At 46.3% G+C, this 57,511-nt stretch overlaps 1 protein-coding gene across 2 annotated transcripts; it reads left to right on the forward strand.

Annotated features, from left to right (window-relative positions):
• The first annotated feature begins 2,272 nt into the window (after positions 1 to 2,272).
• On the forward strand, positions 2,273 to 42,839 carry GABRR2 (gamma-aminobutyric acid type A receptor subunit rho2). Of its 2 annotated transcripts, XM_032409291.1 has the most exons (10): positions 2,273 to 2,527; positions 8,591 to 8,697; positions 31,494 to 31,561; positions 33,067 to 33,290; positions 34,077 to 34,159; positions 34,359 to 34,499; positions 37,547 to 37,699; positions 38,728 to 38,924; positions 41,492 to 41,742; positions 42,539 to 42,839. In XM_032409291.1, the coding sequence occupies exons 1-10, from the start codon at positions 2,289 to 2,291 to the stop codon at positions 42,570 to 42,572; spliced, it is 1,497 nt and encodes a 498-aa protein (XP_032265182.1). In that variant the 5' UTR covers positions 2,273 to 2,288; the 3' UTR covers positions 42,573 to 42,839. The 2 variants fall into 2 exon arrangements, with proteins under 2 accessions (XP_032265182.1, XP_032265181.1); XM_032409290.1 differs by having other exon boundaries at positions 41,492 to 42,839.
• The last annotated feature ends 14,672 nt before the right edge of the window (positions 42,840 to 57,511 follow it).

The raw sequence follows: 57,511 nt of genomic DNA on the forward strand, positions 1-57,511 counted from the left end.
GGCAGGGGCAGGGACAGGGGGAGAGGGAGAGAATCTCCAGCAGACTCCCTGCTGAGTGTGGAGCTTGATGTAGGGCTCCATCCCATGACCCTGAGATCATGAGCTGAGCTGAAACGAAGAGTGTGGCACTTAACCAATGGAGCCATCCAGGTGCCCCAAAACAAATATTTCTTGAAAACCAACAATATGCATGAATAGTTCTAGGGTTCTAGACAGTCCTTTATAGGCCTGTTTCAAATGGAAGAGAGGAAAAGCACCATCTTTTGAACAAAATCTATGGAAAAAAACTTTAATGGGTCTCTTTCCTTTCCCACTAAATCTTCAGGAGCAGTGGGACTTTTAAACAAATGATCTGGATAATTCTGAGAAGTGGCCAGATTGGGGAACCACTGAATTAGTCCCCATACTGAATTATTCTCACTCCCAAATTGCTTTTTAACTCCTGTAATTTGGCTTCCTGCTACATCTTTCAACTGAAACTACAGTTAACTGAAGTTAGGAACAATGTTCTGGTTGCCAGATCAGTTAACCTGCTCCTGCCCTCACTTCTTTGCAACACTGACTGTTGACTACCCCCTCCCAGAAACTCCTTTGGTTTTCAAAGTCAGCATTTTTGCTAGTTCTTCTATGCTTTTGTTCAGGCTTCCCATCCATCCATTAGAAGTATAGATTCCAGTGCACCTGGCTGGCTCAATCAGTAGAGCATACAACTCTTGATGTCGGGGTTCAAGCCCCACATGGGGTATAGAGATTACTTAAAAATAAAATCTTAAAAAAAGAAAGTATATATTCCCAAAGGATTCTATGCTTATACTGGGACTTCTATTTTCCAGGAAGATCTCACCCTTTCCTGTGGTTAAACTACCACCATCCATTGATGGCTCTAAATCTATTTTTCCAGTCCAGACCTTTCTCCTGAGCTCCAGGTTTATTTATTCTCCAGCTGCCTATTGGGCATCTGGAAGTCTCATGATACCTCAAATTCCACAAGTCAAAATCTGTCATCTCCCTAAGAAACTTGTCCACCTCTAACAGATATCAGTTAATGGTGGTTCCATCCACCCAGTCTTACCTCCAAACTAGAATCGTAGATATCACTGTTGCCTTCTCTTACCTCCCACTCTATTCAGTCAGCAAATGTATTCTACTTCAGAAATAACTTGACTATCTCATTCTTCTGTCTTCCCTCCTCTTCTTCCATCTTCCCTCATCTTCCATCTTCCCTTCCATTAGGGCAGGACCTCATCCTCCTTTGTTATTATTACTTTTCTGATCCAACTGATCCCCAGTTAGGAATTCTGTAAAAAAATAGAGTGGATCATGTCATTCCACTTTGCTTAAAGGAATCAAAAGAACTTCTTTTGATTCGTTCTTTCTTACATAATAAAACTCCAATTCTGTTCACTTCTGGTTATCACTCCTCTTGACCTCCAACCTCATCTCCCTATGTCTCTACCACACTAAACTCCTCTCCGTCTCAGACACAGCAGGCAAGTAATTAGTAGTTTTTAAACATTTTATTCTGTTCAGTAGATTAAATATAACCACATGTATCTTTAGACTTCAAATATTCATTATTTCATATCCTAGGATAGGAATCAAACCTAATTTATGATGAAATTACACATTTTAGGATTAAAGACCCAAATTAATCTAATGCTCATGATAGGAAGAAGAGCTTACATAATCATGAATTCTCATTTGGTTTATACATTCCTTCAAAATGAAAATGGATTTTATGCTTTGATAAGATCTCTTTGATAAGAGAAAATGATGTGTATTTGGGGGGAAAGCAAGCATCCTTGGCCATAGACAAAATATGCTTTCTTAGATGGAGAAATAAATCAACCCTGTGAAAACAGGTCATTTGTGTGTTTACTCAGCATTTCCCGAGCACATTCATGCACTCATCTTGTCCATCAGGTCTTCCCTGCAAATCCACTCAGAATCCAAGCTGTCTCCCTGGTGGGTGTGACAGACTGGTTTTATGCAGCCAGAGGGAAGGATTAATGATCTCAGCAAAGAACTGGCATGCTCAAGAGGTTTAAAAAAAAAATTTTTTTTTTATGTAACAGTTTTAGCCAAAGCTGCTCTGGGACTCAGCGGAAGCAGAATTTCACAGGAGGACAAACTTGTTGACTAATGGCCAATCACTAAACAGCAGGGAGGGCAAAGCCTTGGTGTTTGTGTCACGCCTGGGACGGGCGGGGGGGCGGAGTGCGGTGGGAGGTGGGGTGGGACGGGCACCACTATCGAATATTTAATGGGAAAAATCAGTCCGGCCAGTCATGCTCCTGCAGCCCCTTGGAGAAGCACTGTCACAAAGCGATGGACTGAATCCGTGGTGCAGCCCGGGGGGTCCGCCCTGCTGCAGGTTACTGGAGAGCCGCTGGGGCATCATAGACATTCACAGAATGCCTTATTTCACAAGACTCATTTTGTTCTTGTTTTGTCTGACGGCTCTTGTGGAGAGCAGAAAGCCCAAGAGGAGGAGATGGACAGGGAAGCTGGAAATGCCCAAGCCAAGGTAAGGGCATGGGTGGGAGGGGAGGAAGGTCACCGGCGGCCGCGGCGCACAGAGGGGCAGTCCCCAGGAGGGCTGAGGTTACATTGTCCCGCTGGCATCTGTTTTCCAGCCAGAGGTAGATGGGGCCACCACCTCACTGAAAACAGTCTCTCTCGGAGCACAAATATTCTCTAGCATCACAAGAGAGCAAAGCTAGACTGCATTGAGCATTTTGTTCTGGTATCTGTGTTCTGTCCAAGCATTTTGATTTGAGGCAGGTGGTTGAAGATTTCGTGGGTAAAACCTCTTGTACTTCTCGGCTTGTGCTGCTTTGTTCCTCAGGATGACATCCTGTAGGGACCATGGGGGGCCTGCTGAGTAATTGCACTCAAGAACTTTGGGGGGGGGGCTGTAGATAGGAATTTAGTTTGAACTATTAAGAAAAAATGTAACCGAGAGTTGTCATCTTTAAATGATTGGACTGGGAACAGCTTTATAACGGTATTGGGTTTCATTTCACTGTTGCAATCTGAAAAAGGTATTTGAAATTTGCTAGGTTATCAGAAATACATGTGTGGGCAACAGGAACTGCCATTGCACGATGTAATGGAAACACTTCCAAGATACTGGTTAGGTCCGGAATTTGCATTAAAAATCATGACATTTCCAAATCGAAGTTCCTTAGTAAGTTTGTTTGAACGGATGTACAAAACCTGATACTCCAGGCCTGATGTAGACACGACTGTTGAGCATGCAGAAAAGAGCAAGCCGCTGAGATGGAGACAGCATGTGTGAGATGTCACACATCTGTTCTCCATTCTACTAAGCATTGTGAGAACTAGTGATTGTGAATATAAACTAATATATGGAGGCACATTTTCTGGGTCACTGGCTTTTATTTGTAATCAGGCACCGCTATCGGTGACAATTGTTGGAAATTGTCCCTCCAATATATTTACTTATAAATTATATACATATACTATTATGCATATGTATATTAAAGTAAAACTTGACTGCTTCCTTATTTTTAGATAAAAACTACCAGTAGCAGTTACAATCTCTACTTTCTGCGTCCCAGTGGACCATCTTTAGCACCCCAGATGTATGGCCGCTTTGGAGACTGCCGCTCTGGGGAGGTACATGCCCTGCAGGGCCTAAGCCTAGTCACACAGAAAGCAAACAGATCAAACTTGTCCGGACGACAGGAAGGAGGCACTGCCCTGCAAGTCCCGTCCTGGTGATATCGCCAGAATCACAGGCTGTTAAATTGGAGGGGACCTCGGGGGTCACGTGATCCAGCAATTCCTCTGAACTCTAAGTGAGATGTGAACAGGTGTTGTGTGAAAAAGGGGGTTTTGGGGTCAAAGAAACTTGGGAAACTCTGGTTTAGATCATTTTAAACAGCTGTCTTCATTACAGCTTCTAGAACCTTTATTATGCAAATAGACATTCTGAATCTTGAAGAGGAAAGTAAATTATGCAGTTTTTAAAAAAAAAAAACAACCTGCTCTTTTTGGACTATCTTGTGGCATTCCTATTTTGGGAAACACAGTTTCAGTTTTATGGATGTTGAGAAGTCAGCTGGCCTCAGTGGGTAATTCACACAGCTGGCTAGTGACCCCCCCGGGCTGAGACGTAGGTTTCCTGATTTTCTCAGCCTAGAGGAAAAGCATTGTATGGACTTGTCTATTCCCTGAGAACAGTGCTGGGGTTCAGCACGAGCCCCTCAGGGATCCTCACAGATCCTCACGGATCCTACTCGGCAGCCTGGGTTGTCACACCCGTGTCACTCCTCACAAGACCCACAGTCATTCCCAGACACCTGCATGAGCTTGGGGACAGACTGAATCTGACCCTTAGGGGTGAGGAGAGTTTCCTGAAATCCATCCCAGGGGGTGTTAAAGTGGAAGAAAAGATGAACCTACACATTCAACAAATAAAAAATAATTATTGAAGGGAGGCTCGGAGAGAAACATGATTCTAGGCCTTTCTAAATCCACCAGGGCAGGTGCACACTCAGACAATCATCAAGCTATGTCTGTCTGTGAAAAATTTCAGCCAAGTGTCTGACTAAAAAATTACATTCATCATTGACACACAAGTTAAGCTGTATGAATAAACAGGAACAAAATGATGTGGCTTTTAGAGCACTTCATCTCTGTAGGGTAGCTTCTTTTCTTTGAAGTCCTGTCCCCCACCTCTTACCTCACACGGTCTTACACACACATACCATACACCATACATAGGATTTCACCCAGTCTCTTTCTCTCTCTCTCCCTCTCTCTCTCTCTCTCTCTCTCACACACACACACACACACACACAGAGTTAGGATCTTTTCTAACCTATATACCTTCTGTATCACTCCAAGGCACCCTCACAAAATAATTATTCTGCCCAGTAGGTGCTTTTTCCAAAACTGCTTCCAGTTTTCCCACCCTTCGTGTCCCCCTTCATGGAACTGCTGCCCCCTGAACCTGTTTTCTCCTAGCTATTCCCTTTGCTCTCTTCTCCCTGCCTCCCAGCCTCCAGCTTCAGTCCGGCTCCTCCCTGCACACTACCTAAGTTGGCCTCCTGACCACGTGACCCCCCCCCCCCACCCCCCACCCCCCGCAAGAGGGGTCCTTCTCCCTGGAGATCTGAAAATGAACCTAGCTGTGGGCTCTGGGGGTCTGGGCTCTCCCCGGATAACACTGTCTGGTTCCTCCTGGTCCCAGAGCCTGGAGGCCCCTTCCGTATTTCCTCTCCCCTTTGCAGCCCCTGTGGCCAGCCTTCTCTTGGTCTGCGTCGTGGCTCACATGGTGCTGGGCCCAGGAGCAGCTTTGCTCTCCTGCTGCCCAGTGATCCTCACCCTCCCAGAGGCCTGGGGAAGGATGGGGGGGGGCGGGGGCAGGAAGTCAGGGAAACCAGGTTTGGACCCTGGTTCTGTGGCTCCCCTGGCCATGGCCATGTTTCCTGATCTTTCTGAACCTCGTTTCTCCAATGAAAAGGGGTGGTCGTGAGACCTCCCCACTGGGAGGAGGGGGTAACCGCAGCTCAGGGCCTGCACAGAGAGGGGGTGATGCATACGGGCATGGTCGTCATGCCTGCTATTATGGCTACCAAGTAAACCTCAGCACGGTGGCCCCAGCCCTGCCTCTCAAAGGTGTGGTGAGCACGTTTTTCCTCTCTCTCCACCCGAGGCTGGTCTGAGGGCCCGTGGAGGTTCTGGCTGCCCCGCATTGGGCTGGGACTTGGGGTATGGCCCCTGGAGTCTGGGGTCTTCGGGCCAAGGCATCTGGGCACTGGAAGAATGAGCTGAGGGCATCTGGCTCACACAAATAGCCCAAGGCTGGGGATATTAGTGGCCTGAGTTATCAAGTAATTGGTTCCTTTAAAAAACAAAAAACAAAAAACACCCAGTTCTGGGCCCTCATTAATGGCACAGGCATTTCAATCTCGTCTGTCCTGCAGCGGGGCTGGAATTCTGGGACTTCTGCTCCCTAATCCTCCCCTCTAAATGGAGATGGAAACTGCTGGCCAGCAGGGATTTGCTCCCCGAGAGGCAGAGGGGTAGGGCGCTGGCCGCACTCACAATTTAATGTCTGTGATCTGCTAAGCCCTAAGGCCGAGCTCTTCCTCCTCCTTTCCGGGGTGTCTTTGCTGGGATGTTGAATGTGGCCTGTCACGCGGTTGCTGTGCGGGGAACTGGGCCTGGTCCCTCCTGACTTGTGGAGCCAGGCTTGGGGCAGAGACTGTGGAAGACAGCTCCGTGGAGGCGCCCTAACAGTGGCCGCCTCGCTTCAAGGGAACTGGACTTGGCTTCCATATGCCAGCTAACTGGGAGGAAGACATTACATTGGACTTCCCTCCAACGGGCTTGTTGTCTAAAAGCAACTCTGAGCATGGCTTCTTTCTCCAACTGCTTAACACCTTCAGTGTTTTCCCATCGCCTTTGGGTAAAGGCAGAAGCCTTAACATGACCTTCAAGGCTCTGCCTGGCCTGGTCCCCGCGTGCCCCTGCGGCCTCTCTCGGCCCGCTCCAGCGCCTCTTCCTTCCCTTCCCCCTTTATTGAATGCCCTCTCATCCTGCAGCCTAGACCACCTCAAACTGAGCGCGTCCCAAACCCAGCTAGAGGTGTGTTGTTTAAACGCCTGTAGGATATCCCTCAGGGGATCATCAGTCAGACAGCTGGATAAAGGATGTAGAGCAGGGGGTACTCATTTAGGAATCGTCCACATGGTAATGACAACTGAAGCCACCGAGGTAGGCTGGCCTGCCAAAGAGGGAGTGGAAGGGGAAGAGGAGGCGGCTGGGAGAGGGCCCTGGGGATATTAGCGTTTAAGGGGGGGATGCTGAGGGCAGGCGGGCGGCCGTGGAGATTGAGAACGAACTCTCAGGTGATAGGAGGACCGCCCAGTGCCTGGTCCTGAAAGCCCAGGTTTCTAGCAGAGGCATGGTCCTCTGTGGCCGAGAAGCCAGCACTGAGCACGAGTTCCCGCAGGGCCTCGGGTCCAGCACAAGCGGGGCAGGAAGTGCTTGGGAGGGAGGAGGTGGCCGCAGTCTGTGGCGCACAGCTCTCTGGGAGGAGTATGGATTTATTAGGAGGGGGAAGACTTCATTTTTTTAAAAGAAAACGTTTAAAGACAAATATAACTACCACACCTCTAATGCTACCACTTTTCAATAAATTTTGCGCGAGGAGGATGTGCGGTCTAGACAGACTTTCTCCTTAGTTTGGGTTCAAGGGAGGAGAGACTTGAACCCAGTTTGAAGGCTGGCGAGAAGGAGCCGTGGGGAAGGGAGCTGCTGAGGAAGCTGGGGTGAGGGCGTTTGAGAGCAGAGGTCAAGGGCTGTGCGGGGAGGGTCAGGCTCCTGTGCCAAGCCCCCAGTGACCCGCAAGGCTGAAGGAAGAAAATACTACCACTGCCCCTGCTTCTGAGGGAGAATGGTTGGGAGGTCTGGAGCTCCAGGTGGCTGTGAGGGTAGCGCTGTGAGGTGGGAAGCGCAGCTTAGAGGGGAATCTGCCTCTTGGGGGGGCTGGGGGTGGAGGGCAGACCAACCTTTAGACCAGCACTGCGTAAGAAAACTTCTGAGACTGTGGAAATGTTCTAGATCTCACTATCCAACATAGTAGCCGCCAGCCTCGTGTGGCTATTAAGCACATAAGTAAGGCTAGTATAATTAAATTAAATAAAGTAATTTTATTTTATTAATGGACTTTATTGTATTAATTAATTAAATTTTAATTTAATTAAATTTTAATTGGCTTAAACAATCACATGGACCTAGTGGCTACTTTATTGATCAGCACGGTTTTAGACCTCCCAACAAATTACACCATCTGGGCAGAGATGACAGAGAATGAAAGTTAAGAAGGACTTCATAGAAAGATGTCTCAAAGAACAGGACCTCGAGAGAGGAAACATGTTACTTCCCTCTTACAGAGTTTAAACAGGAAATATGCCCCTTTCTCTAAAAAGAAAAAAGAAAAAGCGTGATAAGAACACTGAGAGTAAATTGGGGATGTATATATAAATAAACAACAAACATTCAACCCCAAATCTCTTCATTTACTAGAGTCCTTAAATGTCCTACACATAACAACATTTACAATAACACTGACTTCTGATAAGGTTGTTTCGTTTCTTCTGTCAAGAATTAGATCTCACATCTTGTCAGACACAAATCCATCCTTCTTCCCTCCCTCCCTCTCTCCCTTTCCTTCTCCCTTCTCTTGTCTTTCTTTTTGTTTAGTGATGATCACGTCAGTAGAATATTGTTTTAGAATATTTTGGATTTTACTGCTTTGGGATTACGTGTGGTTGTGGTGAGGAAAAAAAAATAAAGAAGATTTGGAAAGAGGGGCGCCTGGGTGGCTCAGTCGGTTAAGCATCTGCCTTCGGCTCAGGTCATGATCCCAGAGTCCTTGAGGGAGGACCTGGGGGGACAGGGTGGGTGGGGAGGGGTGTGTGTGTGTGTGTGTGTGTGTGTGTAGCCTTCAGCGGATGGAGAAAAGGTGCCTAATGGGAAGATCCTGCAGGGAGTATCCTCCCCAAATGCCTTTGTGGACCACTGAAAATATGTCTCTTGCTTGTCTTTGCAGTCACCTATATAAGAAGAACCTTGACGTGACCAAAATCCGCAAGGGAAAACCTCAGCCACTTCTCAGAGTGGAGGGCCACGATTTCTCCATGAGGCCCGCCTTTGGAGGTAGGGTCAAGTGCTTGCCTTGGCCGGGGTGGGGCCTGGTCCCCAGGGGCTCCCTGCTGATGCTCTGCCCTGTTCTCTCAGGCACAGCCCTCCCGTGGGACCCTGATTTTCCCACTCACAGTCACAGAAGCCCAACTGGGCTTCCAGAGTCCCTCATTTTCCCAAGGAGAGAAGAGCTGGAAGAAGTGAGCAGAGAAGGGGGCCGACGGAAGTGTTGTCGACGGCTAAACTGTTTACATCCCGAGTGGACCTGCCCTGCGGCTGCCAACTCTCTTTTCCTAAAATATGAGCCAGCCTGGAGAGTCTGGACACAGAATGGCTCCCCTGCTCAGCCAACCCTGTGATTAGCTGGGAATTTTGGGTTTTGAAGGTCACCTGCCTTTCAATGCAGCAACAACAATTGAACCCATTATAAGGCCCCAGGCAGACTTGCTCCCAAGGGCACATTGCTGCTTTGGACTCAGGGAGGGGTGGTGCGAGGCTGGTGGCTGTCCCTTCCAGGAACTGGAGAAATGCCACAGGCAGGCCAGGAAAGGAGTTCACCATCTGTTCTGACCAGGCAGGGGGGAGTGGGGTGAGAAGAGCAGAATGCATGAGATGTGGGGCCAATGCCCCCCCACTTGTGGATTTGGGAAACTGAGGCCCAGAGCATTTCGGCCAATGGGCCCCGGCCCACGCAGACCTGGGCCAGCTGGCTTCCTTTTCCCTTTATCTCCCTTTCCAGATCTTCTCTTAGGTCCCTGGAGAGGTAGGGGTGTGATCTGTGGGCAAGTCACAGACCCTCTCTGAGCCTCTGTTTGCTGGCTTGTAAAATGGGGATAGTAATCCCTACATCATCATTGTCATGGGGCGGGGGTTGTCAGGATTAAAGATCATATATCTCAAGCCCCTGACACATAAAGGTTCGTGGTCCCGTTAGAAAAACACAGCTGTCAGGCCTTCCTCTGGGTGACTGTTAAGGGATTAGACATTCATTTATCCCAGAAGCCTTTGCATTTAAAAGGCCTCAAAGCCTCCCACTCAATCCCTGAGCTCTGACACCTGCTGAGCAGAAGGATAAAAGGAGGAGGCAGATTATGGCCCTGGGCCTCTTCTTCCTGCCCAGGAATGCTGCTTACCACGGGCTCAGGTCAGGAGGCCGCCCTCTCTGGTGGTGCTGGTTCCCCCGGGGGCCATAGTAATGCTGACAGGGAATTTTAGGAAAACAAAATTCTCGTGAACAAGCAGCTCTAAAATAGCTGTATCTGCTCCAGGAGGTCTGAGATGTCCCTATCAGCACGAAGCTCCATGTTGCCTTTCTCGTAGAGTGTCAGTTAAGATAGAGGGTCAGCTAAGCGGCTAGAACAATAATACACAATAGTATTAATGACACCTAATGCTTTTATAGTGATTTTTCTGTGCCAGGCACCATTCTGATCAAGTTATGTACATACAGGATCTTATTTTAGTCCTCACAACTGCTCCGTGAGGTAGCTACTATTGTTTTCCCTAGATGGGGAAACTGAGGCCCAAGAGGTGAAGGGACTGGCTCAGGTCACACTCCTGCTGAGGTTAGGCTCTCCCTCCTGGCTGAGGCTCTTTCTTGTCCCTTCTACCTGTACGTCCCTCAACACAGGGCTGACATAGCCATCAGGCGGAGTAGGCATAGTGTCAAATGCTCACAATGATACTCTTAGAAGCCTCTGAAAATATTTTATTTTAAAATAATAAAAAAATTCAATCTTAGGTAGAAGAAAATGTTTTAAGATATATAATTATATATTCACCTCATACCAATTTTAAAAAAAAATTTTTTTAAGATTATTGATTTATTTATTTGACAGAGAGAGACACAGCGAGAGAGGGAACACAAGCTGGGGGAGTGGGAGAGGGAGAAGCAGGCTTCCCGCTGAGCAGAGAGCCCGATGCGGGGCTCGATCCCAGGACCCTGGGATCATGACCTGAGCCGAAGGCAGACGCTTAATGACTGAGCCACCCAGGCACCCCCCAGTTTTAAATAAAATATGCTTTTTTTTTTTAAACATTTTTTATGGAGGAAGGATGCCATGAAAGCAAAATTGCCCAGGGCCCTCAAAAGTCCTAATGTGGCCCTACCTCAGTGCACACTTTTGTGGGGCAGGTGTGTGTGTACGGGTGCGGGTAATATCCCGAAGGACTTGTAGTCACCTTCCACCGGAGGCAGGAGCCTGAGCAGCACCTGGTCAGTACCCTCAGTTTACCTGGGGGAAAGAAGGAGAGCTGGGGGCCCGGGGGCTTAGGAGGTGGCTGCAGAACAGCCAGGAACAGAACTTTGGTTTCATCTGGGATATAAGCTACAGAACTGAAAGCCTCATAAAAAGGCCCCTCCTCCAGGAGAAAGCCAGGAAACCAGGAGCTAGCTCTCAGGAATAGCAGGTGAAGTGTCGCCATGTTCCCGGAAAACCTGGCTCGGAGCAGAATCATCCAACAGGCTGCAGCCCCAGGCTGGGTGCTCCTTCCTCCAGCCACGTCCCAATAGCAAATCGGATTTCCTGTGCCCTGATCCCTGCCACCGCTGGGCCCATGAAAGGGGCCCCTCAGGGTGAAGGGTCAGGACAGTCCCCTGCCCCTGCCCGAGTAAGCGTAAGCGTCTGAGGCTGGGAAGGCCCTGAGTTTGGAGGAAGCTGCAGGGGAAGGAGGAGTCACCTCTGCCAGGTATGATGAGACCTGAGGCTCCTACACATCAGATCTCAGTTCCCAAAGCCCAGGGTGGGGGCAGTTTCTCCCTCTTTCCACCCCCCTCCCCCAGGGCATTTGGTCCTCTGGTCACCTTTTATCCTATGCAGGGCTTTCCTGGCTTTCCAGACATCACTTGGCTGAGGCGGGGGAAAGGAGCAGATAGCAGGGTGTCGGACTCCACACTCTCACCCGCCCATAGATAAGACGGCTTGTGACTGCAGGGAGTCCAGGCCAAGCAGGTGGGATGGGGTCATCCAGGAGTGTGGGGTATCTAGAGATGGTTTAGGGCCAAGAAGGTGCAGGTGCTCCTGAGGGTCCCATTCCACCCAGCACCTCATCCTTGGGTGGGGGACACTGCCCAGGTGGCAGGCAGGTCTCTGAGCAAGGAGGCTGGCAGACAGCACCTAGGTGACTCTGGGCAAGTAACAGAAGGCACTCCTTCCTTGTGGACAGCCCTGTGCCAGGCCCCTGGGGAGAAGCAGAGCCTGAACCCATCCTGACCCCTCTCCCGATTCGCACCCGTGCATACTAAGCAGGTCATTTGAACAAAGATGTCTGTTGCTAGTTGTGGGGGATGTCTTATTCCTGTCTTTTCTATTTTATTTCCTTAAGAGGAGCTTCCTTGTGGATTGATGTTTAAAAGTAGTTGATAGAGAAGAATTTATCTAAGGTTAGATACCCCATGGGTGACCTTTTCAGTCTGGAAAGAGAAAAGATTAAAAATCTAGCAGCTTCCTAATAATCCCAGGGATCAGTTGAAACGAAAATACTTTGCCTAAGCTCCCATCTGCCTGATTCATTATGTGTTCAAATCTAAAGCTCCAGAGACCTGGGGGGTCTCCTCCATGTGTTAGGAGATAGGTTACAATGCTGTTTGTTTTTTTTTTATTTATTTAAATGTACTTTAAAAAATTATGGCAAAATAAATTTTTAAAGAACATAGAATTTACCATTTTAACCATTTTTAAGGGTACAGGTCAGTGATACTGTTCCTCAACCACCACCACCATCCGTCTCCAGAATTTTTTCATCTTCCCAAACTGAAACTCTGTACCCATTAAACACTTAACTCCCATTCTTTCCTCTTTTCCCAGCCCCTGGCAACCACCATTCTACTTTTTGTCTCTATGAATTTGACTACTCTAGGTACCTCATGTAAGTGGACTCATCCAGTTTTTGACCGATTTTTGTGACTGGCGTATTTCATTTAGCATAATGTCCTCAAGGCTCACCCATGTTGTAGCATGGGTCAGAATGTCCTTTCTTTTTAAAGCCAGATAATATTCCACTGGATGTATAGATTGCATTTTGTTTATCCATTCATCCGTTAGCAGACATTGGGTTGTTTCCACCTTTCGGCTATTGTGAATAATGCTGCCATGAACACAGGTGTGTGCATAGCTGTTTGAGACCCTGCTTTGAATTCTTTGGGGTATATTCTGAAGTGGAATTGCTGGATCATATGGTAGTTCTGTTTACTTTTTTGAGGACACTCCCCATTTTCTTCTACAGCAGCTGCGACTTTTACATTCCCACCTGCACAATGCTGACTTTTAATTCAAATTGTATACAGGGGAAGTCCAGGAGGGATGGAGGGTCATCACGGATTATTTTGAATTATACCCAAGGAGTTTGTCAGGCTGATCAAGAAGAATGGGGGCAACAAAGTAGGTTAGGTTCTCCAACCAAAATACTTCTGTTCATAAGACAGAGACATATTTGTTGAGCTGCAGGGCGCCTGGCTGGCTCAGTCGGTAGAGCATGCGACTCTTGATCTCAGGGTCATTGAGTTCAAGCCTCATGTTGAGTATGGAGCTTATTAAAAAAAAAAAAAAAAAGCCCCATACTTTTTGAGCTGTTATTATGTGTCAGCAGGGTCTGTGGTATCTGGGAACCCAGTGGTGAGCAAGATAGCCACAGTCTTTGGAGTTTTTACGCTCTAGTGAGGAAGACCAGTGTTAATGAGATCCTCACATCAGGATGTCAGATTGTGCCGGGAAGGAAAGTATGGGAGCTGTAGGGTGCACGCAACAGGGTCTAGGCATGGGCACCAGGGAGCTGCTGCTCTGAGGAGCCAGGGAGGAAGAACACCAAGGAGCCACCCTTGCCTGGGAAGCAGGTGCTGTTGGAGTCCTTTACATTCAGTGACTTTGCCTGACAAGCTAGATTGTTCTCAAGAAGCTAACAGTCTACTGAGGAAACAGAAATGATGAAGAAATGTAGGACATCGCTTCTGATGGAGTGGGGGGACTGAGGGAATGATCAGTTCTGTTCAGAGAGAGAACCAGAGATGCCTTCACTCGGGAGGCGATGCTTGCCATGAGTCTGGAAAGATGCTTAGTGGGTGAGCCCAGTGAGCAGAAAAAGGAGAAGGACAAAGGACAAGCCAGGGAGAAAGGTGCTCTTAGATAAAGATGAAGTGTGTCAGGGGGATATGAGCAGCTCCGCGTGGCTGGACTCTATCTAACATATGTGTGTGTGTGAGGTGGGCACAGAGAGATCAGGCGGCCGGGCAGGGGCAGCTCTGGGAAGACGTGTGCTTTAGGAAGCTCGCTGCGGGCGTGTGGGAGGATGCTGGAGCAGTTAAAGTGGATGCTGGCCTCTGGCTGGCCACTTCTGGTCCAGAACAGAGCCTGGGAGAGATTAAGCTAAGGCCATAGAGAGAATGGAGGGGTTTGAGAGATGCTGAGAAGGGAGACAGACTCTGTTGTCATCAGGGAACCGGGGACACCTAAGCGTCTGCCCTGGGGGAGCCCATTCACTGAGCTGCAGCATCAGGGAAAAGCACTTGGGAGAAGACCGAGTAACAGCAAAGGAAGAGAGGGATGGCTCAGAGGGGGAGGGGGGAGAGAGTTTAATGTGCTGCAAGTGGAGCTATTACCAGGCTGAGGCCTGAAGGGTAAGAGGAGAGAGCAGTTACCGGAATCTGGAAAAAATCTAAAGCTGTGGGCCCTGGGAGAAGGCTGCAGCCTGTAGGCCTTCAGGGAGTCACCCGGGAGAGAAGCAGTTCCTCTCAGTCTCCTTCGCCTCCGGATACCTACTGGCACTTTCAGCGGATGCACCCAGCCAGAGGGCAGGAGCCAGGGACCCATTGTTGTCGGCAGCAGCCTTAGGCCCAGGCAACGGGGCGGCTGTGGCCCTGCTCTGGCCACACACCTGCCTCAGGCTGCGCTCTGTGGGGCCGAGAGGCTGTGCCCACGCGGGGTCTCCCTCCTGGCCACATCTGAGCGCAGGAACTTGGACTCACCTGTCCACACTACCTTGAGCCTGTTTCCAGGAGCTGCACAGGCCTCTTCCCTAGGCAAGCCCCCAGGGGGACTGCATCATCCATGGGTGCACCCCTCCTTCTGAGAGGTGACGGAGGCATAGTTGTTGGAAGGGGGTGGGATGGAGCTTACATACGTGGGTGCGAGTGTCCACATGCACGCGCAAGAGGCTCTTCTGCATGCAGGGTGCTGCTGGGGGTAGGGAAAGAAAGGTGGCTCGGGGACTCCCTGCCCCGCCATGTGCTGGCCTGAAACTCTGAGGAGTCTGAGTTCTGAAGGTGGACTTGGCCTTTGGGGTTGTTGTGAAGGTGTATTCGCCAAAGAGGTAGGATAGGCTATATGTCATGTTGCAGTACCTTATAACCTTCAGATATTCAAGCATATGGCCTGTGGTCTCTGGTTGTACTCTTGCCTATTTTGAGTTTGAGACCCTGCAGGTGGGCCTGCAAGTGCTGTTGCTGTCCATAGAGGTAGGCTCGCCAGCACTGGGCAGGGAGGAGAGCGAGCCTGGAGGGGCAAACCCACAGGTCAGCGTTGGGTGGGTTGAGATTGAGTGACTCAGAGAGACTGGGGGACTGAACCCAGCCTGTGACCAGGGGCAGGTTGGGGCACTGGCTAGGCCCATAGCTCACCTTTCCCACATCAGCTTCTAGAACACACCTAAGGAAGTCTCTAAGATAATTCTGATGCTTTTCACCTGAGATGATACTTTAGAACCACTCCCATATAAGATGCCGTCTGTGTTTGGGGCACCCAGACCTGTGAGTGCCCCAGGGCTCTCCACGTGCTTTACTCTATGGCCTCCTCCCTAGCAGGGATTCAACCCTGGACTTCTAAGCTGCAGGAGTCTGGCCACAAAGGCCTCAACTGTTACTCATCTGACCCTGGTGAGGCCCATGGAGCCAGCTTAAGGCAAGATCATGGCTCTCTTTGAAGCTGTGGCCTCCTGTTGAGGGTTTCTTGGATCTCTCTGGCTCTTCCACCTCCTTTCCCACATGGGGTGGTCTAGCACTTCACTGTTACATTTGAGGTTGGGGAGCTGAAGCTAGGGAGAAAGCTGGCTTCTGGGGCTCTAGCAGCCTTTTGTCCCCAGGAGCTATCGCCCTTGGAGGAGACCCCTCTGATCTTTCCTTAGTGCACTTGGCCCTTCCCTTCTGGAGCACAAATCCTAATTTGCCACCCATGCTGTGCTCCTCCTCACGCCTTCCCCTGAAATGAACATTTCCTTTCTGGTCTCTCCCCCAAACAGCCCCTCCCCTGCAATCCCCCTTGGGGCAATCTCACTCCATCCCTCACTTGACCCCACCTGAGAGCCCAGGTGAACAATAGGGTCACTGTGCTCCAAAAGGACAGGATGCTGGGCCCCACTAACGAGTCTGTTGGGGGATGTTAAATTTAAGAAATTGTTAGATATCCAGTGGAGACTTCTTTTAGTCTTTGACAACAATCTGGCTATTGGAGTCTGGGTCAGAGATGGGGCTCAGGGGGGCGATGAGAGTTGGTGTGGGCTTTCAGGGGAGAGTGGGTTGTGGGAGGAGCTGTACATCTTCCGGGAAGAGCTTTGTCGCAGAGACCACAGAGGGAAGGGCTTCAACAAGGAGGCCTGGGCCCCAGGAAGACTCCTGGACTCAGCGAGGGTCAGGAGGGGAGGACAGGGAGGAGGTGGAGACAGCTGGTGGAGATGGGTAGCAGAAGAGTTTGACAGCAAAAGGAAAGCGGCCAGGAGGGCATGGGAAATTGTAAAATCTCACTTCACAAGTCTCCTTAGAGGTCAGCCATCCAGAGGTTCTCACACGAGTGTGGATTGGCATCGCCGCAGTGCTTATGGAAACCCAGACTCCCGGGCCCCAGCCCAGAGCCTCTGGCTCGGGAGTCCTGGGGTAGGACTCCAGAATCGTATTGCTAACGTGTGCCTGGTGAGGCTGTTGCTGCCAGCGAAGGTAGAGCCCCCGACCTAGTCCAGCCTAGATCCTAAAGTCCTAACACCAAAAATCCTGCTTTAACAAAATACCATAGACTGGGCAGCTTAAACAACAGAAGTTTATTTCTCACCGTCCTGGAGGCTGGAAGTCTGAGATCAGGGTGCCATTGATGTGGTTCCTGGTGAGAGTCCTCTTCCCAGTTTGCAGATGGCCATCTTCTCACTGAGTCCTCACAGGGTTAAGGGAGAGAGAAGCAAGCTCTCTTGTCTTTTCTTATAAGTCCTATTTGTGGAGGTTCTACCCTCATGAACTACTCACCTCCCGAAGGCCCCGACCCCCTAACCCCATCATATGGGAACTAGGCTTCGACATACGTATTTGGTGTGTGTGTGGGGGGAGGCAGGGGGAGAAACATTCAGTCCACAGCAGACACTTCCTTCCTTGGGGTCTCTGCCCACCCAGCATCGGCACAGGCCCTACTAACCTTTCTCAGTGATGAATATCTGAGGGGTTTCCCCCAAACAGTTAAGCATAGAGTCCGTGGAAAAGGGCAAGGCTGCTCACAGGCAAACTCATTTTCACAGGACAGGGGATCGAGGCTGTTTCCTCGGTGAGTCAGCGGTGGAACGCATACCTTGTACTTACTGAGTACACGAACACACTCTTCACTGTTCACGCAGGGGCAGAGGCACTGATTCCAGATTCTCCCCCGTCCACCCAGGACACTCTGTCTCTAAAAAAATATTTTCTTGAGGTGAGCACTGTATTAGTGCTCTGTAGGTCTTAGAGACGTAAACCAACACAAATCTATTATCTTATGCTTCTGTTGTTCAGAAGTCCAAAATGGTCTCACTGGGCTAAACTTACGGTGTCAGTGGGGTTGTGCTCCCTTCTGGAGCTTCCAGACAGAATCTGTTTTCTTGCCCTTTCTGGCTTCTAGAGCTGCCCAGATTCCTTGGCTCCTGGCTTTTTTCCTGTCTTTAAAGCCAGGAGCAGCTGGGTAAGTTCTTCAAACATTGCATCACTCTGAACTCTGTCTCTTTCTTCCACATTTAAGGACCCTTGTGATTAAATTGGGTCCACCTGGATAATCAAGGCTGCTTTTCCTATTTTAAGGTCAGCTGATTAGCATCCTTGGTTCTAGCCGCTGCCTTAATTCCCCTTTGCCATGTGGTGCCTAACAAATTCACAGGTTCTGCGGCTTAGGATATAAACATCTTTATCGGGGGCGTTATTCTGCCTACCACGAATGTATATAAGGTGAAGTGCATAAATCTTGTATATAGCTCGAATTTTTACATACATAAATATTTATCCTGCAAAACACTACCCAGATCAAGATATAGAACATTTCCAGCTCCTCAAGCAGCCCCCTCATATCCCCTCCTAGTTGGTGCCTCCCAAGGGTAACTTATGCTGACTTCTATCACATGAATTATTTTGCTCCTTCTTGAGCTCCATATAAAAGGAACAAACAGCATATGACACTCTCTGAAGTAACCCGGTCCCTCTTTGGAACGGTACAACAGAGAGTTTTTTCATCATTTGAGCACCAGTCTGTCTTTCTGAGGGAACCCAAGAACTTTGTGGATGTGGTAGGGAAGGGAGGCTGATGGCTTGCTGCCTTGGCATAGCATGGGAGAGGCTGTGTGTGTGTGTGTGTGTGTGTGTGTGTGTGTGTGCGCGCGCGCGCACTGCCTTAGTGAGTTGATGCAGAATGCTGAAGTGACCAGCAGACCAGCACAGGCTTCAGGTCTGGACACAGGCCACCGGGTGGGAGGGTTTTGCTCCTGGAGACAAAAGGCGGGACCATGGGTTTGCCAAAAGACCGTGTGTCTGTTGCATCTCTGCAGACACCAGTCCAGGGGTCAGTCCGGGCCACGTACTTCATGGCCGAGGCCAGCCAGCGCGGATGCGAGGGCCCTCTCTCCTCTATGCTGCAAGGTCACCCAAGGTGATAGGAAATCTGAAACACCTTAAAAACCAGACTAGACTGAGCTGCTGTTAACTGGTAATTGAAAATTGTTCACACTTTGAGGCATGATCTTTTTGCAAGAAAGATCAAAGAAACTGCTTTTTTTTTCACATCTGAGAAGTGTGGGTTAATTATCCACCTCACTCCCCTGCACCTCCTGACAATGTTCATACAACCAGAAGTGCCCTTCTTCCCTCACGACTTGTTAGAAGTAACCACCGCTTCGAAGCCCAGCCCGAACACGGTCCCTATGGTGATTCTTTCTCCAGTGCCCACTGCCAGAATTAATCAAAAGTTGTCTCTTCTGTGAAATTCTCTACAGTGCCTTTGGGTAGAATTAACTGAGCTTTCCCCTGTAGTATCTCCTAGATGCTTCTATTACCGCTTCTGTGATGTGTCCTGAGACAGAACTCATTGTCCCCCTTAGTGAATTTTAGTCACCTGGAGAAAGCAATTTTTTTTTTTTAAGATTTTATTTATTTATTTGACAGAGAGAGAGAGCGAGAGAGGGAACACAAGCATGGGGAGTGGGAGAGGGAGAAGCAGGCTTCCCGCGGAGCAGGGAGCCCGATGCGGGGCTCGATCTCAGGACCCTGGGATCATGACCTGAGCCGAAGGCAGACGCTTAATGACTGAGCCACCCAGGCGCCCCTGGAGAAAGCAATTGTGTCTTCTTGATCTCTGTACTCCCAACCTCGCCCCTCAGGGCACGGTCTGGTGGATGTGGGCAATGCAGGTGTGAATGAATGAACAGGCAGCTGGTGAAGGTGTGGTGACACTAGGAAGCTCTGCATACATGGAAGGCCTTGTTCAGAGTAAGCTGTGATGCCCATCTATGAAAGACTGTGACACCCAAAACATCAAAGTAAGAAGAGAAATAAAGAATCGTTATTAAGGTCTCGTTTTTTTGTTTCAGTTCATTTTACTACAAGTCTGAGAAAATTTCGTTATAAAAAGAGGCCTTGGAAAGACTTTGAAAAGACAGTATCTTTGAAAAGATACTGCTAGATGACAGAAGACATGAACAGATATTTCTCCAGAGAAGACATATAGATGGCCAATGGATACATGAAAAGATGCTCAAGATCACTCATCAGCAGGGAAATGCAAATCAAAACTCAATGAGTGTTACGTCACACCTGTCAGAATGGCTAAAATCAACAACACAAGAAATAAGTGTTGGTGAGGATGTGGGGAAAAGAGAATCCTCTTGCACTGTTGATAAGAATGCAAACTATGGAAAACACCATGGAGGTTCTTCAAAAAATTAAAAATAGAATTATCATATGATCCAGTAATTCCACTATTGGGTATTTACCCCCAAAAAGTGAAAACACTAATTCAAAAAGATATATGCACCCCTGTGCTTATTGCAGCATTATTTACAATAGCCAAATAATGGAAGCAGCCCAAATGTCCACTGATAGATGAATGGATAAAGACGGAATGGAATATTACTAAGCCATAAAAAGAATTCAGTCTTGCCATTTGCAACAACATGGGTGGATCTAGAGAGTATAATGCTAAGTGAAATAAATCAGAGAAAAACAAATACCATATTATTTTATTCATATGTGGAATTAAAAAAAAACAAATGAAGAAAGGAAAAAAAGAGAAAACCCCAAAACAGACTCCTAACTATAGAGGACAAACTGATGGTTCCCAGAGGGGATGGATGAAATAGGTGATGGGGATTAAGGAGGGCACTTACCATGATGAGCACTGGGTCATGTACGGAAGTGTTGAATCACTATATTGTACACCTGAAACTAATATAATACTGTATGTTAACTATACAGGAATTTTATTTATTTATTTATTTATTTATTTATTTATTTATTTAAATATTTTATTTTATTTATTTGAGAGAGAGAGAGAGTGAAAGAGAGAGCACAAGAGAGGGTAGGGTCAGAGGGAGAAGCAGGCTCCCTGCCGAGCAGGGAACCCGATGTGGGACTCGATCCTGGGACTCCAGGATCATGACCTGAGCCGAAGGCAGTCGCTTAACCAACTGAGCCACCGATTAGTAACTATACAGGAATTTTAAAATTAATTAATTTTTAAAAAGATACTGCCAGACGAGTCTGATTAATTCGCTGACCACAGCATTTCTTTTGACAAACCCTTGAGGTGTTTTTCTCTCACTTGAAAGTGGCAAGTTGTAACTCCTTAGTAACGGGGAGCATGCACGCTAATAATAGGCAGCCCTTCTTCAAGTGTGGCCCACAGAGATTTTTCTGTTGTCAGGCCTCCCATTTCGTTCTGTAGCATCGTCCGCTCATACTGCAGGAGGTGAGTGAAGCGGCACTTCCCCTATGGCTTGGGCTGGCTGACAGTCCAGGACCCGAGTCTGGCCGTGAATCCAGGGGCAGTGGGCAGGTATGCTGGTGTGGCGGGCAGAACACCCAGGGCACCTGTGATTTCCTTGGGAAGTCAGATCTGCAGCGCGGCCCCTCAGTGACGACATGCATGCTGAGAGCGTGGTGGTCATTCCTGCCCCCGATGTGTATTAAGCCCTCTTCAGGCCAGGCTCTCTGTTCTGTGAGTGCTGAGGGAAATAGCAATGAGTAAGTTTCAGGCTCTACCTTCTAGGTAAGTGAGATAGGCCACAGTAATAATGACAGTGACAATATAACTCTTTATAGAACATCTTACATGCCAAACCCTTACATGGGCTTTGCGTGGATTAGCACGTTCAATCCTCATGACAACTATATGAGGTTGGTGTATATTATACCTATTTTACAAATAAGGAAACTGAGGCACAGACAACTTATGTATGCCCAAGGTGACACTGCTAGTAAATGATGGAGCCAAAACTCAGCTCCTGCCTAGCTAACAAAATGGATTTATTTTTTTACTTTTTGGAATCACAGAGTCCTTTGAAAATCTGTTTGTTTCCCAGAATAGTGATAATCTCTCTGTCACACACACACACACACACACTGTTATATGCGACATCAGGAGGGTCACAGAATCCTTGCACCTGTCCCTAGGTTCTCCATGGAGCTCAGTATAACTACCCCAGCCTGCCTTGCACAGATGACCTCCACCTGAGGACATCAGTAGAGAATAACAAAGCACAGACATGAGCAAAGCAGTTCGGGGTAGCTGGGAGGTGGCATACCTAGGGAGGGCAAAGGAGGAAATGCAAGGCCAGGTGGGGGACCAGAGGGACAGAGAAATGGCCCACTCTCCTGCTCTGGAGCCTGATCTGTCTTCTGGCCCCCATGAGGGCCAGGTGGCTTTCTTGGGCTTATCTTCCACTTTCTGATCTTATCATTCCTACAGCAGAGGTTCCTCAACCCCCTGGTGAACTGGTTGGAGAAGACGGGAGTGGGGAACTCAGGGACCTGCTTCCTTAACCCGAGTTGGTAAATGACCACTTTCTTCTCCACCCGTGGGACCAGAGAGCCTGCAACATCCCCCCCTTGCTCTGCTTCCACACATTGAGAGGAACCTTGTGCCATTATCCTCAGGTCTTGCTGGCTACTGATATGCTAACTGCCCCATCCTCCTCTAATGTGTGGGGGTGCCGGTGTTTCAGATGCTTTCTCCAGTGCAGATTTTGTAGGCTGACAAAGCAGAAAGACAACCCTCCTCCCCAGTGGTTGACGGGGTAAGTGGATGAGTGTTCTGATAGGAAAGGAATAGGACACTGTGGGTTTTGGAACCTCAATTAGGGGGTTGGAGAAATCCTCCTAGGAGAAAGGCGGGGTTTAAGCTAAGACTCTGGTCAATTAGACTAGATAGAGTAGTAATATCTTGTGTTTCAAATGGAGTTATGTCTATTTTATATGTCTAGTGTTTATTTCCTCTTTTTTTGAAATGCTTATTCAAGTCTCTTGCCTATTTTTGTATTGGGTTGTCTGACTTTTTTTTCTTTTCTTTTTAAAGATTTTTATTTATTTATTTGACAGAGAGAGACACAGCGAGAGAGGGAACACAAGCAGGGGGAGAGGGAGAGGGAGCAGCAGACTCCCCACTGAGCAGGGAGCCCGATGCGGGGCTCGATCCCAGGACCCTGGGATCATGACCTGAGCCGAAGGCAGATGCTTAACGACTGAGCCACCCAGGCGCCCCTGTCTGACTTTTTCTTAGTGGGACTCTTAGGAATTATTTATATATTCTGCATATGAGCTCTTTGACGGTGGCGTTTTTGATAAAGAGGAGTTCTTTATTTCTTCAGTGGAAAAAATTTTTTTAAAGATTTTATTTATTTATTTGACAGAGAGAAAGAGCACGAGCACAAGCAGGGGGAGTGGCAGAGGGAGAGGGAGAAGCAGGCTCCCCGGTGAGCAGGGAGCCAGACTCGGGGCTCAGGGCTCAATGCCAGGACCCTGGAATCATGACCTGAGCTGAGGTCAGACACTTAACGGACTGAGCCACCCAGGCGCCGCTCAATGAAAAATATTTTATTGAATTGTAACACATAAATACAGAAAAAATACACAAATCATAAGTGTATGGCATAGTAAATTCTCAAAAGGTGAACACGTTCATTAATGAGCACCTAGATCAAGAAACAGTATTTCCAGAAGTCTCCTCTCCCTGTCATTATCCTTCCATCATGGGCAACCATTATCCTGACTTCTAACACCAAATACTCGTTTTGCTAGGTAATCTTAATTTCAATGTAAATCTATCGATCTTTTTTTAATGTTAGTGCTTTTTGTGTCCCGATATTGCTCTGCCGAGATAAGAATATATTCCCCTCTGTTACTTTCTGGAGCTCATTGTTTTGCTTTTCACATTTGGATCTATAATCCACTTGGAGTTATTCTGCATATAGTGTGATTTGCATATGTATTGCCAATTGTCCCAACATTAGTTATTAAAGATACTCTTCCTTCTCCAGTGACCTGTGGTGATATCTTTATAATAAGTCAATGTCCTTAAATATGTGTATCTGTTTCTGGACTCCCTACTCTGTTCCATTTGTCAATGTATCCATTTTTATGCCAGTCCTTCGCTTCTTATTTACTGTAGTTCTATAATAAATCTTGGTATCTGGTAGAGCACATCTTCCCACCCTGTTTTTCTTCAAGATGGACTGCTTTGAATTTCCTAATAATCATTTTGTCAAGTTCCATAAGAAAACCTAATGAGATCCTGATTAGAATTGCATTGATCTATAGATCAATATGGGATCATTCATATTTTTATAATATTGAATCTTCCAATACAGGAACATGATCTATTTTCCCACTTATTTAGGTCTTTAATTTCTTTCAATAATATTTCATAGTTTACTTCATAGAGGACATCCAGATATTTTGTTAGATTTATTTCAGGTACTTATTCCTAGGTATTTTTGATGCTATTGTTAAAGGCATTTTTTGCAAAAATTTCCTTTTCTAACTTTGATTTTTGTATATTGACTCTGTATTCAACATCCTTATTAAAATCTCTTATTAATTCTAATAGTTTATCTGCTAATTAAAAAATTATATACCCAATCTTATACAAATAATTGCATTTTTGGTTTTTTTCCAGTTGTCATAACTTTTTCTCATTTCCTTCCTTATTGTACTATATAGTCCTTTCAAAACAGTATTGAATAGAAGTGGCATTTATAGGCATCCTCAGTATTAAAGGAAATCTTACAACACTTACCATTAAATATGATATTTACTTGGGCACCTGGCGCTCAGTTGGTTAGGTGTCTAACTCTTGATTTTGGCTCAGGTCATGATCTCAGGTAGTGAGATTGAGCCCTACGTAGGGCTACACACTCAGCGCAGAGTCTGCTTGTCCCTCTCCCTCTGCTCCTCCCCCTGCTTGTGCTCTCTCTCTCTCTCTCTCTATTTCTCTCTAAAATAAATAAATAAGGGACACCTAGGTGGCTCAGTTAGTTAAGCGTCTGCCTTCGGCTCAGGTCACGATCCCAGGGTCCTGGGATCAAGCCCCACATCGGGCTCCCTGCTCCGCAGGAAGCCTGCTTCTCCCTCTGCCTGCCGCTCCCCCTGCTTGTGTGTGCTCTCTCTCTGACAAATAAATAAATAAAATCTTTTAAAAAATAAATAAAATCTTTAAAAATAAATAAATATGATATTTACTGTAGCTATTTTTTGGTAGCTATCACTTTTCAAATTAAGTAAGCTCCCTTCTATTCTTCTATTCCTCAGGGTCCAAAATGGACACTGATTTTAGCAAAGGCTTTTTCTGCTAATATGGAAAATTATATTGATTGATTCTATTTTTAAGATTTATTTTTTTGGGGGGGCGCCTGGGTGGCTCAGTCGTTGGGCGTCTGCCTTCGGCTCAGGTCATGCTGGGATCGAGCCCCGCATTGGGCTCCCTGCTTGGCAGGAAGCCTGCTTCTCCCTCTCCCACTCCCCCTGCTTGTATTCCCTCTCTCGCTGTCTCTCTCTCTCTGTCGAATAAATAAATAAAATCTTTAAAAAAAAAAAAAGAGGGGCGCCTGGGTGGCTCAGTCGTTAAATGTCTGCCTTCGGCTCAGGTCATGATCCCAGGGTCCTGGGATCGAGCCCACATCGGGCTCCCTGCTCAGCAGGAAGCCTGCTTCTCCCTCTCTCATTCCCCCTTCTTGTGTTCCCTCTCTCACTGTCTCTCTCTCTCTCTCTGTCAAATAAATAAATAAAATCTTAAAAAAAAAAAAGATCTATTTTTTTATTTATTTGAGAGAAAGAGAGTGTGGGAGGCAGAGGCTGAGGGACAGGAAGAGAGAAACCTACACAGACTCTGCTGAGCATGAGCCTCATGTGGAGCTCGATCTTATGACCCTGAGATCACCACCTGAGCGGAAACCAAGAGTCGGCCACTTAACCGACTGTGCCACCCAGGTGCCGATTCTATTTTTTTTTAAAGATTTATTTATTTATTTGAGAGAGAGAGAGAGAGAGAGCATGAGAGGGGGGAGGGTCAGAGGGAGAAGCAGACTCTCATCTGAGCAGGGAGGCTGATGTGGGACTTGATCCTGGGACTCCAGGATCATGACCTGAGCCAAAGCCAGTCGCTTAACCAACTGAGCCACCCAGGTGTCCCTGATTCTATTTTTATAGTTTACAGTTTTATGCAGAAATTCTCCATCTTAATTTTTTAATCTCTTTGCACTTAGTACATTAAGATATTTTAAAGTTTATGCTATTTCAATATCTAAAGCCTCTTGTTCTATTCTCTATTTTTTTCTGCTGGTTATTGTGTCTTACTTTCTTGTGTGCCTGGTTACTTTTTTATTATGAACTGTATATTATATTTACAATATTTCTAATAGAAATAATTGGAGACCTCCGATGGTGCTATCTTCCTCCAGAGAGGATTTCTGTTTATTTCTACCAGGTACCTGGTAGCACTAATACCCTGGTCTGCCTGAGGCTACTCCACTCCAGAGAACTAACCCACTTGTAGAGACTGTGTGCAGATGAGCTGCACACCCTGCAAGGGCCTATCTACCTTCATTGCTAGGGTGTACTTTTGGGGATCCTAATATAGAGCTAGACTGTTTGGTGGGCCCTGGTCTCTAATCCCAGCCCTGAAGCTTCCCAAAACCATCAAAAGCTTCCTTCAGCTTCTCAGTTGCCTTCCTGAGTTAGCAAATTCCCCCAGGAGAAATAGATCCAAATTTTGAACACATCTCCTTGGGCCTCTGTTTCTCTCTCACATCCTAATCCAGGTTTAACTTGTTAATTTCAAAATCTTCAGAAAGAAATTTTTATATTTTGTCTAGCTTTTTAGTTTTCAGTAGAAATATTACTGTGAATTACTTAGCTTGCAGTTACTCAACGTGGAAGTCCTTGATTGATTTTTCAATGTTAAAACAATCTTGCAAACCTCCCCCCCCAAAAAAAAACCAACCTTGCTTTCCTGGAATAAACCTGATTTAGAAGTGATTTACCTTTTTTAAAAAAATATATTGCTGGAGGGATCCAGCTTAATATTTTGTTTAGGATTATTGATTCTATGTTCATGGGTGAGATTGACTTGTAATTTTGCTTTCTTGTACATCCTTAGGCTAACTTCATAAAATAACTTGGTATCTTTTGACATGTATTTTGATTTTTTAAAATATTCTTTTGATATTCTCTGGAAAAATTTATGTAAGATGTACTATTTCCTCCTAAACCTTTGCTAGAATTTGCTGGTGAAGGCATCTGGATCTATCATTTTCTTTGTGGGAAAATTTAAATTAAAGATTTTTTAAATTAAAATTTTTTTAAATAAAAAAAATTTTTTTTAAATAGTTATAGGACTTTTCAGGTTTTTGTATTTCTCCTCTTATCAGTGTTGATTGATATGTTGTATATCCCTGGTAATTTGTTCATGTCATCTAAATTTTAAAGGTTATTGGCAAAAAGTTGTTCAGAATAATGTCTTTTAATCTTTTTTATGTTTGTAGCTTATACAGTGATGCCTTTTTCATTCCTGATAGTGGCTATTTTTGCTTTCCTTTTGGCAAGATCAATCTTGTTAGAGTTTTATTGGTTTTTATCAGTCCTTTGAAAGAACCAATATCTGGCTTTAATTATCCTTTCAGTTGTATGTTTGTTTTCTATTTCAATGCTTTCTCTTCTTACCTCTATTATTTCCTTCTATCTACTTTAATTTGCTGTTCTTTTCCTAACTTTTAGAGATGGATGCTTACCTCATTGAATTTAAGCTCTCCTTCCTTTCTGAGATGATGGTTAAGGTTATAAATTTCCCTGGAAGAAACACTTGGCCTGCATTCCATGAGTTTTGATGTGTAGTATTTTTAAAATCATTTTGTTAACATTTTCTAATTTTCATTATGATGTCTTCACTGACCCATGAGTTTTTCCAGAAGTATATTGCTGAATTTGCAAATGTATAGAGATTTTCTAGTTATATTTTTGTTGCTAATTTCTAACATTCATTGAGTTCACAGTTTATATCAATTCCAGTCCTTCAAAGTTTGTCAAAATTGCTCTTTAGCACTGTATATGGTAAATTTTTTGTAGATGTTCAACGAGTGCTTGAAATGAATTTTTATTATATAGTTTTTGCATTCATTGTCCTAAACATGTCTGTTATGTCAAGTTTGTTAATTTGTTTTCATCTTATATGTCCTTACTGGGATTTTTTTGCCTACCTGTTTTATAAATTCTGAGAAAGATGTATTAAAATCTCCCACTATGAATGTAAATTTGTCTGTTTCTCCTTCAATTCTGTCCACTTTTGATTTTTGCCTTTTGAGGTTACATCAGTAAATGCACACAAATTTATATTTATATTTTATTGGTGAATTGAGTCATTTATTACTACGAAATGACCCTCTTTATCTCTCTTTTTCTACTTTATTTGATATAATATAACTACACCCATTTTCTTACGGTTAGTATTCGCATGTAATATCGTTTGCATTCTTTATGTTCAACTTTCCTGTATCTTATATTTTCAGTGTGTCTCTTCAAACAGCATAAAGTTGGGTATTGTTTCTTGATCCAGTCTGACAAACTTTTAGCATTGTTGAATTATCAAGTTGGACAATATTTGTTTGTTAAATGGAACATTTGGTCCATTTATATTTAGGAATAATTTACATGTTGGTTTTAAACCTGTCATCCTACTCTTTTTTATTGTCCAACCAATTCTGTGTTCTTTCTTTTTCTTTCCTTGTTTTCTTATGGATTGGTTACTTTTGGTTATTCCTATTTAAGCTTTCCTATTTTAGTTTTGAACACACATACTCTTGCTATTTGTCAGTGGCTCCCCAGAAAACAACATGAACTCTTGGCTTCTCATACTAGTCTGTTAATTAGCTACTTTAACTGTTCTCCGAGGCAACGCAAAGACCTTGAACACTTTCACTCCATTTATAGCCCTCCTCATTTAAATGTTATTTTTGCTTGTATTTCTGTTTAGTTTTTTCATCTCCACAATACATTATTAATATTGTTTTATACAGCCAATGTTTACTTAGAATTATGCATATGTAAATTTTTGTTTTTCTTTATTCATTCTTGCATCTCCAGCTTTCCCTCTGGGATCACATTCCTTTGGCTTGAAAAAGATCTTCATTTAGGGCAGGACATATTTTGGCCTATTCTCTGTTTTAGTTTTTCTGAAAATTCTGTTTCACATTCATTCTTGGAGTCAGTGGGGAATAAATGACATATATCTTAATTTAAAAAATGGATAAATTCCTAACATGTGCTTTTTAGGGCCAAGTGAGGAAAAATAATGGTAGAAAGGCTAGGAACCAAGAAAATCCTTGGCTACACATGTATTTCCCTTATGCTGCCTTGAATTTTTCACCTCATTGGTTATACTGCCTGAAATCCCACCAGTGACTTCTGTTTGGTTTGATCTGGTTTACCAGATCCCTCTCTCAAAGCAGAAAAACCCACAGCGGTGTGAAGAGACCAAGGCACGAATGCCTACTTAATTTAACTAGACTGTTTTCTTTCTAACACCCTATAGGACCCTGTCCCACTCAAAACATAAAATTGTTCAAGGAAGGAGGAGAATGACCAGTAATTTGGAAGAATTTCTCCCAAAATCAGGTTGGGAAGGGCCACAAAATAGAGAGTTCAGGAGAGCCTGGAAGCATTAGTCCTGGGAAGTGGGGTAGGTCAAGGACAAAAGTCAACTCTATTGCACTCAGACCAAGGAGGACAGGGCATTGGTTCTGTTCAGACTTGAGGTATGAGTCCCCAGAACGCAGCTTTAGAGTCTCCTGAACACACAGATTGTTTACCTTCAACAACCCAGGTCTCCTGAGAACTTGACCTGTACTCCCACGTGGGCAGGACCTCCAGAGCGCTGACACCACCCTCACAGGCATTATCAAAATTTCTCTTAGAAGGGCAGCTGGAGCTGTGGAGAGCAGGGCAGGCCCTGAGAACAGAAAGACACAGTTTCAGACTCGAAGAAAGCTGATATATTTTATCTTGAATAAGTCCTTTGCCAAAACCAGCTCCTATTCAAACACTGTGCCCATTATCTGAAAACCAGGCCACTGGGAGGTAGGTCCAAAGAAGGTGATGGCTATATTGTTTTTTCCCTTTGGCTCTTGGAACAACTGGATGTGGCAGATCACTTGGAACTTTAGAGAAAGGAAGCGAGGGGAAAGGAGAGTGGGTCACATACAGCACACCTCCGTGAGAGGCAGTAATACCAGAGCTAACAGCTCAGACTCTGGGCCATTTTAACATCTCTGGCTAACAAGGGATCCAGAGGATGAGGAAATTAACCAGCCCCACTTCCCCGATGGCTGTGCTGGGAGCATGTGGCCCCGTGGGGGGGGCAGGGTCTGGGTACTAGGAGAGAACCCTGGCCAGGCTCCCTGAAGATCCCCCTCATGTTGCAAGCCCCACCGGGGAGAAAGGCAGACTAGTCAGCCCTAAGGAGGGGGCGTCCTCCCCACCTTCAAAGAATCCCTGGAGCCTGGAATAAGAAGAAAACACAGAGCAGGGACTTCTCATGGACCCTGACCTAAGCCATCAGTTGAAAAACATGGGAAAATAAAAAGAGCAGTTTACACCCTGATTTGAGAGGGAAAAAGTAAAAATAAAAAATAAAGCATTGTACTCATTTGCTTACATGTTTAAGAATACAGAAAATATCCACTAAATCCCTCTAGTAATCAATAAAATGCTTCCATTCTATTGAGCTCAAAAAACAAATATTTAATGGTGAGATTATAAGTATTAGCAGGTATACAGGGAAGTTTTGGGGGAGTCAGTGAGCTCATCCAATGTCCTGGGCCGCCTCCATGAGGAGCCCCGGCCTCCCAGTTTGGGCTGGAACTGAGGATTGAGCCTTCTGGTTCCTACTCTATGTCAGGGTCTCTGATCCTCCTTTCCTGCCCATGACCAAAATCTCGGTGCCTTCTAGACCTTCTCATTCCTAAGACCCAGACTCCCTCAGCCACCCTAAGGTTCTCCCTGCTCAGACCACAGTGGGTCAGCATGGCCTGGTCCTGCACTCCCTGGCTGGGGTTCAGAGGTTCAAGGTGCAGCGGGGCTGGCCTCTAGACAATACCCCCCCCCCCCCCCCCCAGGAAACCCAGCACACCTGCCACCTGACTCTCTCAGAGATATTTTTTTTTTTTTTGTCTAAGAGTATAATAGCATTTGTTAATATGCTTGACAAACACAGGTTTTTGGTTTTCCCCATTCTAGGTTTAAAAAATATACTAAAATCTAATAAACAATCTATGAAAGTATAACATACAGAAAGTATACACTCTGTAAGCGGACAGCCCATTAAGTTATCACAGAGTGAATGTAACCAGCATCCAGCCCAAGAAATAGAACAGGAAGTCATAGCTAAATCCACAGCTAAACACAGTTTTCGAAGTCTTGCCACGGGCCAGATGGAATTGAGTGTCAAGCTCTTGTGCCATGTACTTTCCTACTCCTCTTCTGACACGTCCTGGAAGGATTTAAAAATCTTGTACAGTATTGCCTTTGGCTGTGATCTAACTGCACAGAGATGGTCTCTCACACCAGACTGAAGGCTTCTGGGGGCAGGATCCCAGTTATCTGTTAGGTACTCGGGAGGTATGGTTTGAGTGACTGACCGAATGAATCCAGCCCCGGGCATACTGGTGTCCCAGGCCCGGGTCCAAGGCTCTCAGGCCTCATCTGCCCTTTATAGATGTCACAGCAGGCAGAACAGTTGACCAGGGTCCCGACTCAAACACTAGAGCATTATCCTCTCTACCCTACGGAGACAGAGCTGGGACGTAGAAAGTAGTAATCCAGCTCATCGAATCATGCAACAAACATGGATTAAACATCCACTTTGGTCCAGGAAAGACACATAAAGCAGACACAGTCTCCACCCTCAGGAGGAAAGCTCAGGCACCCATCACGTCAGGAAGAAGCAAGAAAACCCTCATAGAATTTGAATTACTGCTTCACCCTGCTCCAGGCAGGCTGTCCCCAGCGGGGTTGCTGACCCAGTGGTAGGCAGAATGTGCCTTCACCAGCTGTCTTTGCCCTTCTGCAGGCCCCGCTATCCCGGTAGGCGTGGACGTGCAGGTGGAGAGCCTGGACAGCATCTCGGAGGTGGACATGGTATGCAGTGGCCTCGGCGGGGCAGCCTCGGGTGCGGGGTTCCGAGGTTAAGGTTCTGTGAGCACCTGTGGCTGCATGGGTGCGGGCCGTGCCTGGGTGGGCAGGGCCAGGACTGCAGGGGATAAAACTGGGAGCCGGAAGTTGGCTCAGGTGCAGCGAAGCATAGAGCAGAGGTTCTCGACCAGATGGGTAAAAGTAACTCGGGGAGTTGGTTAAATGCAGATTCCTGGGCCCCACCGGAGACTTCCCGAATCAGTCTCTGGGAGTGAGGCCCAGCCCCTTACATTTGGACACACCCCCCACATGATGGGACCGGTCAGATGAACCCCACTTGGAGGATCACGGGAGGTGGACATTTTCAGACAGAAATTCTGCCGTTCTCTGCTCTCCAGTGCCCGCCTGGAGCATGGCTCCCCTATGCAATCCTTGGCAGTGTCCACCAAGATCTGGTAGTGAGGGAAGGCTTTTGAAGAAGCCTTGTTTCAGTTGAGACCTGAAGGACGGCTAAGGAGACAGCGTGGGGAGGGCCAGAGCAAGAGCAGGGGAAGGGCCCCGGAGGCAGAAGAAACAGGAGGTTTACAAACACAAACTGAAACAGTGGAGCACAAAGTGAGGAAGGGGTGGGGGTGGAGGGTTGGGCGGGTGGGGGTGCTCCCCTCCACAGGTGACCCTGCAGGACAGCCAGGAGGGGTAGAGGTGTGCTGGTAAAGCAGAAGTGGGCCCTACACTTTGAGACCACCACCACCACCAGGCGTCTTTCCACCCTTGCTCCCAGAAGAGGATGTTTGGGGTACTTATTTGTTCACACTTGTAACTTAGCCCTGGTATCCTCTGGTTGTGGCAGAGGTGCAAGACTCTTGGTTTAAGGCAGGAGACACTGTTTAACAGAACGAGCTTTCAGTCTGAAGTTATAGTAGATACGCAGCTGTCCATGCCTTCATCCATTCATTGCCCACCCCCACCCCCCATTTTTCCATCCTGCAAATATTTATTGATCACCTACTCTGTGCCTTGCCAGGTACCGAGTTAGGGCCTGGGGATTCAATGGCACGCAGGACACAATTCTGCCTTCAAAGATTCTGCAAAACCCACGATAGAAACTCTCTTAAACAGGACACTTGACTGTGCAGGTTTCTCCCAGTGTCCACTCACCTGAGACTGAATGCTTAGCCAACAGGAAAGGAGCCCCGTGTGCACGAGTCTGGGTGAGAGAGAGCAGGACGCCGCGGAAATCCGCCCCGCTGGCCCCCATGCCAGGCTGTCCGCCTCACGGCTGCAGGTTTCATTCGTGACGCCTGCAGGAGGGGCTGCTCAGCGTCCAGGGCTCCCACCTCACGATGCACAAGGAGCCAATGTCTTCCCTACTATAGCAGCACGGCGGAGGCGGGCAGCCACCGTCCTGCGGCTGAGCCTCGGGTGTCTGTTGCTTTGGTTGCTGACGGGTTGATGGTAAGAAAGGAAACGTTCTAAGCACTTCTGTCTGGTGTCACCTCGGGCTCCCACAGGACTTCACCATGACCCTGTACCTGCGGCACTACTGGAAGGATGAGAGGCTGGCCTTTCCCAGCACCAGCAACAAGAGCATGACCTTCGACGGCCGGCTGGTAAAGAAGATCTGGGTCCCTGACGTCTTCTTTGTTCACTCCAAACGGTCCTTCACGCACGACACCACCACGGACAACATCATGCTGAGGGTGTTTCCGGACGGGCACGTGCTCTACAGCATGAGGTACTATCCACGGGCTCACCGTTTCTTGGTCCAGCGCCATTCTAATATGTCTGGTCAGTCTCTCTGGCCCTGAAGAGCTTGTCACCGTGGCTGGGCCTGTGGCTACAGATGGCAGGAGCCTCCTGATGTCTGTTAGAAGTCTCTGAAGACGAAACGGTCACCCTAGTAGCCAGTGACTTCCCAGTCATCGGGGAGCTTAAGCTCGGGTTAGGAGACCAGGTGGGCCTGAGTGAGTTGAGGGAGCCAATGACCTTCTGTGTACCTTCCACCCCCGAGAGCCTAGGATTCCAGTTCATCGGTTATAAAGATTTAAAAAGACAACAAGAGCTACTGTTTATTGAGTGCTACTGCGGACTGGCTTCTGGGCTAATGAGTGATTACGCAGGCTTATTCCCCATCTTCTTGGCCTGCTTGTACGGTTCGCCAGAAGTCACTGCTAATAGCCTTGGGGTGGCGGGGCGGGGAGGGGGGGGCATAACTTCCCAGGCATGTCTAGGGGAGGTGGCCCACTGGCTGAGGGCCACGCGCAGAGAAGGGTGCAAGTGTGTGCCCCTGACGGCCAACACCCTCAGTGGCTGGGGCCCCGCAGAGCACTGCTAACACATGCTGCGGAAGACAGAACTCTAAAAGTTAGGGTCCTGCAACGTAGAGACCGGGGTTTCCAAACTTCTGCAGTAGGTGTGAGAAGGCACTGCTCTTGGTCGTGTCGGGGTTCTCCTTACTCCAGGCAGGCGTATGAGCCAAGAACTCTCTGCACGAGCCAACATGCTTGTTTGGGTTGCCTAGGATTACGGTCACTGCCATGTGCAACATGGACTTCAGCCACTTTCCCCTGGACTCCCAGACCTGCTCTTTGGAGCTGGAAAGCTGTAAGTATCAGCGTTCCTAATGACAAATCTCCGCCTCGTTCCCGCTCCAATCTCTGTGCCATTTTAGTAACCGTTGAGACTGAGTACTGCCTGCCCGTGGTAAGGCCTCTTCACTCCGAGGCTGGTGTAGGATTTCCCTGTGCCTTCAGCCACCTCAGAAGCAAAGGAGTCGAATTAACTTGTTTTCCTTTCCCCAAAGATGCATATACAGATGAAGATCTGATGCTGTATTGGAAGAATGGGGATGAATCCCTGAAAACCGATGAGAAGATCTCCCTGTCCCAGTTTCTGATTCAGAAATTTCACACCACTTCCAGACTGGCCTTCTACAGCAGCACTGGTAGCTAATGTTTGCCACGGGCTGATCCGAATGTGGAAGAAAATACATTAGAACCCTCCAGCCTTGAACTTTTCCCCTGCCAGTGAGAATGAATGTGTATTCCTAAGTAATGCATAGTTCTGCAAAACATAAGCAACACTTGGAAGCAGAAATTTAAAAAGTTGCCGTCCTCTGAAATCCGATGGCCAGAGGCAACCACTCCTAACAATTTAGCACACACCCTTGCAAACATCTTGCTTTAATGATATAATTGTTTTACATGCTATTCTGTAGTCTGATTTGTTTGACTTAATGATATGGATGATAGCTTTCCGAGGAAATGTATCTATTACCTATATTTAGATCTATAGATTTATTTATTTACTTACTTTAGTAGCGGAGGGGCAGTGGGGAGGGAGGATCCCAGGCGGACACCCCGCTGAGCACGGAGCCTGACTCAGGGCTCCATCTAAGGACCCTGAGATCATGACCTGAGCCGAAATCAAGAGTCGGACGCTTCACCAACTGAGCCACCCAGGCACCCCTATAGCTTTATTTTTAATGTTTAGTGTAACTCATCCTGGACCCCGGGCCGTGTTTGAGGTTTTGAGAGGGTGCACCTGTCAGTCCTCTAATCTCACCGTTAGTTCTTGTCGTCGTTTCTGAGGGCTGTCATAATAAACACAATCTGGGGGCCTGAAGCAACAGGAATGTATTTGCCCACAGTTCTGGAGGCCAGAAGTCTGCGGGCCATGCTCCCCCCTTAGGCTGTAGGGAGGAACCCTTCCTTGTCTCTTACTAGTTTCTGGCGGGTTCTGCATTGCTCTAATGCCTGCCTCGGTTGTCACGTGGCATTCTCCGTGTCCCTTTCTGTGTCTTCCCATGCTGCTGTTTCTATGTATCTGTGTCCACAGAATTTCCGTCCTCTGTAAGGCTACCAGCCATTGGATTATGGCCCACCCTAATCCAACGTGCCCTCAGCTCATCTTGCTTCCATGTGCAAAGACCCTATTTCTAAATAAGGTCACAATTCATAGAAACTGGGAGGTAGGACTTCAACATATCTTTCTGAGGGACACAGTTCACCCCATGACAGCCCTGCAAGTAGCTACAGGACCCTAAGGGACTTCTCACTTCTTCCCCCCTTGTCCGTGTGCCGAGAAGCCCAGGCCCTTCCGTGCGGAGCTTTCATGCCACCATCTGCCCCTGCACGTCCCCCATCTATCTCCCTGTTCCCCTGCCCCCACGCACGCCCCTCTGTGCCCAACATCAAACACTGAAAAAGACCAAGCCTCAGTCCAGGTGGTTTTAGTGTCCGGACAGCCCAAGCCGGCTTCCCTTTGTGCCCAGAGGGCTCATCCTCATCACTCTCTTCCCTTCTCCACGGGTATGTATTGCCACACAATCTTCCTTTCTCATCTCTTCTTGGCAAGTTCAAACCCAATCTCTTTCTCTTTCTAAAACCATTTTTAAGAATGTCTTCTATAACTTTTTACTATGTGTCACTGTTTTGAGAACTTTATTTGAATTAACTAATTTCTACCCAACAAACCTATGGTGTAGATATTATTACCCCCAATTTACAGATGAGAAAACTGAGACTCAGAAGGATTAAGCTGCTTATTGAAGTTGCACAGCTAATAAGTGGCCAATCTGCCTTAGTCACTATGTGTACTCCCCTTAGATGTTTTCTATATTCAAATAGAAGCTTGTTTGTTTGTCTTGAGCCTTTCTAGAGTCCAGATTAAAATGCATCTTCCCCTCCCATTACTTACCATGTACCAACAAGCAGGTTTATCATCCCCCCTCCCCCCACAGGGGCTGCCATCTCACCACAGAGTGCTGTTTGGAACACAGAGTATACATTTTTAAAGCTCTTGGTTCCCTCCTAGTGTTTCCAAGGCAACTCTCCCTGGTTTTCTTAAGAGGAAAGGATAGTGGAATAGTCCCTCACAGAATGAAGGCAACTCTCAGCCCTTCCAGAAAGACCCTGTACAAACCTAAGGAACAATGTGATTTGCTTCATGGGTGCCAATTTAAGTAGGGAAAATAAAGCTGACATGACGGGGCAAAGGTTGTGGGATGAATAAATGATTAGGAGTGTCTGTCACATCTGAAGATGTGTCTATTCACTCCACTAAAAGCACCTAGCTCATTCAGACAACCAAGGAACCTACATAGTGACCGTGTGTCAAGCTTGTCTGGACCCATCCTATCGTTCCAGCCTATCCCTAGTGATCCAACCCTCCCCTTACCTGATTCAGCGGTAACTTTCCACACCAGCCAGGTAGCCCTTGTTCCCTCAGCAGCGTTTTCCTGGGGGCAGCCTGCCGTCCTCCTGCCTCCAAACCACCGGGGAGTGGTCTGACAAGCAGATTTCCGGGCCCTGTTGCAAGCTACTGAGTCAGTATCCCAGGCTGGGCTGGAATGGGCGTGGGGTGGGTGTGTGCACACAGTTGCAAAAGTTACTTTTGACATTTATATTGCCCTTGACGCCACCCTTGGTCCCAGTGATTGGGTATCGATCTTGTGGATCATTTGACACCTTACCATTTTAGTCCTTGTTTACAACCATCCATCCCGTGATATATGTGGAGACTGGCTGAGCTGACCAATCTACAACCGAGGGGACAGTGACAAGAGCCCAGCTCTGCTGGCTCCTGCCTCAGTGGTATTGGACTCAACAAAATAGAACCAGTCCCACTTCTTAGCCTCCTGAGCAGTGAGTCCTCAGGAAATATGGTTGGGGGTTGCAAATAACAAATACAAACCAGCAACTAAACCTACATCTCTCGTTCTACCTTTCCCCAAAATGTTAGGGGAAGAGAAGAGAAGTTAGGTACATTGAATAAAACAGTACATGCATTAGATACTGGCAAGACACTTATTAATAGAGGGCTTAGACTTTAGAAAGGAGATGTATTATAGTAAGTCAATTGTTCATTAACTTTTAACTTTCTGCTGAAGAGGAGAGCAGTGGGGGTGGGGGTGGGGGAAAGGCTCCCAGGGAAGGAGTTTGTTTTTACCTCTCAAACTGAACCTCACTGGCTTCTTCCCGTGTCCCCCAGGCTGGTACAACCGTCTGTACATTAACTTCACGTTGCGACGCCACATCTTCTTCTTCTTGCTCCAAACCTACTTCCCTGCCACCCTGATGGTCATGCTGTCCTGGGTGTCCTTCTGGATCGACCGCAGAGCTGTGCCCGCCAGAGTTTCACTGGGTAAAAGCATGTGTTAAGGTGTGGGGGGGTGGCTATATTTTCCAGCAGGTCACTATAAAGAGAAAAGGTAAAATCATCATCCAGAGTTAACTGATGGTTTGTCAGAGCCCAAAGGAGCAAACTTTCCTCCCGCTTGCAGCCTTCACCATTCACACGCTGCTCTGCGTTTCCTAGACTACTTCACAGAAACCACAGGGAGCTAAAACTATGTCAACTTTGCTCCAATCACTTCAGAAAAATAAAGCCTGTTTGGGGGATAGACTTCCCCCACCAGCAGTCTTAGAGCTCAGTACTTCGATAAATAAGACAATTCTGCAAATGCCAAAACCTTATTCTGTAAATACAAAAATTGTGTTTGCTGGCCTTGGTTGGACAGACTGAGAGTCTGAAGGCAGGGCGGGGATTAGGGGATTTGGGGGGAGGGAGAGGGCTGTACTCCCCAGAGTTGCGGTTTTAGTCCTCCCAGACCCGAAATTCCAGAGGGAACGTTAACAGCTCATCATTGTCAATTTGGAGGAAATCGGCTTGGGCTCCAAGAAATGTGAGGGTTTAACCAGCAAGGCACAATGAAGCTAGCGTGACAGGCCTCCAGGAATTTCCACAGTCCTCGGAGACTTAATCAGTGTGGCTCAGATGAGAGGGAATGAGGCCATTCCTTGCGGCGTGGCCAGTTTCCTTTAGAGGGGTCCTTCACTCACTGTTTCGAATTCCACATCCGACGGGGTCCTTCGCGGAGCGCTGCTGATCCGGTGAGCCACATCACCCACCCCCAGGCCCCCGAGGGGCTGACAGGCAAAGGGGACCAGCAGCAGCGAGCTGGCCGGGGTGTGGGGGGCGGGGTGTGTGTGTGTGTGTGTGTGCGGAGCCGCCGGCTGCTTGTGGAGCAGATCCACAGCGTGGATGTTTCCATGCCCCGGGGGATTTCCCGTTGGGTTTCCGACAGGGAGAATGTAAAACGGTGACTCCGTGCCATGTGGGGCGCAGTTCCGTACCCTCGTCAGCGGCTGACCTATCGCTGCATGTTGCAGGTATCACCACCGTGCTGACCATGTCCACCATCATCACGGGCGTGAACGCCTCCATGCCCCGCGTCTCCTACATCAAGGCGGTAGACATCTACCTCTGGGTCAGCTTCGTGTTCGTGTTCCTGTCGGTGCTGGAGTACGCAGCCGTCAACTACCTGACCACCGTGCAGGAGCGCAAGGAGCGGAAGCTGCGCGAGAAGGCGAGCCGAGTTCCCTTCACCTCCTCGTCCGCGCCCAGGCTCCTGGTTGCACGAGAATGGCGGGGACGAGGGTGGCGTGTAGAGGAGGGCGATGTTTGCGCAAAATGGAGGAGGGTCTCTTTTAGAATAGGTTCTAGCTTCTTCCATCAAGGATCCCAGAAAGCAGAAAGTCTTTGGACCAAGACTAGGAACAGGGAGACTTGGGGGTCTTAGGTCCAACTCTGCCACTTAGGCTGGGCCTCTGTTTCCTCATCTCTAAGAAAGGTAGAACGCAGTCCTCACCTCGCCTTCGTCCCAGGGTCGTTGTAAGGATTACGCGACGTAATGCGTGCAAAAGTTGTTTTGAAACTGCGGGGTTCTGGACAGACATAAAGTATCACTATTACTACTGGACATGTTTAGGGAAGGTGCCTCCAGGTGCTTTGACTGGACAAGGGGAGAGTTCTAGAATTAAAAACTCCTGTATTTATCTGTGCTCTGACCAATTAAAAATTCAGTCACATACAACTTTAGCCTTTAGACTCATTGGAAATAACTACGCTATCTACATGGTACTGCACTATCCTATACCAACCTACGTTAGTTACGAGATAGGATACAAATGGGGGAATTCAGGCAATGTGCGTGGGCCTTTGACACAGGGAGGGAAAGTCCATTTCATTCATATTCAGACTCTTATTAATCACAGCAGGAAATAAAATGCCAACTTGTTACCAAATCATTGGTCATCATTGCACTAATCAAAATGGGTGTTCAGCTAGAAGGTATAAAGATCAGGGGATATGAAAATCCCACATTTATGCACATCTAGGTGGCTTAATATAAGGGAGCTTTAAATTTTAGGAAAAGAGGATGTGTTGCCTTTTCAAAAATAGTCTTCCAATGCCCACATTATACCTAAATATATTATATTAAATATATATATTTTAAAATGTATTCTCAACATTCTACATATTTTCTAAATATTTCTACACTGTCTCCAAATAGGCTAGATTGTTTAAGAATTTATTTTTAAAATTCTATTGAAACCTTTTTTACTTTAGCATTTAAGTATTCATTCAAATTTTCAATAATCTGCACATTGGTCATTGTCAAGTGCTTTTGGGTTATATTTAAACATTTTTGATTTATAACCCGGTGAACTTTCCTGTATAGAGCTGTTGGAAAAATAGCAAGCCTTCACGTGCCAAGTATGGGCCCATGAATTGTTAGCCGGAGCCCGCTGGTAGCCCACTCTCTGCTGACTCAAACGGTAGGGAGAAGTGAAACTATTTCCTTCCTTCCAACTTAGAATTTCTTGTAAACATTTTCATACTTGCAGAAACAGTTGAAAAATAGGATAATGTTCATCCATAGACTCTGTACCTACACCCAACATTGTTAATGTTTTACCATTTTTGTGTGAGCTCTTTCTCCATATAAATGTACTTTTGTCCGTGCAGTTGAACCATTTAAAAATGCATTGCAGGCACCATGAACTTTTATGCTTAAATGTAACTCTTTAGAATAAGGACACTCTCCTAACTAATCATCTTTTGATTCATGCACAAAGACGTGGAGACCCACGACTGGAATCAGAATGTATGGGTTTATTATTTTTTTAAATATATTTTTAAAAGATTTTATTTATTTGAGAGAGAGAGAGAGAGAGCAGGGGGAGGAGCAGAGGGAGAGGTAGAGAGAGGATCTCAAGCAGACTCTGAGCTGAGCGCAGAGCCCGAAGCAGGGTTCAATCCCATGACTCTGAGATCATGACCTGAGCCAAAGTCTAGAGTCAGAGGCTTAACTGACTGAGCCACCCAGGTACCCCCAGAATGTGTGCATTTAAAGTCCTGACTCTGACACTAGCTGTGTAATCTCAGGAGAATTGTATAGCCTCACTGGGTCTTAGTTTTTGCCTCTGCAAATGGGGACGTTTAGACTAAATCAGTGATTCTGGACCTTCACTGCATTGTAGAATCACCTAGGGATCTTCAAATTTATTATGTTTTTTTTTTTCATCTTTTTAAAATTTAAATTCAGTTAGTTAACATATAATGTATTTTGGTTTCAGAGGTACAGGTCAGTGATTCATCAGTCTTATATAACACCCAGTGCTCATTACATCACATGCCCTCCTTAATGTCCATCACCCAGTTACCCCATCCCTCCCAGCCCCCTTCCCCTCCAGCAACCCTCAGTTTGTTTCCTATGATTAAGAGTCTCTTATGGTTTGTCTCCCTCTCTGGTTTTGTCTTGTTTTATTTTTTCCTCTCTTCCCCTATGATCCTATGTTTTGTTTCTTAAATTCCACATATAAATGAGATCATATGATAGTGTCAAATTAATTAGTTGAGAGTGAAGCCTGGATGTGGCCATTTTAAAGAGCTCCCTGGGTGATTCTAATATGCAGAGAGTTCTAATATGTAGAGAGTCGTTGGACTGAGTGATCTCTGGAGGTCCTTCTAGTTCTGCCTTTCTGTGGCTCTGAGTAGCCATGGGGCTTTGCTCTGGGCCCAGGCCACCACCTCTGCCCCTCCACAAGGCCTAAACATGCCTAATACCTTCCTTGTGTTTGCTGCCCGCAGTTCCCCTGCATGTGTGGAATGCTTCACTCAAGAACCATGACGCTGGATGGAAGCTACAGTGAGTCTGAGGCCAACAGCCTGGCCGGGTACCCAAGAAGCCATTTTCTGACAGAAGAAGAAAGACAAGACAAAATAGTGGTCCACCTGGCTCTGAGCAATGAATCCAACTCCTCCAGGAAGAAGGGGCTTCTGAAGGGCCACATGGGTCTTCGCATCTTCCAGAACGCCCACGCCATTGACAAATACTCCAGGTTGATATTTCCTGCCTCTTACATATTTTTCAACTTAATTTATTGGTCAGTGTTTTCCTAGGGGCCCCGAGGCTGTGCCTGGGAAAGGACATAGATATCTATGGGGCCTGGCCAGCCCTCTGCACATGGAACTGCTGACCATGCTCCCCTCACCAGATGGAGCGGTAGCTCCTAGACCACCATGGCAGCGCTCCCTCCCAGAGCGGGCCCTCCAGCTGCCCTTCCCCTGACCTCATGGGTTTGCTCCTCATTAATGCTGTGTTCTGTGTCCTACTTCATACCTCTTTCGGACTTCTTCTGTTCTTGTGTGTAAACAGGTTCACAAGAGCCCCCTCCTATAAAAAATGACTCAAATGCCTCCTAGATAGTCTGAGACCCTAATGAAGCCTAGGATTCAGTTGTGAAGGGACAGGAAAGAATAAAAGGCAAGCTTAGGGGCTTTCTGGATAGGAGATGGGAAATAGGATTCAAAATAGGAATAAAAAAAATCTGTAAACCCATACAACTAGATTAAGTGCCTACCTAGGAAGGAAAAAAAGCTCAGATCCCAGATAGGAAACGAGACCTGGGTGAGTCTGGCAACTCTCCTGATTTTGCAATCCATTCAACCATGCATTAAATATTGAGTACCCACCCTGTGCCAGGTCCTGTGGAAATGAACAAATAGAAGTCTCTTTTCTTAGAGAACTTCTCTAAGCCTGGACTCATTCTATGTATGGCAGAGGGTACTTCTGCCCTTCCTCAACCCCCACTGACCCCACAGATCCATTCTGTTTGCTGGTGCTTTTACTCCTAGGTCTGTCTGGAAAAGCACTTCCAGTCTCCTATGAGACCCTCATGAAGCCAGCTTAATACTGCTCTCCTGGAATCTCCATGCAAGACAAGTCTAGTGGTGGGGAGAGGAACAAGGACTTGAGAATTGGTGATAACAGAACTTGGTCTTGGCGAGGAAGGAGCCATGGGTCTGCTGTGGAAATGTGTTCCATATTCCATCCTACCTCGCTTTCTGGGCTTCTCTCCCAGCAGACAGGTGTCCTTAATAGTCCCTGTGTCCGAGCCCTGCCCCCACCCCTGGAACTCTACCTAACCAGATATGCCCTGCACCCTCGAATGATTTCTCCCTTCCACAAGGTAATGACTTTCCTCTAATGTAGCTAAGCTCAGATTAGAAAAGCAATCTGATTAATTGAATCTGCAGTAAGTCGTGAATGACCATTTCTCTTAACCCTAATTTAGGTTATGGGTTGCTAGTTAACTCAAGTGAACCTCTAATTGGTAGTATTTATAGAAATATAAAGAACATGATTTTGAGAAGGGGACCTTCTCTTTAAATTACAGCACTTGGAATCAGAGGGCTGTTCTGGGATAGAGAAGGAATGCCCAGCTCAGATTTCTTGCTTAATAAAAGAAGTTGTTCTGCTCTTTCCCTCTACCTACTGCCCCTTCCACCTTCCTGCCCAGGGTCTGGGTGTCTGGTCCTTTGGTCACGAGTGTACAAATGGTACAGCTAAAGACAGGATAACCCTGCCTTAAGTCAGGTGAGCTCTGGCCTGTGGAGTCTCCTCCACAGCTCCTGCCTCCCAGGGGCAGGGATTTTTAGTTCCTGAGGATTAGAGCCAGGTGGGTACCAGAGCCTCCTGAAGTTTCAAGTCAGGGGCCCGTAGATCCCTGATCCTCTCCCCCCCTCACCACAACTCCCACCCAGTTGCCCTATCCATCCCAGCTTTTCCACTCCTTCCTCTCGGCAGTCCCCCACCCATTTCCTCTGTTCCCATACCTACTCCTTGTGTGGTCCTGGTCCCAGACACACCCTTGCCACCACTCCGTTGCCCATGTGGAGGACCAGACTCCCATCCCTGGCTACCAGCCCTGATCTGAACTGGGACCTGCAGCCCACCAGTCCAGAGGGGGTGTGATCAGGGCAGGGATTTGAGGAGATATACTCTCAACAGGACAGGTTCTAGGCAACAATATGACATAGGTTATCTTGGGCAACTGCAAGTTTGGGAGGTTCCCAAGACCACTCTCAGGTTTAATGATTAGCTAGGAGGACTCCCAGAACATAGAAAAACCATTATACTCACAGTTATGGTTTAATGTGGCAAAAGGATACAGATTAAAATCAGCAAAGGAAAGCAACATTTACAGCAGGATGCAGGAGAAACCAGGTATGGAACTTCCAACTGTTCTCTCGCAGTAGAACTGCACAGTTAGTGCTTCTTTCTTCCAGCAGTGAGTGCGACAATATGCACCAAGTATTGCCAACCAGGGAAACATAGCCAAGCCCATCAAGGTGTGCAGAGTTTTTACTAGGGGTCGGCCATGTTCATACAGCTAACTGCTTGCTTGGCTGACCTTAGTTTCTAGCCTTTCCGGAGGTTGAGCTGACAACTCTTAGCCTAAGGCCTCCATCATAAATCACATCGTTAGTATAGACTATCTGGTATGGCCCAAGGCTTCCAGGCAAACAAACACCCTCCTATTAGAGCCTCCTATAAGGGCTTAGAAATGATCTCCCAGGAGCTGAGGCCAAGGCCCAAACCTTTTCTTTTGTCAAAGTTGATCGTTTATTGCACAGCAATCTTTGCCAATTGTTTATTGTTAATGTTGATTGCTGTACTGCTATTATAGATTCATGCAACTAACATTTTAAAGCATCCCTGCACTAGGATGTCCAGATTAAGAATAAGAGATAGTTCCAGCTGTCTGAGAGGGGACTGGTAGAGGACAAGGTATACAAATATCTACAAGGTAAAAAGTATTAAGTGCTACAGTAGTGGTTCAAAGTGTAATGGGAATTCTGAGGAAGGAAAGAATGATTTCCACTGGGAAGACTGAATCTCATGGAGAAAACGGCCCCTGAGGTGCCCCTTGAAGATTGGAGATTTGGAGAAGATGTATATGCTAGATGCACATGTAGAAAAGTACATGCTATCTGACTCTTCATTTCAGCTCAGGTCATGATCTCAGGGTCGTGAGATGGAGCCCTGCTCAGCGGAGAGTCTGCTTGAGAGTCTTTCTCTCCCTTACCCTCTGCCTCTCCCCCCACTCCTCATCCCCCACCCCTGCCCTCTCTCCCCCCTCCCTAAAAAAAAAAAAAAAAGAAAAAAGAAAAATACATGCTAGATCTGTGCTGTCCAATATGGTAGCCACTAGCCATGTATCTATTTAAATTTAAGTAAAATAAAATTGAAAGTGCAGTTCTTGCCACTGCACTAGCCACATTTCAAGTGCTCTGTTCGATAGCCACGTGTGGCTAGTGGCTATTGTATTGGATAGTGCAGACCTATAGAATATTTCCACAATCACAGAAAGTCCTAATTAGATAGTGCTGTTGTAGATGAAACGGTCGGCCTGAGCAAAGACATGAGAAAGGCAGGAAAGTTTGGGGCTGCAGAGAATAGGGTTTGTGGGATAAGTCATCCCCATTTTGACTGGATCTTAGGCCACGGGAAGAGGAGGTGAAAGACTAGCACTTTCTACAACATTAGGGGTCATGGCAGGTTCCCCCACGCCAGTGCTGATGAGGACAGCTTCCCCTCCACGGAGTTGTCTGACCCCAAACCGCTAGATTTCCCAGCCTTGTGGACAGATGAAGAATGAAACTATGTAAACAAGGATTATTGGATGGTACAGGGCATCTGGACTTGTTTAGAAATTTTTACTCTCTATAGACTTTCCCAGACCACAATGCTGCTCAAAGAATAATTATGTTGTCATTAAATATATTGTATTGCTATAGTTGTCTTACTTAATTTCAACACTACTCTGCTTCCGACTCTATTGTCTTCATAAATTGAGGCTCATCTAATATGGTGGCCCGTTCACACTTAAAAAAAAAGTAAAGATGTATTTTAACTAGCTTATACAATTAACTGGAGTTAATTGTATAGCAAACATACCCGGGATCGTAAACAGCATTTTATCACGTGGGACCATGATGCAGTGACGCCACTGTATTTAGCACTATCTTATTGCAGTGTAAAATAGTCTGACTCTACTTGAGAAGAGGAGAGAATTAAAGGAGATAAAGAGGAGACAATAGTAGAAGTAGAAAACAGGAACTAAGGAAATGTTGAGAACATGGAATGATTCACCCTAGAGGCAGGGAGACAGGAGTAAACATAACTGTTAGCAGGGAGCCTTGAATGACACTTTATTTCACTGACTCTAAGGTACTATCTCTGTAAGATGCACCCATATTTTATGTACCACTAAGAAAAAATGCTACTAAGTAAATTATAGCACGCCAGTGATTATAAGATGAATTCTGATTTCACCAATGTTAAACTGTGAAAGATTATGCACGTTAGAATAAAAGAAATAGGTATTATACAAAAGCTGGTGATTGGACATACTTCTTTGACACCATGGAGCCAAGAGTTACTAGGCTCTTGTCTTTGGGGTCTTGTGCCTGGGTCAGGGATGGGGTGATGGCAGATAAAGAAATAAATGGGAGGGGTGCCTGGGTGGCTCAGTTGGTTAAGCGTCTGCCTTCGGCTCAGGTCATGATCTTGGGGTCCTGGGATCGAGCCCCATGTCAGTCTCCCTGCTCACTGGGGAGCCTACTTCTCCCTCTCCCTCTGCTCCTCCCCCTGCTTGTGCTCTCTCGATCTTAAATAAATAAATAAAATCTTAAAAAAAAAAAAAAGAAAGAAATGGGGAACACCATTCAATGATTAAGAAGCTTACATTGCAGTGGGTGTGTTTCAAAAGAGGAAGAGATCATAGGATTTGAGGAATAGATGCTATTTGTGGTCAATTTTGAGCAATGGATAGATATAATTTCAACTAGTGGAAAAGGTGGGGAGGGGATGGTAACATGGAAGAAGAAAAGCTGAGGTGTATTCAGGAGACAGTGGGCAGATACCCTACCAAATGTACAAAAGTCTCAGGTTCTCATCCTCCTAGTTCCATGACCCTGGTATCAATGGTTCTTTTAGTTTCATTCCACTTAGAATAAACCTTGGGAAGATGGGGTGCCTGGGGGATGAAGTTGGTTGAGCGTCCAACTCTTGGTTTCAGCTCAGGTTGTGATCTCAGGGTTGTGAGATTGAGCCCTGCTTTGGGTTCTGTTCTCAGCATGGAGTCTGCTTGAGATTCTTTCCCTCTCTCCCTGCCCCCCCTCTCTTAAATAAATCTTTTAAAAAAGAAAAAAAAAAAAAGAATAAACCCAGGGAAGAAATTTGTCTGGTCTGGTTTGGGCCACACATGTTGAAGATGATGAGAGCTCTGTGTTATGTGTAAGTTTAGAAAGATAGAACTTGGAACTCCTGGATGGCTCAGTCGGTTAAAGGTCTGCCTTTGGCTCAGGTCATGATCCTAGAGTGCTGGGATCAAGTCCTGCATCAGGCTCCCTGCTCAGTGGAGAGCCTGCTTCTCCCTCTGCCTTGGCCTGCTGTTCCCCCTGCTTGTGCTCTCTCTCTCTGACAAATAAATAAATAAAATCTTTAAAAAAGTTAGAACTCGGGGCGCCTGGGTGGCTCAGTCGTTAAGCGTCTGCCTTCGGCTCAGGTCATGATCCCAGAGTCCTGGGATCGAGCCCCGCATTGGGCTCCCTGCTCAGCGGGAAGCCTGCTTCTCCCTCTCCCACTCCCCCTGCTTTGTTCCCTCTCTCGCTGTGTCTCTCTCTGTCAAATAAATAAAAATTAAAAAAAATTTATAAAAAAAAGTTAGAACTCTTCAAAGACATTTGATTTTGGTTCCATCTCTTTGTAAACATCTGCAGAAGGGAGAACCAGGAATTCAAAAAAATGGAAAGCTGCATAGTTTAAGGAAACCAATGAGACAGAAAAAGAATGGTAATAATAGTGGAGATGGTTCATTTATGTGTTAGAGCCACAGCCCATGTACTGACATAACAGACTAGGAAGCCAGGGGAAAGAGCTGTTCTATGAGGAGGGTGAGGAGTTTGGGCCTTGCAGACAAGTGGAGATGTGAATGAAAGTTATAGACGTTGGTCTGGGGCTGGAGGGAGATAAGGATTTGGGACTGCCTTCTTAGATGTGCTCAACGAAGCTATCCAAGTGGATGGAACTCCAGGAGCAAAGCAGAAGAGAGAAGGTCTGCAGACAAAAGCTTAGGAGTATATGGTTAGGTGGGGAGAGAGGGACTGATCAGAGAAGTAGGAGAACCAGAAGACCGTTGTGTCATGGAAACTGGAAGAAGAGTGACTCTCAAATGGAGGAGGGTATGGCTGGGGGCAATAATAACCATAACAATTGAGAAGCGTAAAGATTGTGAACAGATATGGCAAGATGGAGGCCAGAAGCTCAGTGGGATCAAGCACACAGGTAGATATTAAAGAAGGGGGACATTTTTCTTAACTGTAAGTGATTTCGGTAGGTAGAAGGGAACACGCTCCGAGGATTACTACTATTTATTATGGAAAGAATATTTTATTTTTTTTAAAGATTTTATTTATTCACTTGAGACACAGAGAGAGAGAGAGAGAGAGAGAGAGCATGAGCAGGGAGGGAGGCAGAAGGAGGCTCCCTGCTGAGCCAAGAGCCTGATGTGGGGCTCGATCCCAGAACCCTGGGATCATGACCTGAGCCGACGCAGATGCTTAACCATCTGAGCCATCCAGGCTCACCTGGAAAGAATATTTTAGACTTGTTTTCTTGAAGGATTTAAAAATAACATGGTGACTGGATGAGGGTTGTGGTCTCAGTGGTTGGTTCCCCAAACTACTCTATTGGAATTTAGGGGACTGGTCTGAAAACAGTGTTTATAACCTGGTCACCAGGTCTGTGGACAAGCTACAGTACTGAGGACTTGTGCCATCCTCTGTCCCCACATGCTTGGGGTGGGCACCACCAGGAGATAGCGTGGTCACTGCCTCTATCACAAAAGATAGAGCAGATGTTAAAGCAACCTCGTTGTATAAAGGGCCAAGTACTGAGTGCATTCTCTGTGCTTGACACCATGGTGAGGTTGGGATATATGGTTCCCAACTCGATTCTCATGTAAACCCCACTGAGGTGGGAAGGATTGCCCCTACTACATACCCACTAAAGTGTGCCTTCCATAACTGTATTCAACACATCTAGGTTGGTGGACTTCATGTGAAACAATTATTTCCCATACTATTTTCAGGAAAAAGACAATTTATTCCCTTACTTAGATGGACAGAGATGGGGTTGGAAAGAGTAGAAAGAAAACCCAAATTGGTCTGGGTTGTGCTGAAACATGTGGGCATGGAGTCATCCCTACATCCAGGTAGAAATTGGGAGTCAACTAGGACACGCGGCTAGCTCTTGAGGCTGGAAGCTGGCCTATGAGACACGCAGCTATTCAGGGCGGCCAGGACAAAGCATTATAGGTTTCCACCACCTGTGCTGTTGTAGGGAAGGAAAAAGTTTTCCTTGACCCTCTTAGAGTTCCGGCTGAGTCTGAAAATGAAACTGAAGAAGACAGATTAACAGGAGGAATGTATACATATTTATCTAATACAAGTTTCATGTGACACCGAACTTTGTAAAGACATGAAGATCCAAAGAAATGGTTAGACCTGAGTGTTTTGTGCTGGACTTGATGATGAGTGAAGAGTCATGGGAAGATGTCATAGGACAAAGGGTATGAGGTAAGTGTAGTAAGTTGGGGGGTGTGGGGGGCTTAACAAGGACTGTTTCTTCAGATTCCTCTCTGTGTCCCTTCATCTTTGGAGATAAGGGTGCTCCTTTCCTCTGGGTGTGGAAAAGGCACCTGTCTCATAAAGCTTATGACCTGCTTCAGGGGATGGTGGAAAGTCCTTTCTGCACAAACTGTTTCTCAAATTCCTTAATCTTGAAATAGTCAATAAGCTATATTTGGGGTATTGTGTGTCCTGTTTAAAAGGTACAGACCAGCAGGATTCATATCCCCACCACCACACTTGGAGACTTCTTCCCCCTTTCCTTTCATTGTAAAAGAGCAGACAGCCGTGGTTGTGGGATTAACACTGGATTGGAAGCAGCTGACACTCCCCCGACACCCCCACACCAACCACCACAAAACGTGACACGAGTCAAAATGGTGCCCACAAGGAAGGCTGCACATGCAACCCGTCTGAGGGTGGCCTGTTTGCACAGAGACCTAAATCCCATGCCAGGAGGGCCCTATGTCCCAAGCTGTCCAAGCCCCAGAGCCACGGCTGAGCATTTGTACCAGTAGTATAAAACATGCCCCATTAGCAGATTGGATAAAGCACTCAATCCTTACCCTCAAACCTTCAGATGTCATTACGAAATGCCATTTGGGTCAGCCATTGAGAACATTAGGTTTGGGATTTATTTTAAAAGAGAAAGTGAAAAATAAACCTCAGTTGTAATGAACCACTGTTTAATCTAAACTGGCCAGGTTTATGGTGGCAATGCTCTTCTCCACTTTGTCCATTTAGCCCAAGGCCTCTCAAACTCTGCTGTGCAGATGAATAACCCGGGGGTCTTATTAACAAGCACACTGTGATTCAGTAGATGTGGGAAGCGACTCAGAATTGTGCATTCCTAACAAGCACCTGGCAGATGTTTGCGCTGCTGGTCTGCAGGCCACGCTTCAAATGGCAAGGCCCTAGAGACCCCTGCTCATTGTTTAAAGTTGAGCTTAAATGTCACCTCCGCTCTGTTGATTTCCTGACATCCTCTTCGTTCCCAAAGCAGAATTGATGACTACCTCACTGGTGCTCCCGAATCATTTGATGCATTTTATGCATTTGAGCATTAAGAAATTTCCTTTACATTGTGATTATCTTCCTTAACCCATGCTTTCCTAGCTCTGGCCAAGCGGTGGTCAACTGGGGAGTTAAAAAAAAAAAAAAATCTCAGTGCCTGAGCCCCGCCACCATCAGAGTTTCTCATTTTATTATAGTCCTCACTCTTGTAGCTGGGGCAGAGGGGTACAAGAGCACCTGGCTCTGGGGATCCCACACAGACCAGGTCCGGCCACTTGTCGCTGACAACATCCAAAGGCAGAGAAATGAGTGGTAGTGAAACAAGAAAGGAATTATTTCCGTGAGGCCAACAGCAGGAAGACAGCCGACTAGTGTCTCAGACGGTCTCCAAATTGCTGAAAATACTTCCAGGGGGACAAAGGTGGGTGGGTACACGCAGGGGGGCCATGAAGGTCACACTGATCCTTGTCTTGGGGTCAGTCACGTGGGGTCTTGCTGGCTCAGGTGGTCCTTATTGCTTCAGGGGGTAGTTTTGGTTCCCATCTGGGGATGCTTTGCTCGCTGGGTCTCTCACCTGAGTTAAGAAATAAGCTGGAAAGCACTTAATCAATTAGAAAGTACAGACAGGTCAAAATAGAGGTATAGTTGAAGTCCTCTTTCACTCTCCATCTTTTAAATAACACTCTTTTTTTTGAAGGCTGATACTAAAATCTGAAATAAATTTCTTTGGAAGAGTATTGTCTTGGCTTGGTTTGATGGTTCGCAAACTGTGTTCCCTGGGACCCAGTGAGTGTTCTGGGGGTGCTTCAGGAACTACTCCAGGGGTGGGATATGGGAGAATAGGAATGAGTAGAGGGCATGGGAATAAGGCAATGGACCCAGCCAGAATGGGGGGACAGTGAGGAAGGAAGAGAAGCTCACCCTTCCTCTCTTCCCAACAACTTTTTCATCCTGCTTTTGGATAAACCAACCAGCCCAACAAAGAATACTTAACCTACTATGAGCAAGTGCCCAGTCTTTTAATCCTTCCAAGAACCCCATGAAGTAGGGTTCAGAGAGGAGATAAAAGAGGGAAAGAGAGCAAGTTACAGGGCCAGGACAGGAACAGGACTTCTGCCCCCACATCCTCTCACTTTTCATGGTTCCCTGCTGGAAAGCTGTGGGGTCCAAGACACAAAGGTCCCCAGGGAAGCCTCAGTCTTCTCCCATCAGCACTGCTCGGATCCATCCAGAAGGTACCTGGCTTCCTGGTAGCCCAGGTGGAACGGAGGTTAGAGGTGGGAGGGAGAAACAGGCACCAACCGCCCACAGAACTTTGGGTTTCTGAACTGACTTCAGATTTGCCCAAACTATTGGAAGAAGCGCCCAGCCCTGGGTCCTGGTCTTCTGGTTTCCAGCCTTCACCTCCTTCTCCCTGTCCCCAACACCTGCCCTCTTCCCTAAGGGAGCACCACTGCTCTACCTCTGGTGGGAAGCTGGCAGTTACCAGCACGATAGCCCCCTTTCTCCCCTGGTGCTTGCTCTGCCCTTGTAGGGCCAGAGAGTGGAACATGGCCACAACCTTTTTCCTCCCTCCTGTGAGCAGAAAGAGTGCGTGTGGGTGAAAGCTGAAGCAGAGGATGGAATCACACACGTAATAAGCCCTAGAATATAAGCTCCACGGGACAGGGATTTCCATCTGTATTCTTAATTGCTGTGTCTCAGGGTATATAACAGCGCTTGGCATATGGTCGATGCTCAGCAAATATTTATGGAAGGAATGAATGAATAACTACTCTTTGTTAAGTACCCATTATGTGCCAGATACCGTGCCGGGTGCTTTACTTACACCATGTCATTTCCTGTTAGCTACTGAAATGTCTTATTCATGTTCCGTATGGAGGCAGGAGTCTGGAGATTCGGCGAATGCATTTTGCGAGCTGTGTGACATTGGACAATGTACTTAATCTCTCCGAGCTTTAGTTTCTCCATCTGGAAAAAAAAAAAAAGATGGTAATTCTGGCCTCTTTGGGTGGATATGAGGAGTAAGTTCATGTGTCTAAGGTACTCAGCCCAGGGCCCGGTTTAGAGAACATACGATGTAGACAAGGAGAGGAGCAGGAAAGGGCATGAGGAGGAGGAAGGTGAAGAAGGCAAAGGAGAGGAAGGAAGAAAACACTGAAAATTGCCCTACAACCCAAACTATCCCTTCCATCTATAATTGCAATCGTTTCTAAAACAACAAAAATTTTAACATTGACCTGATCTCAGAGTATATAAAATTCTTTGCAAGAGAACCCAGTTTGCATTTTACCCAGACATTTTTATCACAAGGACAGATGAAAATTTTGTCATGGACCAGTCAGTGCTCTTGGGGACCACCTTTCTAAGAGGAGGACTCGTTCTTCATTTTGCGGAGGCGAGAACAGACCCAGGGAGGTTGAATAACTTGCATAAGGGCAGACAGCTAGTTTTTAGAGGAAAAGTGCTTACCCAGATACTCTCTTCTGCCAGTTATAAAATTCAAATTAGTTAATATCCATCAAATGACATGAATTTGTGACAGCATGTGACCTGAGTTAAGACTTCTCCTTTTAGCCAGAGATTCCAAACTCTCAGCCTTCTGACCCACTGGGACACATATGAATGCCCAGACTATGGTACTTCATGTATTTTCTCTGAATTTGGGTCACCTCTCAGGATTCTTCACTCAATCATGCTTTTCACTGAGTTTCCTAGAGCATAGCTCTGGCCTCAGGAAAACTCCTTTGAAAAAAATTGCTTGATGTTGGGACGCCTGGGTGGCTCAGTCGATTAAGCATCTGCCTTGCGCTCGGGTCATGATCCCAGGGTCCTGGGATCGAGCCCCACATCGAGCCCCACATCAGGCTCCTTGCTCAGCAGGGAGCCTGCTTCTTCCTCTGCCTGCCGCTCCCCCTGCTTGGGCTCTCTCTCTCTCTCTCTCTCTATTTGACAAATAAATCAAATAAAATCTTTAAAAAAATTGCTTGATGTCATTGAATACTATCCAGGTTTATACATTTGCTTTTAGTGAGACCCTCTGGCCCTTGACCTCATGGTCCAAGATGGTGGTAGGAATCCTAGCAGTCATTTCTGCAATTGAAGAAGCAGGATGCTTAAGGGGAGGTAGAAGGAAAAATGGAGCATCCTTTCAAGGAAAGCTATCTTTCAATGAAAGTTACAGGAGGCTGTCACACACTTCCCCCCTGGCTAGAACTTGGTCCCATGGCCACATCTCGCTGCAAAGAATGCTGGGAAATGTATTTACTCTGAATAGGCATATACCTAGCTAAAAACAGGGAATTCTGGAAGAAAAGGAAAAACATATACTGTAGGAAATAGCAGTTCCTGCCATACCACCCAAGAACACACCCACATGTTTCCATGAAGCCCCAGCTGAAAAGAGGAAGGTCATAAGTAAGGACAAAATATTCAGCGATTGCCCCCCCCTTTCCCTCCCCCTCACCCAGATACCTCTTGTTACTATCTCAAGTGTGAAGCAGGGCAGAGATACATGGGACTTTCTAAAGCATTGTGTTAATGCCAGAAGCTTCTGTTACTACTGAGCTCAGAGACTTGGAATGTTTCTATGCCCAGAAATAGGACCTGGGTACTGAGTCCCTGCCATCATTTATTTTGAAAAAGGGCAGGAGTTTTCCTTTCCCTCAGCTCTGCCAATTTTAGGGACAAGCAAATGGGGTCAGCAAATCCAAGGCAATTCTCCTTGGGATAGACCGTGAAGGCTTCAAGACCCTGCTCCCACCCACCGCCCCCACCCCTGTTTATGTGCCTTCTCTCTCCAGAGGCTGCGCTGGGCTGTTCTCCTCACACTCTAAGGGGGCCGCGATTACTAGGGGCAAGAGAGCAAAACAAGCCTCTGAGGTGATTCTCAGTCTGGGGTTGTTTTCCCAAGAATAATGAAGGGTTTGCCCTGAGTCACCCCCATCCTCTTAGTTAACTGTAGTACATTGTTTGGAGATCTCCTGCTGGTGTAAAGGATGTAAAGGGGACACAGAGGAGAGCTTCTTCTGAGTTGGGATAGCTTTAGACATTGAGTCCATAAGCAAATATGACATACGTGTATTAAAAATAAGAATAATGCCAGAGTGAGGTGAGTATCGGGAGCTTATTGTTCAGGAGGCTCTTTCTTAATAAAAGAAACAAGACTACATTTAAAAATAACATACTGTGAATAACAATGTGTTAGTTAATGGGTTAGTAATCTGGACCATTTGTGTGCCTGTGAGTCAAGTTACTGCTTACCTTGAGGTCATAATGTCCAAAAACAAAGGCATCTTTCCTTTTCTACAATACTCTTCTGTTCTTGTCTCCTTCATGTTAATCAATAGTCCACACGGATATGGGCATCTAAATGGTTGGCATGGCTAGTCATATCTGTATTTCTGGAAAAGCTACCTTTTATTTATTTATTTATTTTTGTTTGTTTAATTTTTATTTTAATTCAAAAAGCCACCTTTTAATAAACCATTTATTATTGGATAACCGTATAAACTACCCACAGCCCACAGCTTTTATTGAGGTATGCTTTACATGCAGCGAAATGTATAGATCTCAATGACGAGAACAGCTCGGTGAGTTTTAACAAGCGTGTATACCCAGTAACCTGCCTTCCTAGCAGGAGATGGAGCATCTCGGACACCTCACAAAATTCTCTAATGCCTTCCTTCCAGTCAGTCCCTCATGTCCACCTCCCCCCTGACCCCACAACCAGTGTTCTGGATTCTATCACCGTTAGATTTGTGTTGCCAATTCTAAAACTTCGTATACATGGAATCATAAGGCATGTGGTCTTTTGTGTCTGGCTTTTCTCACTCAGCAGACGTTTTTGAGATTCCTTCGTGGTGTCGCACATATCTATGGCTCAGCCCTATTCGCTGCTGAGTAGTATCCCATGGGATGAATAAACCGTGATTTCCTCATCCATTCTCCTTCATTTTCAGTTGGGAGAAGTAAAGCTTTTTATAATAGTTATAATAAATAATTTAAATAACTATATAAGCAATAAATGTAAAACTTATAAATAAAGGAGTGGACAGGTAAGTGTGAGTATGCGCCTGACTTATCACAGAAACATGTGCACCAAAGATACTCAGCTAAAGCTCAGAGTTGGCAAAGTTGCAACCAGAACTATGCCGTGCATAAATCCTGGGGTGAGTGAGGAATTGTGGAAGGTGGTGGGACAAAGCAAAACATTACCAATTCATTAACTTTGAAAAAAAGTTGTTATCCAGGGCTCCTGGGTGGCTCAGTTGGTTAAGCATCTGCCTCTGCTCAGGTCAGGATCCCAGGGTCCTGGGATCGAGCCCCGAGTCGGGCTCCCTGCTCAGCGGGCAGCCTGCTTCTCCCTCTCCCTCTGCTCCCATGCTCCTGCTCTCTGGCTCATTCTCTCTCTATCACAAATAAATAAATAAAATCTTAAAAAAAAAAGTTGTTACCTACCAATTGCCATCAAATGAAGAAAGTAGGCTTGGTTTTAAAATGCATATTTACAATTTAGAGACGAGTCACTCCTGATGGGCTATTAATTGCTCCATTTTACAGTGGAGAAAATTCTAAGAATTTAAAATGGAGATACTAGTTCCTAACTTGCAGGGTGGTTTTTTGGTTTTTTTTTTTGAGAAGCATATGAGAAAATGATCTAAATGTCTATCAAAGTATCTGTCAGCTTAAAGCTCTGTGTAAGTGCAAAGTGGTAGTGTTTGTGACAAATTCACACAGGTTTCCCTTGAAAGACTACAGTGGAATATTTCACATGTGTCATGCATTTTTTTGTTTATTAACCCATTTACCTTCCTAAGAGGTAAATATTATTGTTATCATTCCCATTTTTACAGATGAAGAGCTTGAGGCCCAGAGGTCACACAGGTTTAAATGGCGTAAGTGGGATTTTAATCCATAGAACCGGCTCGAATCTGAGCTGTTACTATTGTGCCATCTGCCTTTCTAAAAAGATGTCATCATACCTCCTCCCAACAGCTCACTTTACGATAATTGTCTTCATCCACAGCCTTTATTTCCTTGTGGGAGGGTTGCTATATTCAGATTTGTTGGCCTGCTGTCTACAAGATATAAGAGAAGGAAGCTGCAAGCTTGCCTAAAATCTCAGTGATTTCCCATTTGGGTCTTCCTGGAGGTTTGCAGTGAGACTGCCGGGTCAGCCATGCTCTCAGCAAATACTCTGTATTTATGAGACAATCAGAACCACCCACAGGATGGAACAGATCCTGGGAGCTCCTACTTGAGGCCATCTTTCCCATGATGCACAGTTTGGTGTCCAGCTAAGGTGGGAAACACTGTAGCACTGAATGCTAAGAAGGAAACATCCCCATATCCAAGGCCATTTGGTCATTTACTGGAATATCTCTGTTCTCACCTGGACATTTGGTCTTGCTTCTCTTGGACCACTCTTGCACCTTAGGTTGCACCCCCTTTTGTCTGAGGCTGTGGATAACTGAGTTGAAAGGCACTTTGCATGACTGGGTGGGGATGGGGGGGTGGGCAGCATAGCATTTCTTTGTCTTTTTTCTTTTAAAATTACTGGGGACCACTCTTTGAAAAGGGGGGCACCTAGGTGGCTCAGTCCAAAGAGCATGTGACTCTTTTTTTTTTTCTTAAAGATTTTTATTTATTTTTTGACAGAGAGAGAGGGACAGCAAGAGAGGGAACACAAGCAGGGGGAGTGGGAGAGGGAGAAGCAGGCTTCCCTGCTGAGCAAGGAACCCGATGTGGGGCTCGATCCCAGGACCCTGGGATCATGACCCGAGCCGAAGGCAGACGCTAAACGGCTGAGCCACCCAGGCGCCCCAGAGCATGTGACTCTTGATCTCAAGTTCATGAGTTTGAGCCCCACGTTGGGTGTAGCGATTACTTAAATGAATGAATAAATAAAAACTTTAAAAATAAAATAAAACAAAATAAAATGCAATAAAATTACTGGGAACCACTAATTAATACCTTCAAATTGACCTGAAAGTAAAGTTCAGTTTTTAAGCAAAATAAGCATGGTTGTCTAAAATATTACACGTCTCTAACAGGTTTCAGAGCGTGAGGAAATTCTAAAGTTGGGTGAAACTTAAGTCAGCGACTCCTGAAACTGAA

Source organism: Phoca vitulina, unplaced genomic scaffold (assembly GCF_004348235.1).
Source record: "Phoca vitulina isolate PV1807 unplaced genomic scaffold, GSC_HSeal_1.0 scaffold11, whole genome shotgun sequence".
NCBI classification, from domain to species: domain Eukaryota; kingdom Metazoa; phylum Chordata; class Mammalia; order Carnivora; family Phocidae; genus Phoca; species Phoca vitulina.

Coding starts and splice junctions, on each gene's coding strand:
- GABRR2 (XM_032409290.1), top strand. CDS start 2,289: ATGCTCCTGCAGCCCCTTGGAGAAGCACTGTCACAAAGCGATGGACTG. Junction 37,700..38,727: donor GCCCGCCAGAGTTTCACTGG/GTAAAAGCATGT, acceptor TGCATGTTGCAG/GTATCACCACCGTGCTGACC. Junction 38,925..41,491: donor AGCGGAAGCTGCGCGAGAAG/GCGAGCCGAGTT, acceptor TGCTGCCCGCAG/TTCCCCTGCATGTGTGGAAT.